The sequence below is a fragment of the Musca autumnalis genome, unplaced genomic scaffold (assembly GCF_047663935.1).
Source record: "Musca autumnalis isolate F117 unplaced genomic scaffold, ASM4766393v1 scaffold_4, whole genome shotgun sequence".
In the NCBI taxonomy this organism is placed as follows: domain Eukaryota; kingdom Metazoa; phylum Arthropoda; class Insecta; order Diptera; family Muscidae; genus Musca; species Musca autumnalis.
In genome coordinates this window covers 99770475-99842563 of record NW_027411977.1, presented here as the reverse complement: position 1 = coordinate 99842563, position 72089 = coordinate 99770475, and the positions used below count along the sequence as shown (strand labels likewise).

General features: G+C 34.5%; 1 protein-coding gene and 1 pseudogene across 1 annotated transcript; both read right to left on the bottom strand.

Moving 5' to 3' along the window:
* Positions 1-29779: 29779 nt before the first annotated feature.
* hoka lies at positions 29780-52118 on the bottom strand. Its single transcript, XM_073987540.1, has 3 exons — positions 51966-52118; positions 34679-34762; positions 29780-30443 (listed from the first exon to the last, which is right to left on the bottom strand). The coding sequence occupies exons 1-3, from the start codon at positions 52009-52011 to the stop codon at positions 30283-30285; spliced, it is 291 nt and encodes a 96-aa protein (XP_073843641.1). The 5' UTR covers positions 52012-52118; the 3' UTR covers positions 29780-30282.
* Positions 52119-69593: 17475 nt separating this feature from the next.
* Positions 69594-71608, bottom strand: LOC141403031 (uncharacterized; annotated as a pseudogene).
* Positions 71609-72089: the final 481 nt, after the last annotated feature.

Genomic DNA, 72089 nt, shown 5'->3' with positions numbered 1-72089 from the left:
CAACATATATAACAAAACTTGTGGACATAGGTCCACGGTTTGGTATAGCCCCCATATAACGGTACCCCCCCGATTTACGGTATTTTGACGTTTTTAGCTATATTTTCAGACCGATATAGCTATAATTTAACATTTAGGGTTCTAAAATGTCAATAAACTTATATAACTAGTGGACATAGGTCCATGTTTTGGAATAGACCCCATATAACGTTACCGCCCGATTTCAGGTATTTTGAGAATTTTACCAACAAGTTTTAACCGAATTATCTGTAATTTGAACATTTGACATTTGAAATTCTTAGTGGTCACCACACCTCTCCACCAAAAATTGTCAAGAAAGCCCCCATATAACGGTACCTCCCGATTTTCAGTAATTTGATGATTTTAGCTACAATATTAAACCGAACTAGCAGTAATTTGACATTTGAAGTTCTTAGTGGTCACAAGTGTAACTAAATTTATATAACAAAAGTTGTGGACCTAGGTCCACGTGTTGGTATAGCCCCCATATAACGGTACCCCCGATTTACGACATTTTGACGTTTTTATCTACATTTTCAGACCGATTTAGCTATCAATTGACATTTAGGGTTCTAAAATGTCAATAAACTTATATAACTAGTGGACATAGGTCCATGTTTTGGAATAGCCCCCATATAACGTTACAGCCCGATTTCAGGTATTTTGAGAATTTTACCAACAAGTTTTAACCGAATTATCTGTAATTTGAACATTTGACATTTGAAATTCTTAGTGGTCACCACACCTCTCCACCAAAAATTGTCAAGAAAGCCCCCATATAACGGTACCTCCCGATTTTCAGTAATTTGATGATTTTAGCTACAATATTAAACCGAACTAGCAGTAATTTGACATTTGAAGTTCTTAGTGGTCACAACACCTCTCCATCAAAAATTTTCAACATAGGTCCACGTTCGGATATAGCTCCCATGTAACGGTACCTCCCAATTTTCAGTAATTTGGCCATTTTAGCTACAATTTTTAACAGAACTAACTGTAATTTGACATTTGAAGGTTGTAGTGGTCACCACGCATCTGCATCAACAATTTTCAACATAGCCCCAATATAACGATACTTCCCGATTTTCGGTACTTTGAGGATTTTACTTAAAATGTTTAACCGAACGTAGGTCCATGTTTTTGTATAGCCCCAAAACAAACCTCCCGATTTTCCGTACCTTAGCTTTATTTTTGGACGAACTTTCTGTAATTTGAAATTTAAAAGTCAACAAAAATTCTGCAACAAAAATTGTTCATTTAAGTTCATATTTTCGTATAGCCCAGATACCTCCGAACTAGCTGTTAATGACATTTGAAGTTCCCACGTTATGTACCGATTTTCGGTATTTTGAGGATTCTAGCTAAATTTTTTAACCGAATTAGGAGTTATTTGACATTAAAGGCTCCCATCAAAAACTCTCAACATAGACCCATGTTTTATTATAACCCCTATATAACAGTACCTCCCAATTTCTAGCCCACCAAAAATTGTCAACAGTTAGATATAGGCACCATAAAAAAGGGCCTCCCGAATGAAGCATTTTATGTACATTATCTGACATTTTAACGTACTCACTTAAAGTTGGGGACAGGAATGAATATTTTATGGTGGAGGGTATGAAAAGTTCGGCCCGGCCGAACTTAATGCTTTTTTACTTGTTTAATATTTTTAACACACTGAGGACATCTAAACAATTATAAAAAAAAATAATTTAAAAAAAATTAAGTTTCAGTGTTTTATTTAGAAATGCACTTAAAACTAAAAAATAATTTGTCGCTTAGCCTCAATAAATATATTCTTTCTCATGATAGAATCTCTCAAATAAAACGCTTGCATTTAAATTATGAATGGTGGCAAAATTAAACGGCAAGCGTTTTATTTGAGAGATTCTATCATGAGAAAGAATATATATATTGAGGCTAAGCGACAAATTATTTTTTAGTTTTAAGTGCATTTCTAAATAAAACACTGAAACTTAATTTTTTTTAAATTATTTTTTATTTTTAACTTTTTAGTAAATAAATGAGATGCCCAAATGCCAAATTACAGTCCATTTGAGCAGAAAATGTAGATTAAAATGCTTGAAATTGGGTGGTACAGTTATATGGATGCTATATTAAACCTTGACCTACGCCCATAATTTTAAGTGGGGAAGTTCCTGGACTATTGAGAACTCCAAATGCCAAGTTACAGCAAAGTCGGGCTAAAAATGAAGACAAAATCCTCAAAATACCAGAAGTCGGGTGGTACCGTTATATGGAGGCTATAGGAAAAAATGGACCTATATTGGGTTTGGTTTCATATTCATGTATTTTCATCTAAATCTGAAAAAAGTGCAAAGTGTTAGTTCGATTGGTCAACTGCAACCGTGCTAAAAATCTGTTATCACATTTTAAAACTGGGTCAAGTTAGACACCGTAAAAACACTGTAAGAATGGACCAATATTAGTTTTGATTTCATATTCATGTATTGTCATCCAAATCTGAAAAGTGTGCAAAGTTTAAGTACGATTGGTCACCTGCAACTGCGTGAAAAACGAGTTACCAGATTTGAAAAGCAAAATACCGGAAATCGGGTGGTACTGTTATATGGGGGCTATAGGAAACAATGGACCCATATTTGGTTTGGTTTCATATTCATGTATTGTCATCTAAATCTGAAAAGTGTGCAAAGTTTTAGTTCGATTGGTCAACTGCAACCGTGTTAAAAATCAGTTACCAAATTTGAAAAGGGGGTCAAGTTAGACACCGTAAAAACACTGTAAGAATGGACCAATATTGGTTTTGATTTCATATTCATGTATTGTCATCCAATTCTGAAATGTGTGCAAATTTTAAGTTCGATTGGTCAACTGCAACTGTGTGAAAAATTAGTTACCAGATTTGAAAAAGCAAATTAGATAAAACACTGTAAAAGAGTGTAAAAATGGACCAATATTGGTTTTGATTTCATATTCGTGTATTGTCATCCAAATCTGAGAAGTGTGCAAAGTTTTAGTTCGATTGGTCAACTGCAACCGTGTTAAAAATGAGTTACCAGATTTGAACTAAACACACACCAAGGCAAGTTAAATAAAACACTGTAAAAACGATTTTATTAAAAATAAAATAACAAAACAACCCGTAAATGTTTATTTATGTTGTAACAACGAAAAAGAGAAACAAACCACATCTTTTTTGGTCTAATTAGCAGATCTGTACAATTAATTTTATTAATAATGTGTCTCAGATCAAGTTCATGTTGGAACTGCATTACAATTTTTAACGTATATTTGTACTTGCACCCCAACATCCAAAAATGTTGCACTTTATATAAATCACCAATATTTACAGGTCAAAACTATGAAAAATTGCCAGAGAATTCTGAATTTAACAGAAATCATCATTTGTTAGAATGATTAAAAATGGGAAATGCAATTAAATGAAATTTCCGAAGTCATTAAAAAACTTGAATTTCTCCGAAGACCGCATGTTTCCGCAGCTGTTTTATGGCATTGCGAACAGAGGAGACGCCAAAATTTCAGATCATATTTATCTTAACACGGAAATGTACGGAAATCACTTTTGAAATATCCACGGAAAATAAAAAAATAATTTTGAAAACTTCAAAAAAGCACTTTTTTTCTATCAAAATTGCACGAAAACGATAAGAGTTTTTTTTTGCATTTTTTAAAGAGTAAAATATCGTAATTGTTTTGTAAAATATTAAGAAAAAAAATCATGGCATATTGACAAACCATTTGTCCGCGCCGCGCTATTTTTTTAATGAATCCAAATTTTATTGCTTAGAAAAAAAAGTAGGAAAAGCGTTAAGTTCGGTCGGGCCGAACTTTTTATACCCTTCACCACAAATTTCAGCCATTTCGGTGGCCACAACCTTCAAAATACCGAAAATCGGAAGGTACCGTTCTATAGGGGCTATATGATGGCGTGGACCTATACCTACAAAATTTCTGGGGGAAAGTTGTATACCCCAACAAAGACTAAATACCAAATTTCAGCCACCTCAGTGTGATAATGAGTCCAAAACCTTCAAAATACCGAAAATCGGGAGATCTCGTCCTATGGGGGCTATATCAAAACGTGGACCTATATAAAAATTTTATGGTAGAAATGTTTCTTAGCCTCTGGAAACACAAAATACAAAGTTACAACCGATTCTGTTGTCAAATGGGACTAATACATTCAAAATATATTAAAATGACGCGTACTTTATATGGGGCGTTATATGGGGGCTATACCAAAACGTGGACCTATATAAACCAACTTTGCTAGGAATGTTTGTTGGCCTCTGGAGACACAAAATACCAAATTACAACCAATTCGGTGGTAAAATGGGACAAATATCTTAAAAATTCCTAAAAACGACGACGCGTCACGCGTCATTTTGTATGGGGGCTATACGAAAGCGTAGACCTACATAGCCCGCTTTCAATACCAAAAGTCCTACGTACAAATAATAGATTTTCCCAAAATTTCATCCACCTACGTCAATCCGTTCGGACGCTAGAGTGATTTCCACAGACGGACAGACGGACGGACATGGCTATATCGATGTAGAATTGCACGCTGATCAAGAATATATATAGTTTGTGGGGTCTACAATGATTATTTCGAGTAGTTACAAACGTAGTGACAAACTTAATATACCCCCATCCTATGGTGGAGGGTATAAAAATGATGAAACAAAAGTGCAACTTTAAGTGCATTTTTAAGTCGTTTCGCGGAGTAAATCGCCAAATAAGTATGGATCAATTGCGGTGGAGTACTTAGCTAACGAATTCAATAAAAATTTAATTAATTTTATGTACTTTCAAAATTCCTTAAAGTTCCACTAAGCTTCCCATATTTCGCACTGTGCATTGGTATAAAAACTTTGTGTTGACTGGGAATCTCGTTCTTACTTTATTATTTAAATTTTGTCACTGAAAATACAAATAAAATGTTTAAACAACTTTAACCGTTCTTATTATGTGTAGCTATTGGAAAATAATACTTCCAATATTTCTTATGGGTAATTTAGTTGTTTTTAACGCCCTAATAAGCCACTCACTTTTTCATCGGAATATCTCACACACGCACCCTGTGACACTTGAAAGTAAAATCCATGGATCATTGTCGCTATGAAACTAAATTGTAATTTATCGGGTCCTGTTTCCATGGATTTTGCAAGAACGAATGACAGCAAGGAAGTAAGCTCCCTGTAGAAAATGTCAATAGTGAATCTATACTGACTTACTACTGACATTGTCAACAGTACTACTGTAAAACTGTAGACAACTCATTTAATTCCCTGTAAAAATTTTGTATGAGCGAGTCATTCGAAAATCAGTAGTGAGATTGGAAATAGTATTTCAGTAGTAAGTCAATAGTTGCTGAGGGATCATGTGTTGACATTGGATGTAGTGAGTCAGTAGAGACATTGGAGATAGTGAGTGAGTAAAGACATTGAGTCAATACGAGAGCTGCACGAAAACTATCTGGCTTAGGCAAGAACCGCGTGTTGCCAGTGGCCATTTGAATTTTGTTGGACAGTTTTATAGTTTTTAGCCTATACGCACTCAGGACAAGTTGTCACAAGTTGTGTTGTATTGCTTACAGTGACTTGCAAAAAATCGCTTTGCAAAAAAAAAAAAAATGGAATGTTCTTGTGGACATTTTCGTTCGATCATTTTTCACAATTTTCGACGTGGATAATCACGGCAAGAAAAAAATTAAGCCGTGTGTGAACTGATAATGCAAAATCGCCATCTTATACAACAGTGAGATAGAGGCATCCTTGGGCATTTCTTCCACTTAATTAACAACGATCCTTGTGCTTCAAACGACATTTATAAAATTGTCACAGATGACGAATCTTCTTAGATCTGTGCTTAGGAGACCGAAACAGAACAGGAATCCACCGTTTAGGTCTTCGAAAACGAGCCAAATCCAACGAAAGTTGTTAATGAAGGAAGCACTTCGAAGCAAATGGTCGCCTGTTTCTTCGGCAAAAGTGATCGTGTGGCAAATATACGGCTTCAGAAATGTAGGATGGTTAATTCTGAGTGGTACGCTACAATTTGTTTGCCAGAAGTCTCCTGAAAAATTCGAAAAATGAACAAGAGAAGACAAACCATTCTGCATCATGACAATGCGAACTATAACAAATCGATTCAAATCAGCGCCTGTTTGGCCCGACAAAACGTGGAGTTTATGGGTCATCCGCAGTACATTCCTGACTGGGAATTTTGCGACTTTATTTGATTCCAGTACATCAAGAAAAAAAGGCGTGGTCAACGATTTTCGTAGGCAGAATATGCTGTAAAAGCGTTCAAAAACCATGTTTTGGGGGTGTCAAAATCGGAGTGGAAATCAACAATTGGTTTGAGCGCATGAAAAAGCGTATAAATCATGCTAGAGACTACTTAAGAAAACAATAAAACTATTTTGATGGTAAATATTCGCCTTTTCATTGTTATGCCAGATAGTTATTGTTCAGCCCTCGTAGTTTATAAAGGGTCATATGGAGGCATTGGTACCAGATTTTCACTACCAAGTTTTTTTGGCATATTTTGTACTTTTTAGAGATTAAAAAGCTTTATAGTACGTTTAATAATACGACGAACCAAAACTTTTGTTTAAATAGTAAATTTTTTTAAGAAACGAGTAAAAAGTATCTGTCGGCTTTGCCGACTGAGATATACCCTGAAATATTTTTTGTTTTTTCAAAAAAGCGTAGTTATTTTGGGGTTTTTTAAATGTTGGGCGTATGAACCGACAACAATATGGATTGGATTAAAGTTCAAAAATTTGCGGGGTATATCGATAGTTAAACTTTTGTACCATACTAGCCTACGAAAAACATAATATCGCTGTAACGAGGGTCACTAGGAAACCACCGGTAAATATATCCAAAGGATTCTCTCCTGAAAAATCGATAAATTAAGAAGAGAAGACAAATCATTCTGCATCATGTCAATGCGAGCTATAACACATCGATTCAAACTAGCGCCTGTTTGGCCCGACAAAACGTGGAGTTTATGGGTCATCCGCAGTACATTCCTGACTGGGAATTTTGCGACTTTATTTGATTCCAGTACATCAAGAAAAAAAGGCGTGGTCAACGATTTTCGTAGGCAGAATATGCTGTAAAAGCGTTCAAAAACCATGTTTTGGGGGTGTCAAAATCGGACCCTTACCAAACAAAAATGTTGAAGATTTGTGTGGTTGTTACCCCAAGGATTGGACCGACAAGGCCCAAATTTGAACATGCACTAAGTTTGGACAAAATATTTCGATATCCAAAGTTTGGACTAAATCGGTTGCTCTGTTTGTGAGATATTGCGAATATTTTTTTGAAATTCTGTTGAGGAGGTACTGGAAGGAGTGAACCTATAAGCACCACCTTCAAATTTCATCTAATATTCGAAGAAATACTACGGTATCAAAAGTGTGGACGAACGCAGTTTAAGCCACTACATATGGTGCCATAGGGTTTTTTACGCCTTTCGGACTGTTTTCTTGCCCCAGAAAAAACTTTTACTGCAAGTTGCTTTAACAAAAATCAAAGTGATTCAAGAGCAGGTCTTAAAGCGAATTTATCTAAAATCTTGTTCGAACCTGATCTATATGTGGTAGATATATTAGGATGTGTAAAGTATGGACCAAATCGGCCCCTTCCATCAAGAGTTATCGGGCGCACAAATTTTCCGAACATTTTTGAACTTTTGTGGGGCAGGTACCTGAAGGAGTGGACCGATATGGCTTATCTTCAAACTTAAACTAAGTTTCATAAAATATTACGAAGGCCACATTTTGGATCGAATCGGTAGATCCGTTCAAGAGTAGTATTACGTTCCAACCACTACATACGGTGTCATATAGGTTTTGTTTGCACCTTTTAGGCTATTTTCTCAGGAAGTATGGACTTGCCCTTGATGAAATTGGGGGGCAGTGAATATAAGTTGCCACAACAAAAATCAAAGCGATTTCTGAGCAGGTCCTAAACTGAACTTTTTCGAAATTTTGTATGGGAGGTACCCGATTGAGTTCATATTTGAACCTCATCTAAGTCCGGTAAAAATTTCACGATGTGCAAAGTATGGACCAAATCGGTTACTCCCTTCAAGAGTTATCGTGCGTACAAATTTTCCGAACATTTTCAACCTTTTGTGTGGGAGGTACCGGAAGGAGTGGACCGATATAACCCATCTTCGAACTTAAACTAAGTTTGGACAAAATATTACGAAAGCCAAATTTTGGACCGAATCGGTTGATCCGTTCGAGAGATATCGTGCGCACCAGGCAGCCAGACGACGGACGGACATGGCTAAGTCAACTCCAAGTTGTCTGAAACACATTTCGTCCAAACATACTTGGGGTCTAAACTCATTATTTCGATGAGGCACATTTTGCCCGTATGAAAGTGTATATACCCTCGTTAGCATAAATGCTCAGGGTATAAAAATATATAATATTGAAAATGCAAAAAAAAAAAAAAAACAAGTAAAAAAGTGTCAGTCGGCTTTGCCGACAGAGATATACCCTCAGCCTGTGTATATTGAAACAAATTTTTCCCAAAAAACGTATGTATTTAGGGGGTTTGAACCGACAAAAATGTTGATTAGGATTAAAGATCAAAAGTTTTGCGGAGGAGATACTAAAAGGAATGGATCGACATTGACCATTATGAAAGTGGATCTCCAGCCACTACATATGGTGCCTATGGGGTTTTTACACCCTTCGGGCTGTGTGCTCAAGAAATATGGACTTGCACCTGAAAAAAACTTTTACCGTCGTAATGGAGGTAGCGAATGCAAATCGCTTGAACAAAAATCAAAGTGATTCGATATCATGTCACCGAAATTTTGTGTGGGAGGTACCGGATGGAGTGGACAAATATAGTCCATAGTTGAACCTGATTTATATCTGGTAGATATATTAGGATGTGTGAAGTGTGGACCAATTCGGCCACTCCCTTCAAGAGTTACCGTACGGACAATTTTTCCCAACATTTTTGAACTTTTGTGGGGGAGGTGCCTGAAGGAGTGGACCGATATGGCTTATCTTCGAACTTAAAGTATGTTTGGACAAAATATAACTAAGGCCAAATGTTGGACCGAATCGGCAGATCCGTTCTAGAGTAATCTTGCACTCCAACCACCTCACACGGTGTCATAGGGGTTTTTTGCAACATTCATGCTATTTCCTCAGGAAGTATGGACTTGCCCCTAATGAAACTTGTACCGTCGTATGGGGGACAGTGAATACAAGTTGCTAAAACAAAAATCAAAGCGATTCGAGAGATGGTCCTAAACTGAACTTTTCCGAAATTTTGTGTGGGAGGTACCCGAAGGAGTGGACCGATTGAGTTCATATTGAAACCTTATCTAAGTCTGGTACACATTTCAGGGTGTGCAAGGTATGGACTAAATCGGTTACTCCCTTCAAGAGTTATCGTGCGCACAAATTTTCCGAACATTTTCGAACTTTTGTGTGGGAGGTACCGGAAAAAGTGGACCGATATAGCCCATCTTCGAACTTAAACTAAGTTGGAGCAAAATATTACGATAGGCAAAATTTGAACCGAATCGGTTCATCCGTTCGAGAGTTATCGTGCGCTCCAGCCAGCCAGACAGGCAGACAGACAGACGGGCGGACATTGCTCAATCGACTCCAAATTGTCTGAAACACATTTCGACCAAACATACTTGGGGTCTAAAACCATTATTTCGATGAGGCACATTTTGCCCGTATGAAAGTGTGTATGGTAAATAACAAAAATGTTTTGCAATCGTTGAATCCGAGTTTCACCCTATCAGAATTCGCGAACTGTTAACATATTCTATAAAATATGACTACAATTCTTTAAAATGAAGTATTTTAGGAGGGATCCCATAATGTCGACCATTAAAATTAATTTTCGTGGAAGCTGTGTTGGCATCAATGTAGAAATATAAGTAAAAATGGGTTGAAGCCAACAAGTTTTTTTATGTTCCCATACGATTTTTGGCTTAACCTTACATTTTATTGACCTATCCCCAAGGAAAGAATCACAGAATACTCCATGGGCAACAAGATTGTAGTGTATGATTTTTCGATATATCCACTGCATCCAGCTAAAATTGATTCTGACACTTCGAAGCCGGAATTTCGGGGTTTTTTGAATTTTTTTAATAATCCGGACGCGCAAGATGATAATATTCCAAACTCTTAACACGATTATAGAACTCGTGATTTTACGTCGTTTGATGCATATTTCATGAGTAGACATCGGATTTTGCATATTTGCATACTTTTTATTAATAAAGATACGAAAATTCTGATTGGACCAAAATTCGTTTTGAAGAAAACTGAATGCAATGACAGGCTCATATTTTTTATTTTTTTTGCATATTTGCATATTTTGCATATTCACCAAATATGCAAAAAATATGCAAAATATGCAAAAAATATGCAAAATATGCAAAAAATATGCAAAATATGCAAGTAATTATTTTGACAAAAATCATCAAATTAAATTTGGAAAGTCATCAGAAAGTGTTCTAAATTAAGTTTATTGCCGTAAAACGTCGATTTCTTAGCAGATTATCATGTTATTAATTATTATTCCGCCACAGCAATAAATCTGGACTAAAAGACTTAGAAAATTTCCTATAACCCAGCCTTCTTATTACAACATAAGTTGCTTTCTAATACAAATTTGTTCAAAAACTCAATCAGAAATGTCAAAATGTACGTATCCAAATATGTTGATAGTTTCTGCTCGGCCAAAATTGTTTGACAGAATAACAAATGAGCTAGAAATTAAGTCTAAGAAAATATTGAATATTACATAAAATCTTTCATATTTTACTAAAAACATATAACATATAAAAAATATATACGGTGCCATCATCAATATTTTCCTCTGAATTTTCCACACGGAAAATAATTTTAAAAAGTGAAATTCTTTTAAAATAATTTTTTGTTAAAAATTGAAAACTACTTGATTCGCTTCATTAATCCCAATTTACATTGGGCGAGTTTACTTTCGGCAATTGTCATTTTGTAGGAGAGAGAGGTGAGGCATATGGTAACCCTTTGCCTCTCAGCACCCTCTCTCACCTACAAACTGACAATTGCCGCAAGTAAACTCGCCTAATGTAAATTGGGACTTACCCCCAGTTTTTGTAACTTATTTTTGTTCGTTCGTCTATATTCGTAATAATTTAGGCATTCATAGCTCAGCCCCCAGATGACATACACATCTAATTTTTCGTATACCCGTTCCATATATCATTAAGGATTCCTCATTTAAAAATCAGAGCTCTACATTTGCGCTAAAGCGAGTAAATCGATCTACAAAATTTGACAATTCGTGTGAGAAGAATAAAAATTTTTACAAAAACTGGGGGTAAAGGCGTATTCTAGTCGAATCGACAAAAATATTTTTTGGCCCTAGAGCGATCCCTATTTTGGTAAGAATCGATTCAGATTTTGATATTGCCCCATATATACAGTACATTCCCGATAATCCCTACACCACAGGTTTCGGCGGTGTCCGAATTATCAAATTGTTCAGATTAACGAATTGTAAGGAAAATAAATTATTTTATATGATTAAATTACTCGTGGAAGTTATATAATAATATTTTTTTAAATTGTAATTGCTAATACCGAACACTTAAATGAAAGTGCTGTACGTGTAAAAAAAAAGTGCGATTTGTCTACTCCACAATCTGGACATTTTTATTGGCATTGCCCGTATTTGTTCTAGAAAAAAGCCAATCAGATTGTGAAAGTAGTGCTAGAAATATGACGTTTTTAAAGTTTACATCAGGATGTAAGTAAACCAAGAGACAGATGTGGAATTTCATCGTTTTGTAAATTAATATTCCTTGAAATCTTTGCCTTTTAGGTGTATAGTGCATTTGGCAACTTTAATGACAATATTGCGGCGAATATTTTTCTTAAAGGGGAGTACACACCATCAGTCAAAACTGACAGTCAACGAACTTTTGCTACAATTTTCTGGCAAATAAAAACTTTTGTTTAGGTAATAATGCTTGATATACAATATGTAAAGTATTATTTAGAGATTAGGAAAGTAATTATTCAGCTAAACTTTGACATTAACAAAATAGACCTCGATGACTGTCAGTTTTGTTGGCCGGTGTGTACTATGCTTAATATATTTATTTATATCCTATACACCAAGACTAATGTGTCGTGAAAGGTTTGTCCTTGTTCTCGATAATTTTTACTAAATGTTGCTGAAACAATTTTTGCACCAACTTCTCCATTAAACAACTGTCAAAATTCGAAGAATTGGTAATAATTAGTACAAATTATCGAGTACACGGATAGGTATAAATTAAACAATTGTGTATACAAAAGGGTTATGACTTTTCGACTATGTTATCAACATTCCAAATACTTTTCTAGCAGAAAAATGTGAGTGGTTTTGCCATTTTAAAGACAATTCCAAGGTTTTTGACTTATTTTACCACTACTACTCTATAGTGTGGTTTTTCTAAGTGATGTCATTTTGCATTAATCATTGGGTGTTCTTCATTTTGCTTATTATTAATCGTGGATGGGTATAACAATAATGCATTATTTTCGCCGAGGAGTAAACATTTTCCAATTCTGCATTAAGCGGTTGTATGCGTACAATATTGATATTTTAAATTATGTATTTTTAGTGCATTAAACTAAAACCATGTCATCACTATTAAAGCGGCAGTTAGAGAATTTTTCCAAAGAAGCTTTTTGACCACAAAGAACAAAAATTTCCAATTTATGTCTGTATATACTGAATAAAGGACTAAACACTATAAAATATATTCAAATCTAATATGTGGTAATTCAAAACGTATACTTCTAAATGGTAAATGGTACTTTAATACCAAAAAAAATTGCTCCTTTGTTTTTCTGCTAGACAATTTTGGCCGATTAGAAACTATCACCACGTTTAACACGTTGATTTTGACATTTCTGATTGAGGTTTTGACATTTTTCCATTGTCTATCTACTGGTCTGTTCATTTACTTTTGAAAATGGTAAAACCGACAAAAGTAGTAAAAGTTGTAAAATGCTCCCATATGAATTGTATGGTGCCTGAAGTAAAGGAACGCTTTTCGAGTAAAAATTGGTAAAACTTGAAGATTCTTGCACGTAAAGGAACAGAGCTTACATTTGTATAGGAAGCAACTTATGTTGTAATAGGAATGCTGGGTTATTTGACATTTTCTCACCTTGTGAAAACTGATTTAAGTCTTGTTAGTCCAGATTTATTGCTGTGGATGAATATCTGGAGAGTCTCAATAACATAATAATCCGCCAAAAACTATGTTAAACGGCAAAAAACTTAATTTAGAACGCTTTTTTGATGATTTTCCAAATTTAATCGGCGATTTTCGTCAAAAAATCACTTGCATATTTAGCATATTTTTTGCATATATTTTGCATATTTTTTGCATATATTTTGCATATATTTTGCATATTTTTTGCATATTTTTGATATGACCCCAAATATCGAAAAATTGACCCTCAAAACGCCTAGATCCAAAATTTGAGTCCAATCGGATAAGAAATAAAAAACATGCTAAAATCCGATGTCTACTCATGAGTGTGCTCCTTACAGCATACTAGTAATTGGAGTCGAAAGGCCGAAATTTGATGCGTGAATTTTCTTACAAAACCTATTTTTTGCGTGTAAAATTTACAACTGTCATTCCATTTCCTTTGAAACCCGCGTGAATTTAGTTTTTTTTACGCGACGGTTCTAATGAAGCCTTCCGTGATCGAATCCATCTACTAAAACCGCGGATATAGATACCTTGAAAATCGGAAAATCAGCAAAAATATATTTTGACAAATCCGCGTACTAAACCGCGATTTTCTTTAAAATTTTTTACATAAATGGAATCCTTTACTGGCGATTATAATATTTGCGAAAACGCGTGTCATAAAAGAAAAGAGATACGCGAGTAATATGGGTTTTTCACAAAAAATTGAATGTGGAGGCACATCCGCGGTTCTTGAAGAATCTAATGAAAATTGGTATATTTTGACGTATTTTTGATAGGCGCTGATGAAACCGGATGCGCATCAAAATTGTATGCTCATTGCGCGACTTTTACCAACTTTAAGGTTTTTTGCAGTGTATGATGCAACAGGCGGCACACAATGGCCCCTGAGTGAAACATCGAAATATGCATAAATTTTGAAAGAGATTGATTCGCTGTATCCAAAAACGGATGCGCATCAACCGACTTTAACTAATTCGCGAATAACGGGCTTTTTAATTTTAATATTAATTGAATGATTGTAATATCAATATTACTCTTAATTTCCAACCCTTATAAGTTATCACAGTAATCAGTTAAACTCTCTCGACGGTAAACCATATTTTTTGATGAAGTTGTAACAGTATACATTCATTATTCTATGAGATTTTAGCAAAATAGTTGGAGAACTCCCAAATATTTTTTTCTAATTTTTAGAATCAAACCAAAAAAATATTTGCAACAATATTTTCCAACAATAAGTTTTTCTCTTTTGTTGTTGCTATAATATGCAATTTATGTACCCAATCTCTATAAATTTGGTATTATATTTTTCTACGCATTGTCTAGATTCCGCATATATTTTTTAATTTATTTTTTGAGGGTTTGTACGGATTCTGGGAAAGGATAATTTGGATTTACTTCAACATTTTTTTATTATTTGTTGATTTTCCGCGAAAATAATAATAAATTTAATAACTATTTAAACATCTACGAATAGATATGGAATGATGTTAACGATTTATGCATACATTTTCTCATAACAACAAAAAAGATATTTTTAAATATTTTTTCTTTATACGAGAATAAAAACCGCTATAACTTTTGCGCGCATTGGCCAATTTCGTGAACGCGAGCAGATTTAAACCGGATCTTTTTCCTTTACCTCTATACCAAAAATCGTAGATGTGCTCGCAAAAAATTTTTTTAATTTTTTTCAAATGGAATTGTAAAGGAATTTTGTTATTCGCCATATACCCTCGTTAGCATAAATGCTGAGGGTATAAAAATACAAATTGCGTATTACAGTCTGTTTTATCTTTATAAAGGGCTGAGTCCAAGATTCCACATAAGCACAAAATTAGCAAATAAATATTCTCCAGGCTCCACAATATTCTCTAAAGGTTCCCCGAAATATCTAATTGTCGAAGCTTCGCCACAAATGTTGCCATCCGCCTCAGAATCTGTATTTTGATATAGAATTTTCTATTTTTTTCACTAAAACGCTTTTTTAAAATTATTTTACGCCAAACAATTAAGAAAATGAAATAAAAAATAAGAATAAACAATGTTTCTTCTTATTTAGGTAAAAGTATCAATTGTTGATAACATGTTGACAAAGTGTTGACTTTGTCACCATAATAGCATACAAAGTGGTGACATGTAAACACATGACCCCATGCTTCCTACAGGGCTTTTATCTATCAGTAAACAAAAATACACACTCACATTAATATACACATAAGTATGCATGTCTGTCTGTCGTAATTTGATACATATTACTCCTTTGGTTCGATAAGTGGCTATCAGCAAACGTTTTTGCGACATAATAACGTTGATAACAAAAGTAAATCCTTTGCCATCAGCACGGTCTTATATCCGAATGCCTACTTTGACTTGAACCTAAAAGATTTAAGTTTTGTTACAAAATAAATTGTCCTTCATTGGGAGGGCATAGATTTATCTTTATAAAGCCTTTGGTTCTTTAAACCAGCTAAAAATGGGTACATTTATACTGTCTATAATAAGGTTTTCATTGGAAAATTCAATGTGAATTTAAATTTGAAGATTTGCATATTTTTATTAAAATTTGTAAGTATTTTAGCAAAAATTTACATAAAATTAAGGAAAAATGCAATAAGAATGAAGAAACGAAACACTCATAACTTCTTTAATAATAATCCAAATAAAAAAAATTTATTTGAAAATTTTGCCTATTACGGCGAAGATCATTTTTATACCCTCAGCATTTATACTAACGAGGGTATATGGGCAATATTATTGAAAATTTAACATCGTTGAAGCCAAGGTTTACCCCTTTATAACTCGCGAATAGTGGTTGTATATTGTACAATTTAAATGCTTTTGGATAAAATGAAATGTTTTTAGACTTGGCAAAAAATTTTGGCCTTCAAAGTGGATTTGCGTGGAAGCTGTGGCTATATTTATGTAAAAAAAATGGGTAAAAATGGGTTGAAGCCAACGTGACTTTTTTTGTTTTCTCTCGATTTGTGATTAAACCACATTTTTCCCGGTTTTCCTGTCAAAGTGAAAGTAGAAGCCAACTTAATAAGGATCATCCCACCAATGTATAACTTCTCAAAATTTGATCTGCGTCTACCATTAAATGATGCTGACATTTTGAAGCCAGATTTTAAGTGTTTTTTGAAATTTTCTTTTAATTTCGTTCCACAAACAGGTTTTTCAAAAAATCATATATAGGAATGAAGAACTCACGATTCTGATTTATTTGATATATGTGTCGTGAATCTAGCCTACACAGCTTCAGAGAAATCTGTATCCAAATACGAAAATTTTGTGCGAAAAAATGTCTAAAAATCATATATTTCGGGTCTAGTTTGTACAATTGGCATTCGATTTAAACGTGCATGATTGCAAATTTTGGATTTTTACGTTGCGGATCTAATAAATCATTATTCGTTAAAATCCATCTACTAAAACGCGAGATAGGAGAAATTCCAAGGTAGGAAAATCACGTAATATTGTTTTTGAAAATATCGCGCATTTTATCGCGTATTCTGTCGGACGCTTGCACTACTATGAAAAAACTAGTGCAGCATCTTCCTTTTTGCGGAAACAGAGATTTAACAACTTCACTGATAAGGAAACTACATTCATTTTATCCCAAAAATAGTGTGTGATGCTACATCCACGGTTCTTGACTGATTGCCTTGAAATAGGTATATATCGATGCAGATTTTCATGGTGACACTAAAACCGGATGCGGAACGAAATTGTATGAACTTTGCGCAAATCAGCGATGTTTTATAGGTTTTTTAATGCTAAGATGCAGCCGATGCTACATCTTAGCGTCCAAATTATATTTCGAAAAATATATACAACTTAAAAGATATGGTCTTGATGTACATGAAAATCACATGCGGACAAAACGATTTTGATAATTACGCGATTTACACATATTTTAATAATGCATATAAGATAAAGCGGTTTATTTGAACTCTATTTCCGTTTAAGAAGTCTAATGATTTATTTCAACAACCCGATAACTTTCCTCAATGGGAAACCTTCTATGTGAATGTAGATAAAGCAAAATCCGCCCATTTTTTGGGAGTTTCAAGAAAACTAAAAGAAGTACTCCTGTAGAATTTTTCCAATATTTTCAACTCTAGAATGCATGTGAAAACTATTATTCCAAACCAAAATTAGTTTTTTGTAACACAAATATGTGCTTATTTTGACTATAATATCCTAACTACTATCCCGATGATTATAAGTTTGGTCTCATTTGATTCCCCGTGAAATCTTTATTTAAAACTGTTACTTTTTTGTAGTTTTTGACGGGTGATTGGACCTATATTTTCAAAAAATTCGGATTACATTTAAAATTTTGTCAATTTTTTGTAAATTCCGCGAATGCTGAGTAACATTTTACAAATATTATGCAATCTACTTAATGACGTCACTTCGTGATAACTTTTAGTGACAATTGTGCTCAATAAAATAATTAGCGTTTTTATAATAATTTTTTCTTAAAAGCAGAAGTAAAACCGCGATAACATTTGTCCGCAACAACCAAAAATTTGCTCGCGAGCGGATTTGTACTGGGGATTTTTTACCAAAAATCGTTAATGTAGCGCGAAAAGAAAAAATAAATTTTTTGGAAATGGAATATGAAATAATTGGCAACATTTCTCATATACACTTTTATACGGGCAAAATGTGTCTCATCGAAATAATGGTTTTAGACTCCAAGTATGTTTGTCCGTCTGTCTGGCTGGTGCGCACGATAACTCTCGAACGGATGAACGGATTTGGTCCAAAATTTGGCCTTCGTAATTTGTCTCCAAACTTAGTTTAAGTTCGAAAATGGGATATATCGGTCCACTCCTTCAGGTACCTCCCCCACAAAAGTTAGAAAATGTTCGGAAATTTTGTGCGCACGATAACTCTTGAAGGAGTAACCGATTTAGTCTATACTTTGCGCATAGTAAAATTACTACCACATGTAGATGGAGTTCCCATATGGACTCAATCGGTCCACTCCTTCGTGTACCTCCCACACAAAATTTCGAAAAAGTTCAGTTTAGGACCTGTCCTCGAATCGTTTTGATTTTTGTTGTAGCAATTTGTATTCACTGTCCTCCATACGGCGGTGCAAGTTTGATTAGGGGCAAGTCCATACTTCCTGAGAAAATAGTCTGAAAGATGCATAATACCGGGAACGGATCTGCCGATTTGGTCCAAATATGGCTTTCGTAATATTTTCTCCAAATTTGGTTTAAGTTCGAGGAAGAGCTATATCAGTCCACTCCTTCAGCTACTTCCCCCACAAAAGTTCAAAAATCTTCGGAAAAATTGTGCGCATGATAATTCTTGATAATTCATAATGTATATACACAAAATTTCGGACAAGTTGACTTTAAGACCTGCTCTCGGATCTCTTTGATTTTTGTTGAAGCAACTTGAATTCGCTGTGGCTGTAGAGCACGAAAACTCTCGAAATGATCAACAGATTTGGTTATAAATTTGAAGATGGGCAATACCGGTTCCCAATATCCGATACTTCACCCCGTTGTTTAAAAAATGGAATGTACGATATCTCTTGAACGGAGCAACTATTTTAGACCAAACTTTGGATCACTTAATATTTTATTCAAATTTACTTTAACTTCTAAAATGGTCCATATCGGTCCTCTCCTTAGAGTACTTCCCCCACAGAAGTTCAACATTTGTGTCTAAGTGCAGTTTAGGGTCTGTTCGAAGATCCTTTGGAAACGTATACCGATGCTGTTCGTTGTGGTCCTGTTTACAGCGATATTATGTTTTCCGTGGGCAAGTACATGCTTCCTGACATACTGGTCCAAACTGAAATGAGTAGTGGGCGCGATCCAATTTTATGGGAAAGAAGTGTTTCAATTTACACAGGCTGAGGGTATATCTCTGTCGGCAAAGCCGACTGATACTTTTTTACTTGTTAATATTAATTTTAATTAATTTCTCGTTAGAGCCGAGCTTAATGACCAATGATTTTTGCAAGTGAAAAAAGGAAAGGCGAAGATTCGAACTAACACAACCACCACTATGTGACACGTTTCGTCTTTCCCCTAATTTGACATTTTAGGATTTTCGATTTTCGGTACTTTAAGGGTTTTAGATACACTTTTCAAATGAATTTACCCTAATTTTACATTTTAGGTTTCCAAATGTCAAAATGTCTACATTTTCTGGCCTAACTACCTATTATTTAACATTTGAAATTTCCAGCGGTCACAATACATTCTCTTAAAAGTTGTCCATATTTTAGTCTAGTCACGATACAATGGTACTTTCCGATTTTCAAAATTTTGAGGATTTCCGAATAATCTCAGATTCACAGTTCACAAAACTTCTTCATGAACATTGTCAACACAGGACCATTTTGGTATAACCCCCATTTAATGGTACCTCTCCATTTTCGGATTTTTGAGGTCTTTACCTAAATTTCTTGACTGAACTAACCATAATTGTACAATTGAGGTTCTTTGCTGTCTTGAACTTCTCTACCAAAAACTGCTAGCATAGGCCCATTTTTTGGTATAGTCCCCATATAACGGTATTTGCCGATTTTCGGTGTTTGGAAGAATTTAGCTAGTTTTGTTAACCGAACTATCCGTAATTTCACATTGTAGATTTCCTGTGTGGTCGCAAAACTTCTTCGCCAAAAATTTTCAACATAGGTCCATACTTTGATATAGCCCTCATATGAAGGTACGGCCCGATTTAAGATATTTTTAGATACGTTTTCGGACTTAATTTAGGTCCGTGGTCGAAAGACTTCTCCATCTAAAATTGTGGAGAGGAATGGAAACTAATTATTCCATTTTAGATCGGAATATTTTATGTTGGAGGGTTTAAAAACATTTGGCCGTGCCGATTGGCACATTTACAAGTCCGCAGTGTGTGCTTAACCTCTACCTTTCTGAAATTTAACATCCTCCAGACGACATTAGAATCTAAATGTATGTAGATGATTTTACGATCTTGGCGTCGGGTCCTATCATCGATGTCATATGTGATAGGTTAAATGTCTACATCCATCTGAGGAATATGAAAATGTCCGCTGCTAAATCCACTACCCCAAAATAATAGGCGTAACGTTTGATAGTCGTCCGTGCAAGCCACAGCTATTTACGATAAGATCAGACGTAGGAACAAAGAAACCTTGTTTACCTCTTACACCAATAGGTTGGTTTGTAAGCTATGCGGCTCAATTCGCTGGCCGGCAGCACTCACAAATAAACCTTATTTACCTCTTACACCAATAGGTTGGTTTGTAAGCTATGCGGCGCCAGCGTGGTATGCAAATTTTAGAGCTACACTGAAAGAAAAGGCTACGTATTATGAATGAAATAGTACGTTGTAGCAATTAAATTTGTCATTGATGTTGAGCCAACGTGGAGCTTCTTTGAATAAATGAAAAAGTTTCATTGAAGTAAAATTAACGAAATTGTTCATTTATGCAGTGAAACTCCTTCATTGATGCAATGAAACTTCTTCATTTGTGCAATGAAACTTCTTCATTGATGCAATGAAACTTTTCCGTTAATGCAATGAAACTGTTTCTTTAATGCAATGAAATACTTTCATTGTTGTAATGACTCTTCTTCATTTATCCAATGAAGCCTTACGTTGGTTCATAATCAATGACAAATTTCATTGATACAACGTAGGATTTCATTCATGTTATGAAGTCGTTTCATACTCACGGAATGAACAAATATGAAGTCAATGCTAAATATGTTCATTTCATTTTATTGCAATTAGTTTTGACCATTTATACAACAAGTCATATTTAATAACTCATGTATTAAGCATATTAATTATAGAATTGGGCGTTGTCATCTGTAAGTAAAATTGAAACAATAAACAAATTGCTAACAAATTGAATCGTTTTCTAAACAATAACTTACCTCCAAATTTTGCCGCTGAGTCACCCCCTGTGTACGTCCACGATGTTATAATACAGCATTTTTTTCTCAAGGGAGTAGTGCTTCATTGGCCACGGACAGTCTCCGTAATTCCACTGATCATTGGATTTTCTATTTTTTATCTCCATTGCAACTATAAATGAAAATTGAAAAAAAGTAAATAAAAGAACACATAAAAACTAAAAAAAATAATTTAACCAATATTTGAATTTTCATTTCACATTATTAAACACTTCATAATTACTTTCAGCGAAATTGAAATCCAGAAAGCAATTCTTAGTAATGTATCTGGTTTTCTTTCTAAACATTAACTTACCTTTAACTTTCGCCGTTGGACAGAAAACTATACAACAATACAACATTTTCTTTTTCTAAGTGAGAGATGCTTCGTTGGCCAATGGTAACAGTTTCTTCGCCATTCCACTCATCTTTAGATTTTCTATTGAATGCTTCCATTACAAGAAAAATATAAATGAAAATTCACTTAAAAGAACAACTGAACACCTAAAAAATAATATTTACATTTTCTTTTCATGTTAAACACCTCATAGTTTTTAAAGTTGAAAACACCAGACGTAAAATAACTTTTTTTCATCCACACTTGATTGTGGTTTAGTGCAAACTAAAACAATGTTCTGGAACATATTTTGATCTAGCTAAGAAAGCGGTGGTTGTTTTGCCAAAACGTGTTTTTTCTGCTTGTTAAATACTCACACACAACCACAAATGTAATTCAATGAACGACAATACAAACAATAACATAGAACTGACAAGAGCATTCTTTTTAATGTAGATGAATATTTATGTATACCAACGCCAATCGGCGACAGTAGCGAATTTTTGTACATACCACGGTGCTCTTGAAACAATTTTAAATGGAAGGTGCTTACACCTCGGAAGTTTTTGCTGATTCTGAAACTACAATGTTCATAGATGACAAAAATCAAAAAACAAAAAAATCGCCGGAGCGCTTTTTAAATAAATCGTGATTTAAGTTGAAATTTTTAGGGGTTTTTTAGGTTTTCACGATTTTACTTAGAAACTACAAGTCCTATCAAATTGGGACTGAAAAAAATGTTGCAGCTATGAAAATTCTCTACAAGATTGGCCTTTATGGTATTCTCGTCGGTTTTTCCGTTTTTGAGATATAGAAGTTCAAATTGGGACAGACAAATTCAATTTAAGTCTGTATCGCTCCTTTATAAAACAATGTCATGACTGCAAATTCCCAACTTAAACTTATATATCTAAAACAACGTTACAACTTAGGATAAATTACTTAAGCCAGTCTTGTAGAGAATTTTCACAGCTTTAAGATTTTCTCAGGTCCTATATCGATAAGACTTACCGTGTTCTAGCAAAATCGCGAAACCCTAACGAAAAAACCTAAAAATGTAAACTGAGCTTCTTTATCTCAAAAATGGTACAGGCTGGGAACAAATGATAAACGTCAATCCTCTAGAGAATTTTCACAGCTACAACATTTTCTTTAGCTCCATTTCGATTGGACTTGCGGTTTCCAAGCAAAATCGTGAAAACCTAAAAACGTGAATTTTGACCGCGATTTATTTAAAAATCCCTACATCGATTTTTTCTTGTTTTTGGATTTTTCTCATCTATGAACACTGCTGTTTCAGGACTGCAACAGGATGCCTCCTCATGACACCAGTGGACGATCTTCATGAGGAGGCGAAGGTTTTTTTTTCTAGAGCAGCCAAGATCACCCATATACGTTAACGTGACTGCAATAAGAACGTATGTTCTCTTTATTCTCATCTATCGTGGTTTAACAAAGGAAAGACTCGCTCAGAGGGACTAATGCCTAAAATATTTAGAGCACCACCGATCTAGGGAGACAGAGAGGTCCAAAGGTATAAAAGGGAACCTCTCGACAAACGAGCCTATCAGACAGGCCAGGATAGCATTCACACTGAGACGATTGTGCTGACCGAAATGCAGTATGAATGCTGCACTTGGGTACCTCCCCCCATCCATCGCAGCAGAAGAACGCCAGCAAACACGAGCGGTTTTAGCCCAGTTAATATCCGGACGACGCAGCCGCCTCAATTCGTATTGGGCCCGAATTGATACCACTATACCCTGCATTTGTTTAGCTGCCCAGCTAACCCCACTCACCTGTCTCCTGATTCAGATCTTATTAATGATTCCTTACACTGCACAGTGGATGCACTTGTATGGAGAAAGTGGCCAAAAATATTTAGAGTGTAAAAATCAAGTCAATGCGCCGGTTACAGCTATGTGCTGCTGCAAAGAGTGTTTTAAGAAACCACGAGCGTAACATTATCCACCCTTTCCCCTCTAGAGGGGGTATAGGGTAAGAATTGTTTTGTGCTGTTAATACAAAATGACATGAACAAAGGTCGTGATTATCTTATGATGCAAAAATATGCTTGGGGAAACAAAACAATCTCCAAAACAACATAAAATCCAACCAATTTAGCGGATTAGAAAAACCAACATTTTTGTCTGAAAATTGGTAAAAAATTTTAATATCCAAATACTGCCCACGTAAGTCATATATGGAAGAAGACCTTGACCTTTACATTGATGCCAATTATGTTAATGTACGCGGTCATATAACAGAGTTATACCCTAATATATCCATAGAAACAATATTCTAGGGCAGCCTTATTCTGAGACCCACCATTTATAGTCTGGCACTAGATGGCAGCTGATTTTAATGCTGAATAATCTTAAACCTATGGCCTACCTTGGAAAATTATTCCCGAGGTGGGCACTAGTGGGCATCATGACTAAAACCTTAAGTCAAATTTAAGTATATGATCGAATTGGCATTACAAAATACACTAAGAAAATATGCAGGTAACTAGAGTTCCACAACACGCTAATGTCATGTTCACACGAGCGTTTCAATTACGTTGTTCGCCTGTCGAACGACGTACACGAATTAACCCGTTTCCATGACACCATTCGTAATTAACAGAAACATAAACAAAATTTCCTTCATTTTTGTTTCCCTGTTTTCACGAAAATTTGAACCGAAAACACATAAAATATACATTAAATGAATAGGGAAAGCTATAGACTTTCCTTCAAATGTATCTTCTATATTTAACTACACACATTTCATTCATTTTTTCCATAAATTTTGAATATTTTTGTATTTTCAATATATTTTAATATGTTTCTATTTTCAAAATTAAAAAGAGAGAGACATGTCAAAACAATGTTTGTGTATACAGACTTTCAGTTATTTGTTTCCTTTTTGTTTCTGATTTTTTACGCGATTTTGAACTAATGGACAAGAAATGTGTGTGGAATTAAGAAGGAAACACAAACATCTTCCTTCAGCATCTATATAAAATGTTTAGTTGATTAATTTTCATTCATCTTTTTCCTTTTTTCTAAAAGTTTTTGTGTTTTCAACAAATTTTTCAAATTTGAATTTAGACATGTCATAATTATTTTTTTCGATAAATTATCTCATTTGTTAGGGATGGGACATATTTTATCGTTGTTCGGAGAGTATTTCTACTTGAACAACATAGAAAAATCTTCGTTTGTTCTCAGAATTTTGTATGGGGAATCAAGTAATTTATTCGTATTTGAGGGTCGAACGACGAATAGAGAACGAACGACGTACCGTGGAAACGGGTAACACTATTTTTTAATGAAAACTAAGCTATTACCTCCTCCTTCAAAACCCACTATAATATTTTGCTATACCTATTAGTTTCGCGATGTTTTGAATATATTTAATTGCACTTAAAATATAGGTTGTACTCCACTGTGCACTGTTTGAATGGAGTACTCAAATTATTGCAATTGTGCTTCCTTCCGTCTTTCTTGAAACTTGTTTGGCTATTAACCAAAACTCCAAAATGTTCTCTCCTATATTTAAAGAGAGGTAGCAGGGACATAGGTCTGCTGAGCTGCTCCTTTTTTATTTGAATTGCAATATCCTAAGGATAAGCTATATAAAACGTGGTCCTATACTTACAAATGTCTAAGGGAAATTTTTAATTATAAAACTCTAGCTTAAATACATGGTTAAATCGTACGGTTAGTAATTTTGGAAAAACTGCGAGAAATAGTCGGTGCAGTTGCAAATCGCGAGATGACTTTTTGAGCTTAGAAAGTAAAGAATTGGTTTTACTGGACCAAGGAAATTACAAATTACCTGCTGATCTACGTAATAGTACAAACATATCCACTTTTAAACAAAGATTAACCTTACTTAATAAGTAGACAGCGGAATCCTATGCAAATGCATATCGTTTTATCACAAAATAAAACGAATAAGGCCAAGAAAATGTTGATTATCGTGCATATTTTGACATATTTGCATAATATTAACATATGCAAAACCATAAACAGATGCAAGAACTTGTAGCTTGAATATCCCACAAAATGGCTGAAATTTGGTATTAAGTCTTTGTTGGCGGTATGAAACTTTCAACCTGAAATTTCTCGGTATATGTCCACGTTTTCATATAGCCCCCATAGAACCCCGATATTCGGTATTTTGAAAATTGTGGCCCCAATATCTATTGGTATATTTAGTATTTAGTCTTCATTGGGGTTATAAAACTTTCCACATTATTTGTCGGTATAGGTCCACGTCTTTATATAGTCCCCACAGGACGGTACCTCCCGAGTTTCGATGTTTTGAAGGTTGAAGCTTCAATATTCCACCGAAATTGATGAATATTTGTATTTAGTCTTCGATGGTGATATAAAACTTTCTATCTGAATTTTGTCCCGATTTCCGGGAGTTTGTGGCCTCAATATCCCTCCGAAATGGCTGAAATTTGGTATTTAGTCTTCGTTGGGGGTACAAATCATTCCACCTGAAAATTTTCCACGCCTTCATATTGCCCCCATAGAATGGTACCTCCCGATTTGGTATTTAGTCTTCGTTGGGGGTACAAATCATTCCACCTGAAATTTTTCGGTATAGGTCCACGCCTTCATATTGCCCCCATAGAATGGTACCTCCCGATTTGGTATTTAGTCTTCGTTGGGGGTACAAATCATTCCACCTGAAATTTTTCGGTATAGGTCCACGCCTTCATATTGCCCCCATAGAATGGTACCTCCCAATTTCGGTATTTTGAAGGTTTTGGCCTCACCCAGCAAAATGTTCGATGCCATTCAATCATGGGTGCAAGTGATATGGCATGTCATCTTTTTAGCATCTTAATCCATGAATTTTATATGAGTGTAGACCCCAAAAGATGCTATTCATTTTTGGATCCAAAGCATGTCATTTACACCAATGCTTTGACATGTAATTTTCACCAATGCTTTGGCATGTCATTTTCACCAACCCCTTGCAATGACATTATCATTACGACGAGAGTTTTAACAACATTGGTTGTGATTTCGAAACTTCGACAACATCAAGTCTATTCTAAATAATTAATCTTTTATATTTAGACTAATGTGTATAAATAGAAACAAAAAAAATCATCTCTATTGGATCGACGGAATGGGTTCAAATGCTGATGAAAAGATCGAATCTTTCACGGCTTCCTTTGAATGGGTTCAAATGCGGATGAAAAGATCGGATTTTTAACGACTTCATTTGAACCAATGCAACAGATCCAGTGAAATCATGGCATCTTATAAAACCAAATGATATTTTTTGGACATTTTTTGGACATTATACTTGAAAAAGTTCATATTTTGTCCGGAAATGACTGTTTTCACACTTACCTGATTATTCCAAAAGTAGATCGGACTCATTCGATAGTAGTGCAGACAATGCAGCAATATAAAGCATAATCCAACAGGTATTGCAATACGACGGGTTAAATGCTCAAAACTGTCGTCCAATAAGGCAGCAAGCAACGTTGCAGCAGCAGTCCACTGAAGGCACTGAAATCCCAACCCCATGTCCGTCAGAAATCAACAAGGCTGCTCTGGTGTAGGAGTACTTGACAAGTAGGTTTTATCTGGAAACGTAGAGCATACACTTTGGCGCCGATTTACGAAATTAATTTGACTGCGATCAAGTTGAAAGAAGGGAAAGCTTAAACAATCCCAGAAGGTCTCAAGATTGTGTTCAACCTCTGGGATCAATTATTGTCGAAACAACAAGTTTGAGTCAAGTAAATGTTTAAAGAGAAAGGTTATCCCAAGTTCATCAGTTGCCAGCGGCTGGATCGCGTTCTTCGTGACTAAATCACCAAACTTCGAGCCCTTCTTGAATTGAAAGCAGCCTTCAGCAATGCTAAAACTGTAATTAAGGAAACAGGCGGCATGACGATATGAAGTGTCTCTGCCGCCTCACTCGTTGTTGTTGTTCCGCCTGAGAAGGGTAGGATCTCTTTCGTAAAGGTAAATCAAATCACAAATATCTGCAATGCACCCTGGAATTCTCGTGTTATTCTAGCTCTTCTTGCATTTGTTCTGATGCCTGAACTCTGGAACAAGTTGCGAACAATCTGTTCATTCATCACTTATTCATGGGCTGATCATTGGTTCAGTAGTCAATTAATCCGTTCTGAATGACTAACAAAAATCTCAAATGCTTAAATACTCTCTGGACAGAATGATAAATCGTGCAATCTAAGATATGCATGACTTATACAACTCCTGCCGTGAACTTAGTAAAGGCAACAAAGTACAAAGTAACTTATCCAAAAAAAAACAAGTGAGCAAAGGCTATAGTCGGGACGGGCCGACCATGTGATACCCTACACCACTACCCCTGTGCATAAGCTTTTCACTGGTAAACATTTCTTTTAGGGAATTTAACCCGTTACCACCAAAAATAATATGCCTCTTTCTCTCTGGGACCCCCATAAGCAACCAAAATTTCGTGACCATCCGATCAAAATTACGACCTGTAGCTTGATTGCAAAAAATGGATGAATTGGATGCATTACTGCCTATTGTGGTATCTCCCTTGTTTGACCACCTCCGCCAATCTGCTTTACACCAATGTAAAGGTAATATTTTCTCATTCCATTGACAGGCTTTGTCGTTGGAATACCCCTACTAGAAGCCAATATATTCACAAAGAATAAAACTTTGAATTTGTCTCCAAATGAGTTCTTCCCCATTCCCACCCCTAAATATTATCCGACTATCACCAAAATCAATAGGCTTCTTCCTCTGTGGGACCCGCATCAACTCCCAAAAAATTCGTGACGATCCGATCAAAATTACGACCTGTAGCGTGATTACAAACAAATCGGAAAATGGGATGCATTACCGACTATTGCGATATCTCTGTTGTTTGAGCAGCATCGTTGTAAAGGTGATATTTTCTACTTTCCTTGCCAGGTTTTGCTTTTGATATGCCTCTTAAAGAAACAGAGATATTGGCTTTGAAATAAATCGTAGACCTTTTCTCCAAATAAGTTTTTGCCCATTCCGACCCCTGAATATTATCCGACCATCATCAAAATCAATAGGCTTCTTCCTATGTGGGACCCCCATTAACCCCTGAAATTTCGTGATGATCCGATCAAAATTGCGACCTGTAGCGTGATTACAAAAAAATCGGAAAATGAGATGCATTATCGACTATTGCAATATCTCTGCTATTTGACCACCTACGACAACCAACTTTACATCGTTGTAAAGGTGATATTTTCTACTTTCCTTGCCAGGTTTTGCTTTTGATATACCTCTTAAAGAAACAGAGATATTGGCTTTGGAATAAAATGTTGACTTTTCTCCAAATAAGTGTTTGCCCATTTCGACCCCTAAATATTATCCGACCATCACCAAAATCAATAGGCTTCTTCATCTGTGAGACCCCCATTAACCCTCAAATTTTCGTGACGATCCGATCAAAATTGCGACCTGTAGCGTGATTTCCAAAAAAATAGAAAAATGGGATGTATTACCGACTATTGCGATATCTCCGTTATTTGGTTACCTACTCCGACCTAGTTTGCATCATTGTAAAGGCGGGATCTTCTACTTTCATAGTCAGGCTTTGCTTTTGGAAAGTTTCCAACCAAAGCTGTGATATTCGTCATTATAATTAAAATCGCAAAAATGAAAATTGGGGTTTTATTTGCTACTATTGTGATATCTTCGTTGTTTGATCACCTACGAGAACCTACTTTACATCATTAGAAAGGTGATATTTTCTACTTTTATTGTCTGGTCTTGCTTTTGGTATACCCCATATAGAAGCTGAGATATTCGCTTTGGAAAAAAAACGCTGTCTTTTTATCCACCTTAGTTTTTTGCCCTTTCCGACCCCTAAATATTATCCGACCATCACCAAAATCAATAGGCTTCTTCCCCTCCGGGACCCTCATCAACACCCAAAATTTGGCGACGATCCGATCATAATTGCGACTTGTAGCGTGATTACAAGGTTTAGATGGACAGACGGACAGACGGACAGACGGACAGACGGACGGACGGACGGACTGACGGACGGACACACATAGCCAGATCAACTCAGCTCGTCGAGACATTCATTTTGATATATATAAGTATGGGTCTACGACCATTATTTCGATGCGTTACAAACTTTTTGGGCAAAACCAACTTATAATACCCTCCCCACATAGTGGTGTAGGGTATAAAAAAAAAACTAAAAATTAAACAGAAATCATGTACATACATTTTATTCTACATTTATATTTAGTTACAAATTATCTTATTCACAATACATTTTAACATAATATAATGAAAAGTTCCGTAAAAAACAACCAAGCATATACATACAAATATACACAAAGTATATACGTAATGTGATGGTTATAATAATTCTAAAAACATGTTGACAAAGTTCGTTGTTTTTCTTAATAAAATAGTTTTTCATGCTGTTTTTTTACATTATCGTTTTATTCTGCTGCACTTGTTAGTTGGAAAGTCTTGCTATGCCGGTGAGATGTTGGGTGTTATTGCGGGATAAAGTTTGCCATATTCTGGGTTTGCACATAGCTTCAAATATTTATTTTATATTTTAGAAGTTTTAAAGGATCGCACATGATTCCATCGTTTGATAATGTTGAAGATACGGTTATTTTGCATTGGGTTGATTTTTTTGGTTAGTTTCATCCTCCCTCATACCGACTAGCCTTTATACAACAACACAAAACTAAACATCATTTGTTGCTGCTGGTGCGTATGTATTTGTGGTCGGTTCATAGTCCTTGCTAAGTATAAATTTGTATAGCACAAAGTAAAGGACGGCACCTAGCAAAAGTTCACTAATACCAATCAGAGTCACAAGTGCCCAACCGGGTATGGCCAAACCAGCTGCATTCAAAAGGTAGCAGGACGAAAAAAGTCAAAAAGAAAAGAGATAAAAAATAAAAAATTTTAAGGTTAATGTTCGTACATTTTGTACTGCTTTACGCAATTGTCAAAGGAAACGAAAAGAATATTTTCAAAAAAGGAAAGATTAAAAACTTCTATTATAAAATAAATATGGGAAAATCACAAAATAATTTACATTGGTTATTTAATATTAATATTTTAGAATAAATTAAGTTTAATAAAAATTAATTTACGTTAATTGAATATACGAGTGATAAGATGTCGGATGCTAAAAGATTTATTTTATTCGTCATAGTATCGAGGACACAATTTTACATGCAATGAGGAAAAGACAGACTCAGATGAAACTGATGGAAAGCACTATCATCTCTCCTTTTCTTTTACAGAATGATTATATTTCAATAATCTTTTATAGAAATATCTATGTGTTTTTCATAAAACAGGATGTGGGCGATTGGAACTACGTAGTGAACTAGATCGTTCCAACTAGTTTAATTGGCTTAACTCTACGATTCCCTAGGTTATAGTGATTAGTTGCACTTTAAACCCCTCACAGTGCAATCAACTGTAAACATTTACATGAGGATGTCCTAGGAAGTAACCAATTGACTCTGTATGTATTACCGGCAGATGGTACTGTATTAGTTCCAAGTTTACAGACGCAGTATCAGTGCACAGTGGATTCGGCCAAAGAGAAAATCAAAAAAAATGCATGTCCCATTTTAAAAAATTTAAAGATGCAAACTTTATTACAAACATGACTATTTTTTGAGAAAAAATGGTTATATTATCAGCGAGTTTCTTAAGTTGAATGATTTAGTGTATCTCCTAAGCTTTGATTTTCTACTTATAACAATTCCTCTAAACCCTACACCACTATGTGGGGAGGGTATTATAAGTTGGTTTTGGCCAAAAGATTTGTAAAGCATCGAAATAATGGTCGTAGACCCATACATATATCTACATATATACCAAAATAAATGTCTCGACGAGCTGAGTCGATCTTACTATGTGCGTCCGACTGTCCACCTAAACCTTGTAATCACGATACAGGTCGCAATTTTAATCCGATCGTCACCAAATTTTGGGTGTTGATGAAGGTCCCGGAGGGGAAGAATCCTATATTTTTAGTGATAGTCGGATGATATTTAGGGGTCGGAACGGTGAAACAGCTTACTTGGAGAAAAAGTCAACATTTTATTTCAAAGCGAATAGGTTGTTGTTGGTGGTCAAACAACGAAGATATCGCAATAGCCGCTAATAGAACCCAACTTTTCATTTTAATAATAATGACGAATCTCATAGCTTTGGTTGGGGGCCTTCCAAAAGCAAAGTCTGAGTATGAAAGTAGAAAATCCCATTGGCGTAGGTGGCCGCCTAACGGAGATATTGCAATAGTTGGTAATACATCCCATTTTTTTAATTTTTTGTAAGCCACTAGGACCCATTGATGCAAGTTTCAGTTTGATATATTATCTAGAAGTATTTTTGTCACACTTTACCATCTAAGTGCCACCACTGTGCAGTGTATCCACCGCTACGATTGGTTTTTATTTCCAACTTATTATTTGTAACTGACATATTTTCCTTTACTTGGAGTTAAATTGGGATAAATGGAATTTTCATATGTATACAGCGGGATATTTTCCATATTAAAGCTAATAAAGGTCGCTGCTTGGTATAAGTTTCGCGAATCACTGTTTTTTTGGTGACGTAAGGGATGAAGGATTCCAAGCAACGGTCCTAACTGGCTTTAACAAGGCACAGCCGAGAACTTATTTTGGCCACATAAAACATATAATCTCCCTCTTCACCCCAGTGAATGAAAGACTTGCACTTGAAGTCCGAAAATTCTACCAAAGAGCGAAACATCAAACTGATGGCTTGGGTACAGGCACGTCCTCCTATAGATACCAGCAAAATAATTTGGTAACTGACACAGTAACCTCCATTATTATAAGCTTCTTTTGTTATAGTTTGGATTTTTTCGAATAGATTTATAGAGTTATGGTTAACCTTGGGTTAAATGTGTCCATTACATTTCAAGGATGACCTGTTTGTCATTAACTTTTAATGTGAAACTTATGTTTTTAATGCCTCCAAATTGGTTTACTTTGAGTTTTTAAATTCATCCAATAGTAAAAGTCAACATATACTCGTAATAATGGCCCATAGTGTCCTTGGGATATGGAAAGAGCATATTTAAAAACTGTTGGTATCGAATAGTTGCGAAGGCGAAGAAGATACCACAAATGCAATTCCTGAAGATGGTATTGAATGTATACCGCCCAGCCAATGTGAGGTAAAGATAAAAATAAACTTGCTGAAGAATAACAAGGCAGCAGTTGCCGATTGCTTACCAGTCGAGCTGTTCAAAAGAATCAGCTAGTTAGCACCATTAGGCATGAAGAAGATAACAATAAACTTGCTGAAGAATAACAAGGCAGCAGTAGCCGATTGCTTACCAGTCGAGCTGTTCAAAGGCATCAGCTAGTTAGCACCATTAGGTATGAAGAGAACATACCCGACGATTGGAACTTAGCATCCTGTGTTCCGTCCAAAAGAAAGGCATAAGTCTTTCCCCTATTGCTTATAATATATAATCAGTAATATTCTTCGGATGAGTAAAGCCTATGGTTAACGAAATAATTGGGTCGTACCAATGCGGCCTTAGACCTGACGAATCCACTATTGACAAGATAGATATTCACCCTGCAGATCGGCGGTTACCATATTTTTGTCGATTATAAAGCAGCCTTCAACAGCCCTTACCTTCAAAGTAAAGAATCTCTCCGAACAGTTCACTACCAAAAGAGGTTTCATACCAGGAGACAGCCTTTCGCGTGTTCTCTTCTACATCTTGTTGGAAAAGATTATACGTGATGCAAACGTCAGAAGAAATTAGACAATTTACACTAATAGCCACATGTCGACGATGCCAACGATATAGATATCATGGGTCGATCAGTGAAAGAAGTAACTGCTACCTTTAAGAAGGTCGAAGGATAATCTGCTAAACTGGGTCTGGCGGTAAACGATTATAAAGCAGACTCTAACAGCCCCCTACGTTCAAAGGTAAGAACCTCCTCGAACAGTTCAGTATCAAAAGAGGATTCAGACTAGCAGACAGCGTTTCATGTGACTTATTTAACATCCTACTGGAAAAGATTATAAGAGATGAAACGTCAAAAGAAATGACACGTGCCGACAATATAGATATAAAAGAAGGGTACGGATACCTTTTAGAAGGCCGAAGGAGAATCTGCTAAACTGGGTATGACGGTAAACTGCGGTATCGACGCGCAATGCGTCCATAGAACTCAGACTGTGGAAGTTGGTAGTTAAATACTTCGTCTACCTGGACATCGCTATAAACACAACAACCAACATTAGTTGTGAAATAAGAAGAAGAATTGATGCTACTTTGGATAAAGTAGCCAGTTTTAAAAGAAAACCACATCTCGTCAAACTAAAATAACACTTTACAAACCACTGATTCTTCACCTGCTAATGTCTAGTTCCGAAGCCTAGGTAGTTGCGCAAGCAGATAAGACAGTGCTTAGGGTGTTTGGGAGAAAAAAGTCTTCGAAAGATTTACGGGCTAATTAATATACGTTGACCTTGATTATCGACATTGCATAAACCATGAGCTGCATCGGCTATACAACGACATCAGTGTAGTTAAAGGTATCGAGATACAGCAATTGCGTTGGATAGGTAATGTCATAAGAATGAGCGATTATGAACCCGCTGGCAGTCGAAGGCTTCGATGGAACGAGCAAGTGGAAGGCGAGATCCTAAAATGTGGAAATCAAATAGAGAGGAATATAAATCTTCCCTTAGTTCGGCTTATACAACAAATGTCCTGCAGATGATCAACTAAGCAAGTAAGTAGATCGCTGGCCTTTCAATTCTTTGCATAATAAGAATAAAAAGCTGTTTCTGAAATTATTTTATAACTTTCCCATACGCAGTATCAAAAGTGAACTTAAACTAATAAAATTGTCAAAATTACTTTTAAAACTTATGCATGTAACTAAAAGAAAATGTTAGACAGTGCCTTTTGTCTCTTTTTCATATCTGCAGAAAATAGCAATATTTTCATTTTAGAGATGCGCATGTTTGGAAAGGGAAGAATTGTATACCAAGAGAAAGACGATTTTTTCGCTGTTTTGCGATTCCTTTGACTTTCGTTCACACATAAAAATACTCACTAAAATATCTGCGGGTTAATGTTCTGCGTCCTCGCATAACACGACGTACAGCTTCCGTTTCCTGGGTGCAACAGGCAAATAGAACTGCAAAAAAGAAAGGAAAAAAATGTAAGATAAATACGAAGTGATTACGAATAACAATTAGTAATTAAATATGCTTTACAATAAGTTGAAAAAGCTTTTGTATCAACGTTCACATGAGACGACACTGTTTACAGTTATACACATACGAACATTTGTATGTACATAAGTACTTAAAATGTTTATTTGTGGGGATATGGAATAACAAAATCTCATGCGTCCCATGAATGCAATTAGAATATAATATTTACTTAGGGGAAGAATATTTTTGGAGTGCAAAAACAAAACGTTTATGTATACATAATAGGATTTATGCTGTGGATATTTAATTAATTTATACACTAGTAGCAAGTGCAAGTGGGGGTACAAAACATTTCCGCATAGAATGGTCAATAGAAATACGCTCTTTTGTGTAGCCCCCATGGGAGAGGTATTGGGGGTTCAGAGTTTGGAAGGTACATCGATACGCTCGATTTTACTGTAGCGACTGCTACAATTGATAAAAAACTTCCACGCAGAAAATGATCAATATAGTTTCATCCTTTGGTATATTTCCAATATGGAGTTATCTCCAGATTTTACACAGTTTGAAGATTGTACACGCATCGTCCAAATTAAGGACTGCAACATGGTATTTCGGATTCTGAATGAGTAGAATAACGTGGATGTCTCAGACCGAACTTAATGTCGCTCTTACTTGTTTCAAAAACCTTGATGACGGACAAAGTCTTTATAAACTGCTTCAAAAATTTACATGTGATATGTGCGGTAACTATTTTAGCGGTATGGGAAAAGTGACAACGTATTTTTTTAATATTTTACCATGCTATTCTATACGGTTACGCAGATGTATTTTTAATATTTGCAAAAATTGCAACAACTTTATAAAGCTAATGTACGTATGTACATATCTTTACAATTCCTATGTTATTTAATACAGGTACTCGTAATATGATAAAAATCTGACCATTTTTACAGATTTAATTAAAATGTCAATGTTTATTTTACACTTTGTGAAAATGTATGACTAACGAAATTGTCCGGATGCTTCAGCAAAGCCATTCCACTAAATTGTATAGCCATTCATTTTGTCATGATATGCTAAACTTTTAGTTGTCGCACATTTTAAATGTAATCCATTCAATGGTTTACTACACATAAACCCCACTATTTGTGTACCTATCTATGTATGTACGTGTTAATATGATGGAGTTTGAATGAAGAACTTCTATGAATTACCACTTAATTAGTAGAGCTATGTATACTTTTTACATACAATGTAAACAAAAAAAGGAATGTATTCACATTCATGCTGGGGAATTTCTATGCTAAATATTAAAAATGCTTTTGGGAAACCTTATGCACAGTACAACTATTGTAGTATTCTTCTGGCTATAATATATTATAACTAGACAGAAGAATTTTATGCAACCCCTATTTTTGGTCCGATTCATGTCAAATTTGGCTTCTGATTAAATTGCAATCGAAACATATCACATATGCAAAATTATGCAACAAATATTTCAATAATAGGTTCCAAATTGTTTGTATGTAAAATGTTTCTGTTTAAAATTCTTTTCGGACAAGTCAATATAATAGAGAAATGTATAACCACAGGCTCAACCTTCAAAATATATATAATATATTCTTTCTCATGATGGAATCTCTCAAATAAAACGCTTGCATTTAAATTATAAATGGAGGCAAAATTAAACAGCAATCGTTTTATTTGAGAGATTCCATCATGAGAAAGAATATATTTATTGAGGGTAAACGGCAAATTATTTTCTTGTTTTAAGTGCAACACTGTTTTAATAAAACACTGATACTTATTTTTTTAATTTTTTTATTTAACAAAATAGAAAAAAAATTCTGTCATTTTGTTTATTCATAATTAAGAAAACTTATTGATGCGTTTGTTGTGAAAAAATTGAAGATGCAAACAAGAACGTGTTACGAGAGAAATCATAGAAAGGATGAATAATTTAAAAATAATATTTATAATATATGTGGTAAGTATTGATACATATCTTGACACAATTCATTATCGTGTCATTTCATTAAACTTCTTTACATTTTATTCCAGGAACTTTTGATTGATCTGAAGGACCCAGAAGAAAAACATTCCAAGGACCACATAAACATAGGTCGCCGTATCAAGTAGTCATACACTAGTTCCAGTACCAATGATCAAGATCTATATGTATACAAGATTATATTGTCCTTTGTAAAATATTTAAAATAAAATGTGACTAATGCATATACGCATTAACCCATTTATCTGACTTCAAGTTACTGGTATTATTGGCTATCATTTCTGACTACCGAATCGACAGGTTACTGGTAATGCAATGAAGGGACAATTGGGTTTACCAAGACTATCGAATTGACTGGTTACTGGTAGTGCCATGAATAGACAATTGCCTTTCACACGACTAAAGAATTGGGTGTTTACTGGTAATGCAGTGAGGGGACAATAGACCTATTCCTATGACATCCCCATGTTAAATTCACCAGTCTATAGCATTGCGAGTAGATTGGGTGGTAACAAGTTGTAGAGTTGTACAATCTAGTTCATTTGAAAGATCTAGTTCAAAAGCTCAGTTCTTTTAACTGAACTAGTTCAGTAATCTAGTTCATAGTTCACTATCGAGTTCAATCATTCGGATCAGAATCATTCAATGGATCTTAATCGTTCGCTTGATGAAAACACATATATACACCAAATAGGAAAAAACAATGGAATAGTATAATTAAACTACAAAAACATATTTAGATAAAGAAAGATTAAGTTTGCATTAAGATTACAAAACAACTTCCTTCGGAAAAAATTGAAATTAAAATTTAATTAAGTGGCTGGCAAAAAAACTCGTATGTTGTGTGTGTAGAAATGATCACTGCGAAAAAAGCTTTGTTTCTTTTTATATTTTCCCTTTTTCAGTCCAAAACAAGGCATATTGAATAGGTAAAGGCCTGGGTACATAAGCCGCTCGGCCCTCTTGCTTAATTCATTTCTGGTAAAAGACCAAAGGCCAAGTTCGACCTAATTGAAATATGGTTCTGACATTTCTTTATTCCTTTACCAGAAATGAATTAAGTAAGAAAGAGGAGCGGCTTATGTGTCGAGGCCTTAATAGCTTCGATATATTGGGATATGATATGTAAAAATGTTCTTTATGTAGAAATTAATTTTATTATAATGGGGGTTGACACTTCACATTGATCAAAAACAAAGACATAAAATATAACAAGATGGGACATTTACATTGCTACTATACATCGGTAGTTGGCGCTGGAGGTCTAACATAATGTTATGTTCCAATATGGTGACATAAAATTATGTTATACTTGTTTTTGTTGCCGTTAGTTGTCTGTTATACACAAACACCCTCTATGTTTTAATAGTAAAATTGAACTGCATTATGCACTATGTCCAATCTTTACAGTTCTATGTCTTTGTCAAAAAAATAAACAAAACTCATTACATTACGAAGGCATCACTTAGCACAGAAGACGGCGTCACTTTATTCATATGTGAATGACATATGAACTAGATTGTGAATCGTTCGTTCGTTGATCGTTCTTCGTGGATCTTTCGGTCGGCGCTCAGTGAGCTATTGAACTATAATGAACTATATCGACTGATCTAGTTCATACACTCTTTTCAATGAATCGTTCAATTGAACTAGTTCGTTCATGAACTATTCAACTCTAACAAGTTGTGTTTACCAGTAGCCAGCAAAATTGTTAGTCCGGTCAAAATAGACATGCGTATAAGAGGGAAATAGCAAAAATTCCCACATAGCTGAATTTTGGTGGAGAGCTAGGGTTGGCCATTAGAAGCAACGTCCTAAAAGTCCCCATCGATCCCATGTGTGCAAAACAAGTTATTCGGGGTCAAAGGTCATTTTTGGAGGCATTATTCAGTTTTTTTAATTTTTCTCAAAAACGGTAATACTATGCAAAAGCTCGCTAAAGTAAAAGTTGTACATTCAATAATTGTCTACAAGATTGGTCTTTATGATTCTTAAAAAAGACTTACCATTTTCGAGATATCTTGATCTAAAGGTCAAATAAAAAATTAGAAGCGTAAGTACATTATGAGGCGAACCGGTTAAAGTAACGACACTATGTGTTAGATACTTCCGTAAGCTTTCAAACGATATCCACTTTGCAGTAATCGGTTCAGTAGAACCGGGTCTAACCCGGTTTTTAAATTTGGCCTTTCGGGTCTAATAACCGGCGAACCGGATCCGCACCCGTTGAAAATTATACATTTCCGTTATCAGCGCAACAAACACTACCTCGCACAAAACTTGAAAAAAATCGGAGAGTTTTCGTTGGGGTCGTTCCCGTTGGGCTTTCGATTATACATGTGGGTTAAATGGGCTATTTTTGCATAAAATGACTCTAACATTGAATAACTCTACTAAACACACTCCGATTTTTTTGGAATTTTTTTAGAAGATAGCTAATTTCGCTCTTGAAGAAAATATATATTTTTTGTGGGGACAGGCCCGATTACTTCGCTTATTTTAGCCGGTTCGTCTGAATATGTGCATATTTCCCTTATAAGTGCATAAAAATCATGTGTTTTTTAGAACAGCTATATCTCAAGAATGGTTCCTTCTAAGAAAAAAATTATAATGGTCAAACTTGTAGGTAATTTTTCTGTCTACAATATTTACTTTAGTCACTTGATTAGATCAACCGTTTTCAAAAAATAAATCCGAAAACCTAAAAACCCTTAAATTTTGACCTTTGACCCCGAATAATTTTTTTTGCACACATGGGATCGATGGGGACTTTTAGGACGTTGCTTCTAATGGCAAACCCTAGCTGTCCACCAGAATTCAGCTTTGTGGGAATTTTTGTTATTTCAATGTCTATTTTGACCGGACTATGTTTGTATGTTCCGTATAGACCAGGCCTGCTCAAGGTGCGCACCTGAGCTGTCGGTGTGTGTCAATTTTCTCACACACACAATTTAAAAAGAGAGCTTTTGTTTTTGTTTTGAATATTTTCAAAATTAAAAATCAGTCTCTATTGAACATTCAATGAGGAAGGTTCTGTTTTCGAATTTGTCTATGAATTTATATGCGTACACTGAAAAAATGAATGAAGATACTGAATACGAATTTTTATTTGCCTAAAATTTTTACGGCAAATTAGAGTGTTTGGTTTGTCAACGCACTTTGGTTTGTCACGAACTTGATTTGCAACAAATTATAACATCAACAGTCACATTTGGTCAAAATAAAATAATTATTCTACTCTATATTTTGAAATATAAAATAAAAAAAAAAAAACTGTTACGATATTTCTCACAGTATACAGAGAGACAAAGGAAAATTGAAATTTGTGTATTTCAAAACCAACACAATTACAAAATGTGTTTGTATGTGTCTGAGCAGGCCTGGTATGGACACAAAAACGAACGAACCGATTTTCTTGAAAATTTCAGGGAATGTACAGGAAATACCCGTGGTGAAAATAGGCTATATATTTTGTTGAATTTAGCTATGCCCGATTTTTTAAAAACGCTATTTTAGTACAACTGAAACGAAGGATTGAATTAATTCTTCCGAACTTACACTTTCCGAACCATCCCGCTCCGAACTTCTACCCTCCGAACCACTCTGCTTCGAACTTCCACCCTCCGAACCATTCTGCTCGGAACTTCCACCCTCCGAACCACCCTACTCGGAACTTACACTCGGCTTCGAATTTCCATTATCCGATCCATTCTGCTCCGAACCACCCCATTCCGAACTTCCTCTCTCCGAACCACCCCCTCCGAACTGCCACCCTCGGATCGATATTACTCGGTTTCACTCTTAGATTATACTCAATTTGAGAGTGTTATAAAATTACATCTTATATGTATGTAAAAGACAATGTGTGTATGTCAGTATGTTCCGTATAGACTCAAAAACGGCTTAACCGATTTTGTTGATTTTTTTATACCCTCCACCATAGGATGGGGGTATATTAAGTTTGTCACTACGTTTGTAACTACTCGAAATAATCATTGTAGACCCCACAAAGTATATATATTCTTGATCAGCGTGCAATTCTACATCGATATAGCAATGTCCGTCCGTCTGTCCGTCTGTGGAAATCACTCTAGCGTCCGAACGGATTGACGTAGGTTGATGAAATTTTGGGAAAATATGTTATATTTACGTAGGACTTTTGGTATTGAAAGCGGGCTATGTAGGTCCACGGTTTCGTATAGCCCCCATACAAAATGACGCGTGACGCCTCGTCGTTTTAAGGAATTTTTAAGATATTTGGCCCATTTTACCACCGAATTGGTTGTAATTTGGTACTTTGTGTCTACAGAGGCCAAAAAATATTCCTACCAAAGTTGGTTCCTAGGTCCACGTTTTGGTATAGCCCCCATATAAGGCCCCATATATAGTACGCGTCATTTTAATATATTTTGAATGTATTAGACCGATTTGACCACAGAATTGGTTGTAATTTGGTATTTTGTGTCTTTAGAGGCCAGAAAACATTCCTACCAAAGTTGGGTTATATAGGTCCACGTTTTGGTATAGCCCCCACATAAGGATCCTTATAAAGTACGCGTCATTACACCCTCAGTCTTTAGGCTATGAAGGGTATATACACTTTCATACGGGCAAAATGTGCCTCATCGAAATAATGGTTTTAGACCCCAAGTATGTTTGGACGAAATGTGTTTCAGACAATTTGGAGTCGATTGAGCAATGTCCGTCCGTCTGTCTGTCTGTCTGTCTGGCTGGCTGGAGCACACGATAACTCTCGAACGGATGAACCGATTCGGTCCAAATTTTGGCTTTCGTAATATTTTGCCCAAACTTAGTTTAAGTTCGAAGATGAGCTATATCGGTCCACTCCTTCCGGTACCTCCCCCACAAAAGTTCGAAAATGTTCGGAAAATTTGTGCGCACGATAACTCTTGAAGGGAGTAACCGATATGGTCCATACTTTGCCCATCGTGGAGAGTGTACCAGAATTAGATCAGGTTTTAATATGGACTCAATTGGTCCACTCCTTCGGGTACCTCCCACACAAAAATTTGGAAGAGTTCAGTTTAGGACCATCTCTCGAATCGCTTTGATTTTTGCTTTAACAACTTGTATTCACTGCCCTCCATACTACGGTATAAGTTTCATCAGGGGCAAGTCCATACTTCCTGAGAAAATAGCCTGAAAGTTGCAAAAAACCCCTATGACACCGTGTGAGGAGGTTGGAGCGCAAAATAACTCTCGAACAGGTCTGCCGATTCTGTCCAAAGTTTGGTCTTAGTAATATTTTGTCCAAACATAGTTTAAGTTCGAAGATAAGCCATATCGGTCCACTCCTTCAGGTACCTCCCCCACAAATGTTCAAAAATGTTCGGTAAAATTGTGCGTACGATAACTCTTGAAGAGAGTGGCCGAACTGGACCATACTTTACACATCTTAATATATCTACCAGATATAGATCAGATTCAAATATGGACAATATTTGTCCACTCCATCCGGTACCTCCCACACAAAATTTCGGATACATGTTCACTTTAAGACCTGCTTTCGAATCACTTTGATTTTTGTTGAAGCAACTTGCATTCGCTGCCTCAATTGCGATGGTAAAAGTTGTTTCAGGGGCAAGTCCATACTTCTTAAGCAAACATCCCTGAAGTTGTAAAAAACCCCTATGGTACCATATGTAGTGGCTGGAGATCCATTCTTTTTAGTATCTCCTCCGCAAAACTTTTGATCTCTAATCCTAATCAACATTTTTGTCAGTTCAAACGCCCAAAATTCCCTAAATACATGCGTTTTTTGGGAAAAAATTGTTTCAATATACACAGGCTGAGGGTATATCTCTGTCGGCCAAGCCGACTGATACTTTTTTACTTGTTTTAATATATTTTGAATGTATTAGGCCCATTTGACCAAAGAATCGGTTGTAACTTTGTATTTTGTGGCTAAGAAACATTTCTACCATAAAATGTTTATATAAGTCCACGTGTTGATATAGCCCCCATAATACAATATCTCCCGATTTTCGATATTTTGAACGTTTTAGCCTCATTATCACACCGAGATAGCTGAAATTTGTTATTTAGTCTTCTTTAGGCGTATAAAACTTTCCCCCAGAAATTTTTAGGTATAGGTCCACGCCATCATATGGCCCCCATAGAACGGTACCTTCCGAATTTCGGTATTTTGAAGGTTGTGGCCACATTAATCCACGGAAATGGCTGAAATTTGTGGTGGAGGGTATAGTTCGGCCCGACCGAACTTAACGCTTTTCTTACATGTTTAAATTTCGGTAGAAGCGGGGCAACTCCCCCATGCCTGACTTTTTTAAAAACCCTATTTTAGAACGCACACTTTTTAAATATGTTATATATCAGAAACTACTCAACCTATTTTCCTGAAAATTTCAGAGAATGAACAGGGAGGACCCTTGGCTATATATTTTCTTGAATTTCGGTGGTGCGGGGTACCTCCCCTATGCCCGATTTTTTGAAAACGCTATTTAAGCAAAGCTGAAATGAAATATTGAATTAATTCCGAACCACTCTGATCCGAAATTCCACCCTCCGAATCACCCCGCTTCGAACTACCTTACGATTCACTGTGCTTCGAACTTCCACCTTACTAATCGGTAAAAGTTTTTTTCAGTGGCAAGTCTATACTTATTAGGAAAACAGCCTGAAAGTTGTAAAAAAACCCCTATGGCACCATATGTAGTAGATGGAGAGCACTATAACTCTCGAACTGATAAACCGATTTGGTCCAAAATTTGGCCTTCGTCATGTTTTGTCCAAGCTTAGTTTAACTTCTAAAATGGCCCATATCGTACCTCTCCTTAGGATACCTAGCCCACAAAAGTTCAACATTTGTATCCAAGTGTAGTTTAGGGTCTGTTCGGAGTTCCTTTGGAAATGTATACCGATTATGTACAGCCATGTTATGTTTTCCATGGACAAGTCCATACTGGTCCAACAGGTGTACGATAGCCCACTGAAATGACTAGTGGACTCGATATCTATCGAAAAGATATGACTTTCGAAATATGTTCCACTTCCGTAATGCACAAATACTGACTGATTTTGTGCAAAATTTCAACAATATATCTCAATTAGTTTAGAAGTTATTAATTTTGCGACGCTAGGTGAATCATTTCAACCACTGTGTGGCAGAAAGTGAAGCAATTTTCCCTACCCATAATTTTCATTCGAAGCAAAAATCATATCTAGTACCAAACATGCCAGAACACAGCAGTTTGCATTATTCGTATTTGTTTTGCTTATAGCATACAGTTGGAGTCCGAAAGACCATACAGACCACGTTCTTTGTTTTATCGGTTACACGCTTTTTTGTTGGTTTCTCTGGGTAGCTTTAGTTTTTTTTTGCATTTCTTTTCTCCCTGTTTGTGGTTTACAAATATTTTCATAATTTTCTCTCTATTAATAATTGCTTGTTTACCGGGAATGTGCATATGGGAAAATTTTACTAATAACTGGGAACGAGTTTGGTCAGAGAACATTTGGGTTAGTTATCCTCAAATTTTAATAAAGTATATCCCTTGGAGTTTTAGTAGTTCATATAAGTATATTTACGTTTCACTAACAGTTGCACCGAAGTACATAGTACATAATTGCATGTAAATACATTCGTTGTTACTTATAGTTAACGACAAATTCAAATTCCAGAATTACTAATAAAAACAAGTACGTATGCTTTTATGTAATTAAAATGTTGGTTTCAGAACCTGCAAGAAGCTACTAAGTTTTACTACGATTACAGTTTTACATTCTAATAACCAAAACAACAAGTTCCGACTGAGATATACCTCAGCCTCGGACGACTTCTTCAACTGCACTCTTTTCAATCTTTGTGTGGGACGTACCCGAAAGTGTGGTTCTATGTAGTCAATAGTCGGATATTATTGGAGGCTGTAGGAAATAATACGGTGTTCAAAGTATGGACCAAATCGGTTTCTCCCTTCGAGGGTTATTTTTCGTACTACCCAAACGTTTTGGAAATAAATTCAAAACGATCAGAGACGAGCTATTAATGTGCTATTTTGCTATTTTGTATGGGAGGTACCCGAAGGACGGGACCAATAAAGTCCATATTCCGACTTGTTACATGACTAGATAAAATAATACGATGTGTAAAGTTTGGACCAGTCAGAATCTCCCTGCGAGAGTAATCTTGCGGATTTGCCATTTTAGATGGTACCGTCATGGTTTCTTGGAGCTTTTAGGCCATTATCTCAGAAAGTATGGACTTGCGCCCAAAAAAAATGTACCGTCGTAAAGGGAGCCGCAAGGACAACCTGCTGAAAAAAATTTCGAAACGATCCAAGAAGAGCTCTTAAACTTCACCGGAATTTTGTGTGCGAGGTACCCGAAGGAGGGGACCGATATAGCCCATATTTAAGTAAGATCTATAACTCGAAGAAATAATACGATGTGCAAAGTTTGAACAAAAACGATTGCTCTCTTCGAGGGTTATCGTTCACACCAATTTACAAAAAAAAAAATTGAACTTTTGTGGAAGAGGTACCCGAAGGTGTGGACCGATATGGCCCATCTTCGAACTTAAACTATGTTTGGACAAAATATTACAATACCCAAAATTTGGTTCGAATCGGTTGATCCCTTCGAGAGTTATCGTGCGCACCAGCCAGACAAATGGACGGACATGGCTTAATCGACATGATACATCTTAAAAATTAAAAGTGGTTTGTTTGTGCGGGACCTTTTTCAATATTTAAATGGAATGAAAGTTATTTTGCTCATTTATTCGTGCAATCGAAAATAATTTTTTGAATTTTTTTCATTTCATAGCTTTTTTCGAAAAAAAGAAAAAAAGTTGTGCGAAAACTTTTTTGTAATAAAATTAAATGAATTTTATTTAAAATAATACATAATTTTTGTGAAAAAAAATTAAAAAGGTCATAACCCTAGTGCACATGACTTATGTATGTCCGAACTTGTTGGTGAAGAATGCCAAATTACTTCCAAATACCCCAAATCGGGCGTGGATATATGTCCATTCTTTCTTGAACACTGCGAACCCTTAATGCTAAAATAAACACAATTTTGACAAAAAATGCAGACAAAATTATAAAAACAACTGATTTCTGGCGGAACCGATTTATAAATGAGTTAAGCCGAAAATGTAGATAATAACTTCCAAATACCTAAAATCTAGCGGTACCGGTATATGGGAATTATACCAAAACGTTGACCTATGTCTAAAATTTTGGGTGAATACGTTTTTTTAATTGCTTTGAACCCTAATTTCCTTATTACATCAAATTCAGACAGATAATGTAGATAAAATCTTGCCAATATGGCCCATCTTTCAACTTAAACTAAGTTCGGGCCAAATATTACGAAGTGCAAAATTTGGTTCGCACAAGCCAGGCAGACAGGCTAAATCGACTCCAAATTGTTTTAAACGGATTTTGGTCCAAGCATATTCGGGGTCTAAAATTATTATTTCGATGAGGCACATTTTTGGTTGTATCAAAGTGTAGCATTAAGCCTAAGGGTAAGAAAACGACAACACATTTTAAATCTGGTGGTACCGTTATATGGAGGCTATTCCAAAATCTACACATATGTATGTTCATAATTGTAAATAGATAAGATTATTGATCACTGGGAACCTTAAATGCCAAATTGTAGCTAATTCGGTCACAATACACGGTGCTCTTGAATCATATTTAAATGGAAAGTGCTTACACCTGAGAAGTTTGTGCGGATTCTGAAACTACAATGTTCATAGATGAGAAAAATCAAAAAAAAAAAAAAAAAATCGCCGGAGCGCATTTTTAATAAATCGCGATTCAAGTTGATATTTTTAGGGGTTGTTTAGGTTTTCACGATTTTGTTGAAAAATCGAAGGTCCTATCACAATGAGACTGAGAACAATGTTGTAGCTATTCTCTACAAGAGTCACTTTTACGGTATTTTCGTAGGTTTTAATATTTTCGAGATACTGAAGTTCAAATTGGGACAATGCACTGACTGTATAGTCGTCCCCTTATAAAGCAATGTCATGAAGGGTGCGCCTTAACTAACATTTAATGAAAACCGCTTACACAGGGGAATTCTGAAACAGCAATGTTCATAAATGAGAAAAATCCAAAAACAAGAAAAAATCGCTGGAGGGATTTTTAAATAAATCGCGGTCAAAATTCACATTTTTAGGTGTTTTTTAGGTTTTCAAGATTTTGCTTGGAAACCGCAAGTCCAATCGAAATGGAGATAAAAAAATGTTGTGGCTGTGAAAATTCTCTACAGGATTGACGTTTATGCCATTTTTGAAATAAAGAAGCTCAGTTTACATTTTTAGTTTTTTTTGTTAGGGTTTCGCGATTTTGCTTGAATACGGCAAATCTTATCGGCATGGGACCTGAGAAAATCTTATAGCTGTGAAAATTCTCTACAAGACGGGCTTATGCAATTCTTCCTAGGTTGTACCATTTTTTTAGATATATAAGTTTAAGTTGGGAAATTACTGTCATGACATTGTTTTATAAGGAGACGATACAGAGTTGAATTTAATTTGAATTGTCCCAATTTCAACTTCTATATCTCAAAAGTTGTAAAATCTATGAAAATATAATTAAGGCCAATCTGGTAGAGAATTTTAATAGCTACCACATTTCCTGTATTCTTATTTTGATAGGACTTGCTATATAGATAGGACTAAAAATGTTAAATTCAATCGCGATTTATTAAAAAAGCGCTTCGGCGATTTTTTTGTGTTTTTGATTTTTCTCATCTATGAACATTGTAGTTTCAGAATACGCAAAAACTTCCCAGGTGTAAGCAGCTTTCATTTAAATTGGATTCAAGAGCACCATGAATAATATAGCTAAATACAAAAAAAAAATACCTGAAACGTGGATCCATATTCAAAATTTGTAGTGAAGATCACTTCAAACCCTAAATTCCAAATTAGAGATAATTGGCCAGAAATGTAGCAATAAACTTCTAATATTCCAAAATGTGAATCAAGTCCATGATTTTTGGTTGAGAAGTTTCTTGATTACTGGGAACCCTGATTACGAAATTAAAGCTAATCCTGCCAAAATACATATGTAGCTAAAAACGTCAAAATACCCGAAATCAGGCGGCAACCGTTATATGGGGGTATACCAAAAAGTCGAAGTCGTATCTCCAAAAAAGTCAAAATGAGTTTTTTGATTGAATCTAATACATAAGACTAAAATACATACATACTCTTGCAAGCTTCTACGTTAAAAAATAACGATCCTATTCAAAAAAAGGGATTTCGGAAAATGGGTAACATTGCAGATTTTGTTGTAATGACGGATCCCAAAACAAAGAATTTCCGTGGTTTTGGTTTCATTACTTACTCCCATTCGTATATGATTGATAATATCCCATATACTCGCCTTCATAAGACTAATATAAAATATTTTTCCATTTTATTTTACATTTTTTGCTTCTCCTGTAAAATTATTTTGTTAGTTACAATTTTTGGCATTTATTGTGACGACGTGGATTGATATCTTAGAATTTGACCAGACTACAAACAAAAGAAGGATTTTCCCTAAATTTCAGCGTACATCGACTCAGAATTTTACCATAATCAACTTGACAGTTTTTTCACTTTTCAAAACGAGGTTTTTGATCTCCTTTGTTTTTTGCTGTGGCAATGCTGCTCATAAGCAAAAATTTTACTATATTTTCAGATTTTTTTCACTAAAGGTTCCAGAGTTATCGCGCTTTGAAAAAGCCGACTTAGTAAAAACTATTTGCAAAGAAATACTCAAAACTTCTTTAATATATTTTATTGTTGTATCTGCAATCTAATAAAAAATATAAAAAAATTGCTCAATAGACTTGGATGCAATTTTGGCGCTTTAATATTTAAAACCAATTTTTATCAATGTTTGTACTCTTAGATTTTCTTGAAATTTTTTTGTATTAAATAATGATTAATTACAGAAATTTTAAGTCCTATTTGGTAGTGGGATTCGAATAATTGCTATTTTTTATAAATTTTTTTAAAATTTGTCCATAAAGATTTTCCTATATACCACTGTGCAAGATGTGTTATTTTACCAAAAGTTAAAACACATTTATTAACATTTGTTTTGTTGTTTTATTTCGGAGTTTATCTTAAACATCTTAAAAATCGGTTTGATTTTGCGAATGAACAAATTTTAATAAAATAAGAAAAATAGTAATTATTCGAATCGGACCACCAAATAATACAAAAAAAAAATCAAGAAAATCGGAAAGTACAATCATTGATAAAAATTGATTTTTAATATTAAATCGCGAAAATTGCATCCAAGCCCACTGTGCAAAATATTTTTTATATTTTTTATTAGATATCTGACAACAACAAAAAATAAATAAATAAAAAATACAAAAAAGTCTTTTTCCATTATAAGTTATGAATATTTATTACAGTTGTTACAGAATTCGTCTTTTTCAGGGCGCGATATCCCTGGAGACTATAGTCAAAAAAATCTGAAAATATACTAAAATGTTTTGCTGAATGAGTAGCATCACCACAGCAGAAAATTCATTTTTTATTATTATGAAAAAGTGTCCGATTTCACCGAGAAATCCCCATATTCTTTGTAAGGTCGCAAAATGACACAAAAAATAATAATGTTTTTTCTTAAAGATATACAGATTTTATTGTATTTATTGAGGGAGTGCAAGACGAAAGAAGCCTCCTGAATGCTGCCAAGAATCGAAACCTATCTATAATGGAATAAAAAATATAATTAAATTGTTAACAATGTAAAACATAATTGTATGATCGCTAACACCCGAATACGGGTTGGCAAATAAAGAAGAAGAAGAAGTGAAAAAATGTGCATCTATCACGAAGCAGTTCGAATTACAATCATTGTTTGTTGTGTACAAAGTTATGAAAATGCGGATGACCTCAACCAAACTTTTATCAACATACCCACTGTACAGGTTAATACTTCATTCTATGGTCGATTAACAGATGATGTTATACGTGAATGATATTTCGAATTCAGATGTGCAGTCCTATGGAAGTACAGAGTTATTTTACTAAAATTAAATCTAATGCGATTGACCCTGACAAAGTTGACCCAAAATTGATTCGGATTATACACCATCTTATATTACCTTATATCACGTACTTCTATAATAATATCCTAACATCGAGCACATATCCAACGAAGTGGAAACATGCAAAGGTTATTCCTGTCCCAAAATCCAACAATGAATACCGACCCATAGCAATCTTGTGTTATCTCTCAAAGGTGTTTGAGAAAATTCTACACAATCAGATGTCTGAGTACCTCCATAGGGAATCATTATTAACAAACATGCAGTCAGGTTTCCGTGCTGACCATGGCTGCACTACAGCTCTAGTTGATGTTTCGGAGGAAATTAGGAGTGACATTGATGAAAACAAGGCCGGTTTTCTTATTTTACTCGACCACTCAAAGGCCTTCGACACTGTCGACCACAACAATTTATGTTTCAAACTTCGCAGGTTTTTTAACTTCTCCTCTACCTCGACGAATCTTATAAAATCGTACCTTACCGATCGGACACAATCTGTGTATACTGGAACTGAAACATCATTACCACTAAATGTAGATAAAGGCGTTCCTCAAGGGTCAATACTGGGTCCACTTTTGTTTTGCATTTATGTTAATGACTTAAAGTGGATATTTAATTTAATATTTTAAAGTGGATATGAAATTGATTAGTTGCGGGCGAAAAAGGGAACTGATGAAGTTGTTTGGTGACAACTGAAACTATAGTATTCCCTACCCTTCGCCCCCAACTAATCAATTTCATATCCACTTTAAAATATTTTGTTGTTATTCAAACAATTGAATTACAATAAAATATGGACTCAAGCTGAAATAAACACAAAGATGTAAAATTCTGCAGTCCAACAATAAAAAACGCCAACAACAATAATAGGCATCAGCACGGCCTTGTTGACCAATGCGTAATGCAAAAACAATTTTCTTGTTGTTTTTACCCCCCCGCTTATTGAAGCAACATTACTATGTTCGTATTCTTTGCGAAGCAAAGACGACATAAAAACAGTGGTGGATATGAAATTTTTTAGTTCGACTCAAATTGTAGGGTAAACAGCTTTAGGGCCATACAGCAAATTTCTCATTTTATTTAATTTGCTAGATGGCTTTATTGACCTGTTTATCGATACAGAGTCGGCGAAAAAGGGAACTGATGAAGTTGCTTGGTGACAACTGAAACTATAGTATTCCCTACCCTTCGCCCGCAACTAATCAATTTCATATCCACTTTAAAATATTTGTTGTTATTCAAACAATTGAATTACAATAAAATATGGACTCAAGCTGAAATAAACACAAAGATGTAAAATTAATTATCTTTATTAAATGTCCATTAAACTTCTATGTTATCATTGTAATTTACCACAAAATATGTTTTCTTTTGAAATTTCAAAAAAATTTATGTTATTAAATATTAAATATTGTTAAATCATTAAATATAAGTTGGATATGATTTATATATATGTAATCCTGTACTATAATCTAAAAGACTCAAGTCTTGTTGTACAGGAGATATACAAATAAATAAATAAATAAATAAATAAATAAATAAATAAAAAAAAAGTTATGACAATTTCAATTCGGTTTATAAAATCTTTAACAAATGTTAATCATTCAGCAAAAGAGTTAATATATTATTTAATAAAAACATATTTTGTTGTGTTTTATTATTTTCTGCTGCTTTTATTCAACATCATAGTTTGTTAACAAAAGTTGAGCACATTAATAAAGACAATGCTGTGAATCATAAGAAACAAATGCCCTATAATGGGCTATGTAACGTTTCAAATGAAGCAAATAATTGTTAACACTGTTTTCCCGTTATTTTGGGCTAATGATTTAAATTTTGAATCATCACAACATTCCGATTGTATACATTTACCATGAGTAATTTCATTATCTTATCGCGTTTTGTTTGTTATCAATGGTGTTGTAAGTTGCAACATACATACGTATAGACGTATGAATACGTATCGTCATATACACAGAAATTTCTTTTTTTTTAATGTACACATTAAATATTAATATTCTTTATTATTTCTTTAGCTTAAATAATGTCTCACACTATTCACTAAATTCTAATGACAAAACAACAAAAATGAACAAACAAATAAATCTTACTTAGGAAGATCACCAAATAAGTTGAGGGATTTTTTATTAACTTCATTTTGTAATGTTTTCCCAATTTTTATACAAAATAACTACAAATCGAAAACGTTTGTTCGTTATGTCGTTGGTTATTGTTAACGTTTGAAAGTCGTATCGGTACTAATCACGGTATTGTTGTAGGTATAGTTTATTGAAATATTTTTGTGTTTTGTTATCTGAAAACGTTAAATGTAATATGATAAGATAAGCCAATAGCATTAAATGGGTGAATTGTTTTCATTGTGACTCAAAAACAAAAACAAACGCCACCTATATGTGAAGATCACTGCTTTCATTGATAGACCACAGCAACAGGGCAATAGTATGGTGCAGTTTTTTTTTATTATTTATTTGTAACTACGAGAAACACAGTCAACACTTTTTAAACTAATGCTTTGGCCCAAATATTTACTGTCGTAGCCATAGGTAAAAATTAAAAAAAAATATTAAAAACAAGTAAGAACGGCGCACAATGCACTGTGGTTTAGCTTGTATGGGAGAGAGCGACAAAAATATTTCTAATCAAGATATCGATCTGAACTCGTAGTGAATAGAAGATAATTTTCCCCAAAAATCGTCAGGATTGGTCCACTTTTAGGTATAGACTCCCATAACGGTACTTCCAGTTTTTTATTAATTTCAGGATTTTGTCTATATTTTCAAAGTGAATTCGCTGTAATTTGACATTTTGTGTTCTTTGGTGGTATTAAACATCTTGCGTAGGTCCATGGTCGACAGAGGTCCATGTTTTGGTATATCCCAAATATAGACGTAATTCCCGTTTTTTATAATTTCACGATTTTGGCCATATTTTCCAACTGAATGTGCTGCAATTTGACATTTCGAGTAACAAGTATCAACAAGTATCAACAATATGAGGCACAGAATACTCTTACTAGGTGGATTAACATATCGACCAAGGGCCTACCAGATTATATTAGATGTAAACAATGTCCTATAGGCCTCATACAGGGAATATCTGGAAACTAAGATGGCTTATGGGATTTTTAGTTCGCGGTGATGGCTTGGCATCTATTACAATAAATACTAGCTACAGGATATCTCGATTAGGAGAATTCTCAGATCGACTAAAAATGTATCAGGATATATAAACAGTAAACAAGACCACACAGGTGTTTCTGCTTGCCAATATAACCATTCTACGTTTAGTTTTCCGTGTGGAGCTAAATCTACGGCAGGCCTTCAGCGTTCTTACTTCTAACGGCAGATAATTGTTGAAGTGGCATGGCAAAAAAACTAAAAAAAAAAATTGAAAAAAATTAAAAAAAAATTAAAAAAAAAAATTCATAAATTTTTACAAAAAAATAGAAACAATTTTTATTGTTTCAAAAATTAAATAAAAATGCTCCTTGGGTTTTCATAAAACTTATATAACTCATATGAAAACTCATATACTCCAAAAAATGTTAATTTGTGTAAAAAAACTGTAATTCATATGGGAAATGGTATGGAAAAACACAAATTTTTACCCATGTAATTTCAATAAATTTAAAAAAGTGTTAAACGGACGGAACGGGACGGGACGGGACAAAAGTATATATGAGCTGAAAGAGGAGACTCTCGGGCATATTTCTGTGGAAACAGAACATTGTTCCATGTTGTTCCACAAAAGTTCTACTCCAATATTTCATAAAATTTAGTACCTGAGGAAAAATAAAATAGCTCATGTTGTGTAAACGCTACAGTAAATTGTTTAATTTATTTTTAAAGGCCACAGTCCTACCTACCTAACAAAAAAACAGCGAACGCAATATATGTTATATTTTTCGAGAAATAGATATTTCTTTCTCCAGAAGTTGTCAAAAATTACGTATTTCTCAAACATGGGAAAAATGTTCGTCTTTAGGGGCACCCCACGCCCGCACCTTCCAATATTTTGACCTAATTTTTTCGTTTCCTTGGTTTCAATATGTTTACTATCGAATTCCATATAGAAATTAAATATTTGTGACAAAGCAAAATTTTGATTTTTGGCCAGGTAAATCGTTTCTTGAACCATTGCACTGTGGTCCCAGCCCGAGACAAAAATACAAAAATCGATGTCTACAAATTGTGATGGTAACTATTCAAATCTATCATAGACACATCAAATTTTAGTATTCCGGCTTTCTTTTTACAACTTCTAACGGTACTTGCTAAAGCAGAGCCACAGAAATGAGCATTTCCATTTGAAGAAATTGAGACTTTGTAATTTCCATTAACGTAGTGATAAGTTACAAGTGATATCACAAAAAACTAATGTGTAAAAATACTATAGTAAGAAATGGAAGGTAAAGTAATGGTATTGTTATTGTTTTTAATTGATAACATCATAAAGTTGTATGTTTATTTTGTAGTAAAATTGATCTCTTTTGAAAAGTATTTTGTGAGTGTTTTTTATTTAATATTTTGAAAAGAAATAGACTTTTAGTACCTTGGATCCTCGCGTTATTTTTATATAAATGTTCGTGGAAGTGTCCAGAATTAGAAAAATAAATCACGTCTGCCGAAAGTGCCGAGCGGTATTCAGTTTTCATTATAGTGAGTATACTCAGAGTATTGTGAATGTTTAGTATAGGTGTTTTGAGTGTTTTCAAGCAATCGGTGGTGTTGTTTTGCATTTTATTTCGATCTTATTTTATAAAAAATTATGTTTTTAGGATTACAGTATGAATGTGTGTTTTCACAATTGTATGTTTTTGAAATATGGTGTTCAAATATTGTGTTCGAATACCGTCCGTCCCATGCTGGGAAATTATAGCAAACCTTCAGGTGGATGTTGCGGGATATGATTTCTCTAAGTCGTCAGATCGTATAAACTATACCTTGTAAGGAATTTCAAAAATCTGTATACAGAACAAGAGAACAAAAAAATTGATAAACATCATGCAAATTGGCTTGCTATAAAAGACACCATTATTTTTGAAAAATACATGCCACTTCAACAATTATCTGCCGTTAAAAGTAAGAACGCTGAAGGCCTGCCGTAGATTTAAGCTCCAAACGGAAAACTAAACAACGTAGAATGGTTATATTGTTTTTTAATTTATTTTCCGATTTTTTTCTTAGTTTTTTTTTGGTATTTTAATAGTTTATTTATTGGCGTTTGACCATCTTTTATATATAAGAAGATATAAAAAACACAAAAACACTGATATTTTGATGAAAAATAGTAAAAAATTCAAAAGTTTAACTTTGACATTGAATTCATCTGCAACTACCGAATTTGACCGCTTATAATTCACCGGAAAGCTGATTGTGTTATCTATCTAACAAAAAAGAATTGTGAAAATATCTCTATCCGTTCAAAAGTTACAGAATTTTGACCAGGAAAAAACGATTCTGAACCACTGTGCGGCATTAAGTTTGGCCGTGCCGAACCTCTTATAGCCTCCATCACGAACTGTTTGAAGTGAATTGGAACAATTAGTTTAATTTCGTTTCTGAAAGTACTTAACTCTTCCTTTTATTGTAGTAAATATGTATATATCCCAACTGATAATACACCCTTCGGAACAGCTGATATGGGGCGACACCGTTGTTCTTTCCAATATATGGACCAATACATAAAATTTTCCGAATTGATTTGCATAGTTAACAAACATCGGGAGCAGCGTTCTATGGAGGCTGTATAAATTGTTGACCTGTGCCGATAAAATTTCGTAACTCCAGCGAAGACTAAATACAAAAATTTCAGTTATTCCCATAGAATAATGTGGCTAAATCTTTCAAAATACTGAAAATTGGGAGGGAGATTTCTATGGGGCTATATAAAAACATGAAACAATACGGAAAATTGGTGGAATATTTTATACCACCAACGGAGAATAAATACTAAATTTCAACCGTTTCAATGAGATATTGACGACACAACATTTAAAATACCAAAATTCGGGAACTACGCCTCTATGGGGGCTATTTGAAGACATGGACTTATACTGATAATTCTCTTTTGCAAAATTTTAACACTAAATAACAAATTTGACAAATTTCGGTGGGATATTGAGGACTCGACCCTCAAAATGTGAAAACATGGTGGGAAGTTTTATACCCTCAACGAAGATCAAGTACCAACTTTCAGCCATTTCGGTGAATACCGAAAATTGGGTTGTACCGTTCTATGGGGGTACATCAAAACGTGATCCGATACAGAAAATTTTCGGGGGAACGTTTTGTAGCCCCGAAAAAGGCTAAATACCAAATTTCAGCAACTTCGTTGTGATAATGAGGCTAAAACCTTCGAAATACCGAAAAATCGGGATGTACCGTTCTATGGGAGCTATATGAAGACGTGGATCTATGGAACAAATATCTTAAAAATTCCTTTAAAAAAACGACGTGTCAGCAGTCACTTTGTATGGGGCCTATACGAAAACGTCGGCCTACATAGCCTGTTTTCAATACCAACAGTCCTACGTACATATAATAGATTCACGCAAAATTTTATTTACCTACCTCAATTCATTCGGACGCTAGAGTGATTTCCACGGATGGGCGCGACTATATAGATATAGATTTACACGATGTAGAATTAAACGATATAGAATTACACGATGTTCACGAATATATAGTTTGTAGTCAGTTGTAATCAGTGCAGCTTCCACAACAATGTTTTTGACCTCAGATTATTTTTCCATAGGCAGTTCAAGTTGGAAGATGGACTATGTCGGCCAAAGTTTTGATATAGCCTCCATGCAACGTAACCTCCCGATTTTCGGTATTTTGAGGATTTTAGCTAAAATTTTGAAACCGAACTAGCTGCAATTTGGGGTTTGAGATTGATTACCTGTGGTCAAAAAACTCCTTCACCAAAAATTTTCACCACATGTTCATATTTTGGTCCATATAACGGACCCTCCCGATTTTAGTTATTTTGAAGATCTTGGCAAGATTTTTTTTCTTTTTTTTCAATATATAAATATTTTTATTTATTTATAAATACTGCAACTAGTTATAATCAACTAACAAGCAATTTACAAGAAAACATATATGGCGAAAACCAAAAATCCTTTGCAATTCCATTTGAAAAAAATAAAAAAAAATTTTTGCGAGCACATCTACAATCTTTGGCAAAGAGGTTAAGAAAAAAAATCTGATTTCAAATCTTTTAGCGTTCACAAAATTGGACGATGCGCGCAAAAGTTATAGCGCTTTTTATTCTCATATAAAGAAAAAATATTTAAAAATATCTTATTTGTTGTAATGATAAAATGTATGTATAAATTGTTAACAGCATTTCATATATATTCGTAGATGTTTAAATAGTTATTAAATTTATTATTATTTTTGCGGAACATCAAAAAAATAAACAAATTTTGAAGTAAATCCAAATTATCCTGTCCCAGAGTTCGTACAAACCCTCAAAAATTAAATTAAAAAATATATGCGGAATTTAGACAATGCGTAGAAATATATGATACCAAATTTATAGAGATTGGGTACATAAATTGCATATTATAGCAACAACAAAGGAGAAAAACTTATTGTGGGAAAATATTGTTACAAATATATTTTTTGGTTTGATTCGAAAAATTAGAAAAAAAAATTTGGCCAAAATTACAATTATTCACAAAATGTGGAAATTAAAAAGCCTATTATTCGCGAATTAGTTCAAATCAGTTGATGCGCATCCGTTTTTGGATACAGCGAATCAATCTCTTTCAATATTTATGCAAATTTCGATGTTTCACTCAGCGGTCAAAGTGTGCCGCCAGTTGCATCACACAATGCAAAAAACCTTAAAGTGGGTAAAAATCGCGCATACGATTTTGATGCGCATCCGGTTTCAATAGCACCCATCAAAAATACGTCTATATACACATATTTCAAACAGATTCTTCAAGAACCGCGGATGTTCCCCTCAATTCTATTTTTGGTAAAAAAACCCATATTACTCGCGAATCTCTGTAATTTATAACACGCGTTTTCGCAAATACAGTATGGTCTCGATAATCCGGACACTGAAAATATTTACACTGTAGACTCAGTAATCCGGACACACGGCAATTTTTTTACCTCGATAATCCGGACACTTATTCGATTTCTTCTACATTGAGTTACTTATTGTATTGTTTAGAGTAGTAATTTGGTTTTTTATTGATAAAACAGATATTATATGAAAAGTTAATTCGTTGTAAGCAAAAATATATCATATTTTTTGAAGCTGTGCTCGAATAGTGGTTTTGGCAAACGTAAACTAACTCGAAGTGCTGAATATGATTTGATTGCAACTGGCTTAAAAGCCAAACTGAAAATAATTTTTATTTATTGTTGTCTTATTAGGACAAAGGTCATTATTTATGAAAGTTTTTAATTAATTGAATCTTAATCGAGCTAACTTGAAATTAATCTAGACAAGATACTAGGTTGACTTGGTAAGAAAAAGGCTTCAAAAATACTTCATATCTGCAAATTTGTAATAATGGTTGTTTAAATAGAAGTTATCAGCCATTCACATCCGATATGCCTGATGATCTGAAATGATAGTAGCAAGCGAAATGATCGTAGCATATTGGTTGGGTGTGTGGGACTTCGGTAGAGTTCACTTTTTCAATACAAACTTCTTAGGAAAATAATTTTGTTCCGAGTTTTCGAAGGGTTCTTCTGTCCAACCGCTTATCCTAAAATTTCAAAAAATGTGACAGATGAGAATAATATATTCTAAGATTGTGAATCAGGTCATAAGTCTGCTAAGGAACGAGTTAATATCTTAATATACAACTCTCTAATAGAAGAAAGGCAAAAGGTCCAAAATCATTTAAAATATTCATTAACCAGTTTTCTATTCAAGCAGACGAAATGGTTGACTTAAGCCCAGAAAAGTGGTTCTGAATTTTATTTGGTGAATAATTCAAGGCTTTTCTAAAAAATAATAGAAAATAAGAATTATTCCAATAATGCTATTCACTTTCTGGCTAACAAAACTTTTCATTTAAATCCATTCGAAATTTTAGGCTAGGTATAAAGTGTGCAAGGCGGGATGCTTACCATTGATTGCACCACGGTGTTAAATTTTTCCTGCCGCACTTATCCAGGAAAATGAGCTTTTACACCTTATTGTCAATAGAAATAAATGATTCCGATGATGTCATTGTTCTCATACTTCAAATAGTCAAAACCTTAATATACTGTACATATTTTCAAATTCTATTTGTTAATAATTTATGAATTTAATTTATGTAAGAACTCGTTAATGTTAAATAAAATGTGTGTATTAAATAAATTTTAAATTAATTTATCATTTAAACACCAAAATATGTGTTTTTCGTAGCTACTCGGTAATCCGGACAATTCGATAATCCGGACACCGCCAAAACATGTGGTGTCCGGATTATCGAGATTATACTGTATTATAATCGCGAATAAAGGATTCAATTTATGTAAAAAATTTTAAAGAAAATCGCGGTTTAATAGACGATTTGTCAAACTACATTTTTTCCGATTTTCGTATTTCCAAGGAATTTATATCCGCGGTTTTAGATGGATTCGATCGCGGAAGGCCTCATTAGATCCGTAGCGTAAATAAAACTAAATTCACGCGGGGTACAAAAGAAACTGAATGGCACTTGTAACTTTTAAACTCAAAAATAGTTTTTTTTTTAATTCACGCATGAAATATTGGCCTTTAGACTCCAATTACTAGGATGCTGTAAGGAGCACACTCATGAGATATGCATTAAACGACGTAAAATCACGAGTTCTATAATCCTATTATGAGTTTTGAATATAATCTTGTTGCGCTTCCGAATTATGAAAAAAAATTCAATAAACCCCGAAATTCCGGCTTCAAAATGTCGGCATCAATTTTAGGTGATACACTAGTATCATATTGCCCATGAAGTATTCTTTGAGTTTTTCTTTGGGCATATGTCTATAAAATGTAAGGTTAAGCCAGAAATCGGAAGGGAGCATAAAAAACTTGTTGGCTTCAACCCATTTTTAGCCATTTTTCTGCATTATGCCAACACAAATAAATTTTAATGGTCGACCTTATGGGATTCCTCCTAAAACACTTAATTTTAAAAAATTTCAATCATACTATATAGAATATGTTAATAGTTCGCGAATTCTGAATGGGAGAAACTCGGATTCATCGATTGTAAAACATTTTTGGTTTTCGCCATATATAAATGGTATTCATTAATTTATTTATTTATTACTATCATACTGCTGGAGAATTTGAAGCTACAACTAGGTCGCAAGGCTTTCTTCTTTTCAGTCTGAGTTCTACATCAACAGGATCAGCAAGGTTCGATTCTTCAGAGTTGACGTGATATAAGCCTTCCATACGGATATACCAGGGTGCATTTACTATGCATCTGAGAACTTTGTTTTGAAAGCGTTGTATTGTATTTATGTTATCTTTGCTTGTGCATTAGGGTTATGACTTTTTTACAACCTCATATCCCTGTATCATAGCATGATGAGTTTTGCCATAAGATTACATAAAATCATAATTATAAGGTGATTCGGTGAAAAAAAAAAAACTTACGCACAAAATGATTTTAAAATTTGAATTTATTAAAATTATGTAAAATTTTTTGAAGTCACGGTAAGCAGATATACAATTGAAAATAAACTTTAGAGTCACATGAGATAATTAAACTGACATAACAATTATTTCTCACTAATTTTCTTCAATTCTGAGAATCGTAAAAATGTCGTAAACGCTTTTATTTAAAGTTATAATTTTTTAACAAAAAAACAAAAAATTTTTTCAAAGTGGTTTGTGCATGACCTTATTCAATATTTGAATGAAATAAACATTATTATAGTTATTAGTAGACTTATATTTATTCATTCGTGCAACAAAAAATACTTTTTGAATTTTTTTTTTTTCATTCATATATTTTTTCAAAAAATTATATTTTTAAAATCGATTTGTGCGTGAACTTTTTTATATTTCAATGGAATAAAAGATAGCGTAGAGATTATTAGGCAAAGTTCATTCATCCCTGCTACAGGAAATCATTTTTGAGAAATATCAAAAAGTCATAACCCTATTGTGCATCCCCATAATTGAGCACCATATGTCCAAACGGGTTTTAATGTTTGATTGCATATCATGAGCTTGTTTTCTATTGAGAGCTTGGATTTTCTTCCAATGAACCAATTTAATATCTTGCAATTGAGTTGTAGTTCAGTAACTTTAATTTTTACATGCTCGCTCTAGTGTAATTTAGCATCTAAGGTCATACCTAGATACTTCGCTGTATTTGCATAGGGGACCTGTATACCGTCTATAAATATTGGGCTACACACCATTGCTCTGTTAGTGAAATCAAACTACTGAGTTAAGGGACACTTCGAGTTTTTGTTTTGCTTCATATTCTGTTTTGGCAACTGCTAGATTTTGGCAAGATTTTGACCGATATTTTAAGATTCCTAGCAGTCGCAAAACGTTTTTACCAAAAATTGTCAACGTAGGTCCATGTTTTGGTATGGCCCCCATTAAGCGTTATCTCCCGATTTCCGGTATTTTGAGGAGTTTAGCTACAAAATTTAACTGAATTAGCGTCAAGTTGGATTTGAAGTTCCCAGTGGACACAAATCTTCTCTAGCAAAAATTGTCAACATAGGTCTATTTTTGGTGCAGGCCCCCATATATTTTGAAAAATTTAGTATAACCTGATAAAAAAGACATTTTAGATCTTTTATCTGATTTTTTAATACAAAACCCTTAACGCAATTAATTGAATTAATTAAAAACTTTCACAAATAATGATCTTCGTCCTAAAAAGACAACAGTGCACAGTGGGAAGGTGCGACAAAAATATTTATAATCGTCGGATCAATCTGATTTTTTTCAGTACATGCCAAAAATAAGTCAAAAATAATTTACCCAAAAAATTATCCTCCCTATTTCAGTTATTTTGAGATTTTTATCTACATTTTCGGTTCGAATTGGTTGTAATTTGCTATTTGGGATTATTACTGGTCAAAAAAGTCTCCGACTGGTATCGTGGACAGGAAAGGAAACAAATTATTCCATTTGAGGTCAGAATATTTCATGGTAGGGGATATAATAAAGTTCGGTGCAACCGAACTTTACATTTTTACTTGCTATTCATATTATATGTAGCATCACTAACATTTCCATTTCGAAAAAAAAATAATTTTATCCTTTCAATTTTGAGTTACGTGCCTTGAAAGAAGTCACAACCTTACTGATGTTTTTAAAATTTTTAAGAGATTATACAGAAATGTCAACTTCTTCTATTTTGTTTTGTTAAATACCGTTATAAATTACAAAAACAGTGCTGGAATATTAAAATATAATATGTTTAGAGAAAATTTGCTGAATTATCGCAGAGATTTGCTGATATCGATTTTTCAATTTTTGTCGCAATTTTAGGTGGAGAAATTTTTTGACCGCAGGAATCCCAAATACCTAATTATACCCTACACCACTATGTGGAAAGGGTATTATAAGTTTGTTTTGGGAAAAATTCATGTAACACCGCGAAATATTCGTCGGAGACCCCCAATGTGGTATACCAATCTTCATATCTCGGCGAGATAAAGCGATTTTGAGATGTGTGTCCGTCCGTCCGTCCGTATGTCCATTATAAATTGTAATCAAACTTCAGGCCGCAATTAAGGACCGATCGTCACGAAATTTGGTACGGAGGTCGGTTTCACATCAGAATAGATCGCTATTTTAATTGGTGATGATCGTGAAATATTTAGCGCGTGAAATGGACCAAACACATTATTTTTATCCGATTTTGTAGCTGCTCTTTAGGTCGCAATAATAGTCCGATCGCCTCGAAATTTTAAATAAGGTAAAAGTATATGACAAAGAAGAAGCTTGCAATTTGAGATGGCAATCAGATAATATTTAGAGGGTTAAATGGACCACAACTTTTGTGTGAAAATTATGAAAATTTTTTATAAACAGCTTATATATTATATTCCTGAAAGACACATTCCCCACTCGTGAGTTATATTTGGAAGACGATCTCTTGACCTTTCAATTAATGTCAATTATGTTGATGTACGTGATCAGATAAGAGAGTTACAGCCTAATATATCCAGTTTTTGTTTGTAGTGTAATCATAATGATCCACATTTTACACTAATATATCTTCCACAGGTTCGAATAGGGTCTATATTTGTTAACTACTTCAGGTACCTCCCACACAAAATTTCGAATAAATTCACTTTAAGGCCTGCTCTCGAATCACATTGATTTTTGTTGGAGCAACTTGCACTCGCTGCCTCAATTACGACATTAAACGTTTTTTCAAGGGCTAACATCCCGAAGGTGTGCAAAACTCGTTGGCACCACATGTAGTGGCTGGAGAGTACGATAACTCACGAACTGATCAACCGATTCGGTCGAAAGTTTAGCTTTTGTCATATTTGGTCCAAACTTAAATTCCGTTCGAATATGAGCATTATCGGTTGACAACTTCCGGTTCTTCCCCCCATATTTAAGAAATACCACTAAAATTGTATGCACGATATCTCTTGAACGGGGTAACCAATTTGGTCCAAACATTGGATCTCCAAATATATTTTGTCCAAACTTAGTTTCATTTAACTTCTAAAATGGCCTCTAAATGGCCATTAGTGTACCTCCCCACAAAGTGCAGCTAAGTGTCTGTTCGAAGATCCTTTTGGAAATGTACGTCGATGTTGTTCGTTGTGGCTCTTTTTACAGCGATATTATGTTTACCAGCGATATTCATGTTTCCTGCATACTGGTCTAAAAGTTAAACAATGACCCACTGAAATTACTAGCGGGCGCGATATCTATCGAAAATATATGACTTCCAAAATAAGATCCACTTCCATAATGGACTATATCGCTCCATTCTTTTAAGTACCTCCTCCGCAGCACTTTTGAAATTTAATCCTATTCCACATCTTTGTTGGCAAGTGTAAATGTCCAAAAAGGGCCACAAAGTTCTGAAAGGACCCTAAATACATTCAATCTGTCCATATATGAAACTTTCCATTCATTTAGATGATGGTATATGTCTGTCGACTGATACTTTTTTACTTACATTTCCAGAGATATCTCGCCTTGAAAAAGTGAAAAATAGAACATAATTTTGCACAATAATAATAATTGTTCCACAAACATCCCAGATGGGACAAGGGAGACTTCTCTCATATCAATGAGTGCAGGCTTAAAGATATGGGACCTACTTTTTATTGCCGAGTCCGAACGGCGTGTCTTACGACACCACTTGTAGAGAAGTTTTTCATGGCTTAAATACTCAGGAAATGTCGCCAGCATTACTGAGGGGGAATTTTCCCGCCGTTGAAAATTCGATGTTGCTTGGCCTGGGATTCGAACCGCAGACCTTCTGAGTGCAAGGCGGACGTGCTAACCATTGCACCACGGTGGCGTCTTAAGATTTAAAATCAATTTTTATCAATGATTGTACTCCTTGATTTTCCTGAAATTTTTTTATTAAACTGCGATTAACTTCAAAATTTTAAGTCCTATTTGGTAGTGGGATTTGGATAATTACTATTTGTTCTTAATTTTTTAAAATTTGTCAATACATTTTTTCTTTATAACAATGTGAAATATTTGTTATTTTATCAATAAAAAATAATAAATAAATAAATAAATGAATAAATAAATAATTTTTTTTTAAATCTCTCTGTCCCGTGGGACTTCTTTATTGATAAAAATATTTGACATTATATTGTCCTACGAAGCCAAATTGGCTTGTCTGTAGGATTTAAAGTTTAAATATTCAACAATTATTATATTACAAAAGCTAGGCTGCAGGCTTCAGTTATAGCTTCTTTGTTAAATTTTTTACATTTTATATTCTCTTACATATTTAAAAGTAATTTTTCATATGTTTAATTTTAGTGAGTTTGTTTCTTATATCTAAGACCTCTTTTGGAAATTCGTTGAGAATAGTTGGCAGGGCGACATCTAGAGAAAACTTTCCATATTCATTTTTAAAGCTTGGTATATTGTAACGACCTTCTGTTCTTCTTCTAGTGTTTTGTTGGTGGTTTATTTTTTTGGCAAGATTTGGATCTCTTGAGAATTCACATGCTATTGTTATGGCATATAGTTCCTTTATTTTTAGTAGATTTTGGTTTTTGTACATCGCTTTTATACTATCTTGTGTCCCTCTTTCGTGAGATAAGTTGTTGTTGGATGCATGATTATATTTTGTGAACAATGACTTCACAATACGGTCTTGCGTGTCCTGTAGATATCTACAGCATCGTGCGTTTCCCCACGCTGAAATGCCGTGTCTTAACTGCGATTCCACTAGTGAATAGTAAACCTGTTTTAAGACGTAGTATGGAGCACAGTTACTAAGATGGTAGAGGGCAAAAGATGTTTTTCTTAATTTTTTTCGGTATATTTTGAATGTGTGTTTTCCACTTGAAGTTTTGATCGAGATGAACTCCTAAATATTTGTAATTTTCGACCAGTTCTAATTGGGTAGTGCACTTTCCTCTCGTTCATCTTCAGTTTCTCGGATTTGTGCGTGTAGGCAGTCATTATTATGGAAAACAATGTGAATGTTGGTTTTTGGTACACTTCTAGGCCGGATGTGCATTACTTTCGTTTTATTTGGATTGATTACAACACCATTGTCGTGACACCATTTCGTGATGATATTGAATTCATTTTGCATTATGTGTGTTGCTTCGTCGATTTCTTTGTGTGAAACTATTATGGCCGTATTATCGGCGTATGTAAAGGATGTGCTTTGTTGTATGTGTTGCGTCATTTAATTGGTGTATATTAAGTACAAAATTGGACCTAGTTTTGATCCTTGAGGGACTCCGTAAGATGTAGCTAATTTGATGCTGTTAGTATTTCCAATTTTGACGTTAAATGTTCTCGATGAGAGATACTCTTGGAACCATCTTAAGCAATGATCTCTTATTCCGATGTTCTCTAATACATACATTATTTTTTCGTGCTAGAGTGTATCAAAGGCTTTGCTGAAATCAATAAAGAGCACAATGTAATTGTTTTGTTGGCTGAGTTTTTTATTGATATGATTGCTGAAGTGCCCAAGAAGTTGGTTAATAGTTTTTCCCTTCTTTTTGTTTATTATTTTATATTTTGTTAGAAAGCCGTTTAGTCTTCGTACAATTATCTCTTCTAAAACCTTTTCCAGTATTGGTAGTATAGATATAGGTCTATAGTTATCATAGCTTGATTTGTTACCTCCTTTTTATATGGGTCTGATTATAGATTCTTTTAATATGTGTGGTATCACCGGTTCTCGTATACTACCATTTATAAGGGTTGTGATTATTGGTGTAAGCGCAGTAGCGTTATTTTTGAGATCAATAGCTCTTATATTGTCCATCCCTGCGCTTTTACTCGTGTTTAGTGTACTTAGTATCGTATATATTTCAGATTCAGTTGCATATTCCATAAACATTGAGTTTGACAAGCTTCTGTCAACTCTGGACCTCAACGTAACGATATTGCAGGAATGAACTATTTTTAAGACATTTTGGTTGAATTTTGTAGCGAAATTGTCGGCAATTTCCTTTAAGCTTTCAACGGCGAAGTTGAGTTTAATATGATCATCAATATTATTTGACCTTTTTCCGATAACTTCGTTTATTTTTGTTAATTTTCTCGTTTAGAGTTAAGCTTGATGATCTGATATTATTTGCAAGTGAAAAAGGACAGCCAAGGACTCGAACCCACATAGTCACCAAATTACGTTACCTGGTTTCATTGGTGGTAAAGTAAATCTTCGGACGTATCGACTATGTAATGGCTTCTCTGTCCTAGAACTTATTTGGTGACTATGTGGGTTCGAGTCCTTGGCTGTCCTTTTTCACTTGCAAATAATTTCAGATCATCAAGCTTAACTCTAAACGAGAAAATTAACAAAAATTATTAAAATGATCTTCGCCCTAAAAAGGCAAAATTTCAAAAAACTTCGTTTATTATTTTCCACGTTTCACGGGGATTATTCTTATTCTTGACGAACTGATTCTGTAGGTGGTTATTTTTAGCATTGAAAATTTATTTAGTTTATTATTAAAGCTTTTATATATAAATTCGTTTGTTTTGTTATTTTTGTTTTGGCAATATTTTTTATATAGCCTGTCTCTTATGTTGCACGATTTCAATAATGATTCAGTTAACCATGGGTGAGGATTGCGGTTTTTATATTTTGTGTTTTCTTTTTTAGAGTTCTCGTATATTTTGTCGAACGCACTATGTATATTGTTAAAAAGATCGGTTGTGTTATGGGATCTGTTAACAATATCATCCCAATTTATGTTTTTTATTTGGTTATTCACTTTATTAATATTGCTTGCGTGTTTTGTGGATTGAATATTTTGCTTTGTTTTACATCTTGATTGTTCTATGGATCCAAATAACGCATGGTGATCCGATATTGGCGTGGTTACTATTGCAGAGTAGACTTCTTTCAAGTGTTTATCCCATCTGATACATAAATGATCAATGCAAGTTTTTGTCAACCTGTTACCATCTTCTCTAGTTGGTTTGGATATCATACATTTTAATCCATTTGAAGAAAGGATGTTCAAGTAGTTTGATGTTTTGGGGCTTTCCTTTATGATATCAATGTTTATATCACCTAGGAGGATTAGTTTGCTCTTTTTGTTAATGGTACCCAAGTTGTGATCTAATTCATTCAAGAAATGTGATATACTTTGGTTTGGCGGGCGATATATTGCAAAAACTATTGTACTTTTATCTCCTGAAATTGATAACTCAAGTCCTATGGTTTCTGCTGAGTTTATTATATTTATGTTTCTGAATTGCATTGTTTCTTTGACGAATATAGCGATTCCTCCTCCTTTTCCTTCTCTGTTTACAAAAATAGAGTTAAATCCATCATTCGAGTAAAAAGAATTCTCCTCATCAGTTATGTTCGTTTCGCAAAGAACTATTAAATGTACTTTTTCTGTTAAGAAGTTCTTTCTCATTGATCTGATATTTAAGTGCATAATATTTAAATAGTAATTCATGTAATTGTCATTAATTTCATTGAAATTACTAACTACTTCTTCAGCATAATTAATTTTTCACGATTTCTTTTATAATAAAAACGTAAAAGTTGTTAACGATATGTTATTTTGTTTATTTATTTTTATTGAGCTCGGTTCAAATTGAATGACAGTATCTTTTAATTTTGTTTTTTTTTTTTTATAATTTGTGTTCAATGTGGAATGGAGTGCAAAATAAAGATGCTTGTTTTAATTTGCTGAAGTAATATTTTCAATATCAGTAGAGTTGTTTATTAGAATGAAAGGGGAATTTTCGATTTTGCGGGCATAAATAGATCCATTTTTGACCCAAACAAATTTCCAACCGCATTCCCTGGCTTTTGTTTTGGTTAACCAAAGCAAACGACGATTGTGCGGAGTGAGTTCATCGTTCAAATATATTGTATTGCTCTCAGATTCTCCGTTCTCATTAATTTCTCCATTTCCAATACCAATTTGCAATGAGTGTCTCTTTATTTTGCCCATTACTTCACGTTTTTTATTGAGTGTTGAGAATTCAATAATAATTTTTTTCTTTTTGTGTACCTTATACACTCTTTCAATGTCATTGTTGTTTATTGGTACTCCTAAATAAATAAATAAATAAATAAATAAATAAATAAATAAATAAATAAATAAATAAATAAATAAATAAATAAATAAATAAATAAATAAATAAATAAATAAATAAATAAATAAATAAATAAATAAATAAATAAATAAATAAATAAATAAATAAATAAATAAATAAATAAATAAATAAATAAATAAATAAATAAATAAATAAATAAATAAATAAATAAATAAATAAATAAATAAATAAATAAATAAATAAATAAATAAATAAATAAATAAATAAATAAATAAATAAATAAATAAATAAATAAATAAATAAATAAATAAATAAATAAATAAATAAATAAATAAATAAATAAATAAATAAATAAATAAATAAGTAAATGAATAAATAAATAAATAAAAAGCACATTGTTTTGTACTTTTATTTGGCATCCAAGGCCATTGTGCATTTTTTTATTTTTTTATTAGATAGCTGAAAAAACAACAACAAATAAAAAAAAGATTTTTTCCATTTGGAGAATTCGCCTTTTTGAAGGCGCGATATCAAAAAATCAGAGAATATACTAAAATGTTTTGCTTATGAGCAGTATCACCACATCAAAAACAAAAAGGAAACAGGAAAGATAAAGTTTTATCTTGAAAAAGTGTCCGATTTCATTCAGAAATTCCCATATATAAAATTAAAAAATAACTGGAAACGGGTGGTACCATTATATATATCCGAACTTCATGTGCCAAATTACAGCTTATTAGATCAGAAAATGCAGCAAAAAATTTCGAAATACCCGAAATCAGGTGGTACCGTTATACGGGGGCTACTCCAAAACACAAACTTATGTTCACACTTTTTGGTTGAAACGTTTTTTGACCCCAAAGAACCCTAAATGCCATTGCACCACTGTGGATTCCAAATACCATGGTTATTAACTTGTTCTTATTAGATATTATTTAAACAAAAGTTTGTTAATTATTTTATTTGTTTTTATTCAAATTAAGCGTCTTTCATTTCAGTCACATCATTTATTTCCTAATTGACTACAAATTAATTTAACATTTTTTTTCTGATTACCTTAATGACGTTTATGCTTAAGTTTACGTACAGTCTTATAACGGTAGCCGTCATCAACGAGAACAGCTGTCTCTTGAGGATTTTCAACTGCTACAATTGGTTCTACAACAGTTTCGGATACTGGGGGCAAATATTCGCTGGTAGGTAATTCGCTTACATCACGGCGTTGACGATATTTCAGACGACGGACTGCCTTATAGCGGTAACCATCATCGCCCAAGACAGTAGTTTGCTCGGGTACAGAAACAATGCTGGCAACTTCTTCAGTCTGAGCTACAGCTGGTGGCAAATATTCGTTGGAGGGTAATTCGTTTACATCACGACGACGACGATAACGGATACGACGAACAGTCTTGTAACGGTAACCATCATCAGCCAAAACAGCGGTTTCTTGGGATGCAGCTTCTACAGGAGCTTCAGCAACAACAGGGGCTTCTTGAGGAACAGTTTCTACGGTGATTTCTTGTTGAGTAGCAGCGGTGGGAGGTAAATATTCGTTGTTGGCCAATTCATTTACATCACGACGACGACGATAACGGATACGACGAACAGTCTTGTAGCGGTAGCCATCATCAGCCAACACAGCGGAATCTTGAGAAGCCGCTTCTACGGGAGCATCGACAACAACAGGGGCTTGTTCAGGAACAGATTCTACGGTGATTTCTTGTTCGGTAGCAGGGTGGGAGGCAAGTATTCGTTGTTGACCAATTCATTGACATCGCGACGACGACGATAACGGATACGACGAACAGTCTTGTAACGGTAACCATCATCAGCCAACACGGCGGAATCTTGAGAAGCAGCTTCTACGGGAGCATCAACAACAACAGGGGTTTGTTCAGGAACAGTTTCTACGGTGATTTCTTGTTCGGTAGAAGCTGTGGGAGGCAAGTATTCGTTGTTAACCAATTCGTTGACATCGCGACGACGACGGTAACGGATACGGCGAACAGTCTTGTAACGGTAACCATCATCAGCCAATACGGCGGAATCTTGAGAAGCAGCTTCTACGGGAGCATCAACAACGACAGCGTTTTGTTCAGGAACAGTTTCTACGGTGATTTCTTGCTCGGTAGCAGCGGTGGGAGGCAAGTATTCGTTGTTGACCAATTCATTGACATCGCGACGACGACGATAACGGATACGACGAACAGTCTTGTAACGGTAGCCATCATCAGCCAACACAGCGGAATCTTGAGAAGCCGCTTCTACGGGAGCATCGACAACAACAGGGGTTTGTTCAGGAACAGTTTCTACGGTGATTTCTTGTTCGGTAGCAGCTGTGGGAGGCAAGTATTCGTTGTTAACCAATTCATTGACATCGCGACGACGACGGTAACGGATACGGCGAACAGTCTTGTAACGGTAACCATCATCAGCCAACACGGCGGAATCTTGAGAAGCAGCTTCTACGGGAGCATCAACAACAACAGCGGCTTGTTCAGGAACAGTTTCTACGGTGATTTCTTGCTCGCTAGCAGTGGTGGGAGGCAAGTATTCGTTGTTGACCAATTCATTGACATCGCGACGACGACGATAACGGATACGACGAACAGTCTTGTAACGGTAACCATCATCAGCCAAAACAGCGCTGTCTTGTGTGGCTTCAGCAATGGGTTCTTCAACGACGACGGCTTCTTCAGTAGCTGCAGCATCTTCGTTGCTGGGGGGTAAATACTCATTGCTGACTAATTCGTTAACATCGCGTCGGTTTCTGTACTTAAGTTTACGTACAACTTTGTAACGATAACCGTCATCGGCTAATGGAGCAGGTTCGGTACTTATTTCTGGTGGGATATACTCCTGTGTTATCATCAGGCTATTATCCACAACCGGTGTCAAATATTCACTATTTATAGAAGCTGCCGATGCAGCTGCTATGGCAGCGAAGGCAAAAACGAAGAATCTCTAAAATTGTTACAAACATATGTTATGGTTAACATAAATTTCAATATGTTATTTTTTGTATGTCCATATTTACATACATTAGGCAATTTTCCTTGCGGCAATTGTCAGTTTGTCGGCACCTCTCTCTCTCTCCTTCAAACTGACAATTGCCGCAAGGAAAATTGCCTAATATAAATATGGAATATCTGAGTTTTACATACCATTTTCTTTAAGACTGAACAACTTTAACTATGAAAGACGATGCGTGTTATGATTTACTTCTCACATATTCGTCAATATTTATACTCTAAATTTGAACGGAGTAAAAAATGTATTCTTAATACGGTTTTTGATACAATTAAATTCAGCTAATCCATTAATTTTTGCGATTCTATAGCTCCACACCAAAAATTTGCAAATCATCGGCAGTAAGACACTTCATAAGTTGTTCAGCATCGAGAACACGACATGAACAACACAATTAGCAAAGTTATTCCTATTGGTTTTTTGTTCATTGATTTCATTTTCTTTTGAGTCGTGTGGGTCTTCCTTATTGTTTTGTTGGTCATTGTTATGATGAT

Coding starts and splice junctions, on each gene's coding strand:
- hoka (XM_073987540.1), bottom strand. CDS start 52,011: ATGAAGTTAATAAAAAATCCCTCAACTTATTTGGTGATCTTCCTAA. Junction 34,763..51,965: donor TTATTTGGTGATCTTCCTAA/GTAAGATTTATT, acceptor TCTTTTTTGCAG/TTCTATTTGCCTGTTGCACC. Junction 30,444..34,678: donor ATTAACCCGCAGATATTTTA/GTGAGTATTTTT, acceptor TTTTGAATGCAG/CTGGTTTGGCCATACCCGGT.